The 71,388-nt window shown below is 51.8% G+C and overlaps 2 long non-coding RNA genes across 2 annotated transcripts; one reads left to right on the top strand and one right to left on the bottom strand.

Annotated features, from left to right (window-relative positions):
• Positions 1–17,862: 17,862 nt before the first annotated feature.
• LOC140850693 (uncharacterized) lies at positions 17,863–26,868 on the bottom strand. The gene is made up of 3 exons (XR_012133663.1): positions 26,711–26,868; positions 22,444–26,321; positions 17,863–18,167 (listed from the first exon to the last, which is right to left on the bottom strand). It is a non-coding gene; the product is annotated as an uncharacterized lncRNA (long non-coding RNA).
• On the top strand, positions 21,833–34,885 carry LOC118967152 (uncharacterized). Its single transcript, XR_005054034.2, has 3 exons — positions 21,833–22,094; positions 33,878–34,077; positions 34,453–34,885. It is a non-coding gene; the product is annotated as an uncharacterized lncRNA (long non-coding RNA).
• The last annotated feature ends 36,503 nt before the right edge of the window (positions 34,886–71,388 follow it).

Here is a 71,388-nt window from a genome sequence, read left to right as displayed (position 1 = left end):
TTTTTGATAAGGACCCCCAACTAAGAAATAAATACACTTTGCTCCGCAATCTAGTGCACACAGGATCTGAGACATCTAGTTCACAAGGTAATATTTACCTTTATGACTGATGTTTTCTATTTCAGTTTGAAAACGCTGGTCACGACTCACTAAATTAATTTTACTAAACCACTAATGTGTGTGACAGTTTGAGAAACCCTGTCCTGCAGCTCCCAGCAAATGATTCATACATAAGAAGTTCTCCGTACACATCGGATGAATGAGTAAGTAACTGGCTGTTGATAAAAAGGTCCAAATAACAGTGTGGAAGGGCCTTGTTCTTTGGCTCGAGGCCTTTGGGTCTTTGCAATTTGTTAGACTTAATGGCAAATTATATGATTTACTTGCGCTAACGGCAAGGTCCCTCAAGGGGGCCAGCGGCAAAGAGGAGTCGACCCAGAGGCACTGTTGTTGCTATACCTGATCCATAGGTCCCCAGAGAAATCCTGTAATTTTAGGAACATTTCAGTGGTTGACAATTTCAAGAGAGCCAGCCAGGACCAGAGATTAGCTCCGAGTATTACCTACAGAAAACGGCTGCCAAGAAGGGCTGTAAAAGAATAAAATGGGAATCATGAGTGAAAGCAGAAAAAATAAGAAATAATAAAAAGTAAAAGCGGCAAGGAAGGTCTTGAGAGCATGTGGCATGGTTTGACTCTGGGACACTGGACTGCCCGGCTGTGATCTGCAAAGCTGTTCTTCTCTCTGTGGGTCCCTGAGGAAGACGTGTGCATCTGATAATGGGAGGGCTGCCGCTTGTCAGGAGCCGGGCGGGCACAGCTCCTCCCAAAAACGAGGGCTCCAGAGTCGTGCAGCAAGTGGGTGCCCTTCCTCCTGCTCGCCCAGGCTGACCACCCCATTGGCATCCACACTGCCTCAGCGTCCTGCTCCCTGTCCTGCTCAAAACCTAACCCCTGCCATGGCCTGGTCTGCCCTTCTGTGACCAGGTTACCTATAGTAACGTGATTGCATGTATTTCCAGCTAACATTCCCCAAATGAAGCAGCCTTGACTGTGACCTCTTTGCCGCTACTGTTCACTGCCAAGAGGTCCGTGAACTCAGTGGGAGAAACGTCACGGCTTTATCCTCATTTCTCTCTGACAGACATTTAGCACACTCTCTCTGCTGGTGAGCTCAGCCAGCGCATGTCGGCCACGGCAGCGGCCCTGCGGCTTCGTCATCAGTGAAATCACAGACATCTTCTTATCACAGTGAAGTTGCTGCAGGTGTCTCAAAATATCATTTACACGCATCACTACTTCGAAATTGTGGTAGTTTGATTTACCGCTAGATCTTATTTAAAATATGAATAAAGAATGTATATTACTATACCACAAGCTTGGCTTTTAATATGTTGGAACCTTCTATCAATAGAACAGGTTTCCTTTGCAAGGCTGTGTATTTTAATTTATTCATTTAAAAACAGCCTGAGAAAGGCTTCTCAGACCCCCAAACAGGTCCATGGCAGATAAAAACCTTTGATGAATTGCCTCTGAATGCCAAGCAGTTTGCTTTATTTTTTATTCCCATTTTCAACCACTCTATTTTTTATCTTTTTTAATATTTATTTGCTTACAGTCAAGTTGCAAAATAATTTAAGTTTATTAGAACAAGTGAAGCAATGCAAAGATAAACAAAGGCAGATATCATCACCTCCTCCGTGCCCCCAGCGCACCCCCAGAAAACCCACCACACCTTTGCCTTCGCTCTACAAATACACAAGAGGCAGGGCTGGGCGCTCGCTTATGCCCGAACCACTCGTTCCGCACACTTTATTACAGAATCTCTACTTGTCACTCAGCAGCTGACACTGCAATAGACAGACTTTCCTACAAATCTGTGGCTGTATATTTTTTTGTTCCTTTATATACATGTGTATAAAATTTTATGTGAACGAAATCGTATCATACACATTGTGGGCATTTAGGTGGCCTTTCTCCTCCTGTCACCTTGCTGCCCCCCTCCCCAGGATTAGTTATCCATTGCTACATAACAAGATAGCTCAGAACTTAGCTTATGACAAGAGACCTTTAGCATCTCTGCGTTTCAGGAGGTCAGGAATCTGGGTGCAGGGAGCTGGGGTGTCCTGGGTGAAGGGTCTCTCAGAAGGTCTCTCAGAAGGCCCTGTCTCTCTCATGGCTCTGAGTTGGTGCCCCCATCGCTGGCCACCTGGTGGTGGCTGGTGGCAGGAGACCCAGGTTCCTCACCACGGGCCTTCCTACATGGCTGCGTGAGTGTTCTCACAACACAGCGGCAGCCTTCTCCCAGAGCAAAAATTGAGAGTGAACATTGTGGAATCAACAGTGTCTTTTTTGAGCTATCCTCAAAAGTCACACATCTCCATCAATGTCATGTGCTACTGGCTAGCCAGCCCAGAGCTACTCACTGTGAACAGGGGCTGCCCAAAGGCATGAGCACCAGGACGCTAGGCTCACGGGAGGGTCCCTTGGAGGCCGGCGACCACAGCCCTCAACCACCTGCTCCAGCAAGGACCACCTCCCTCCCATAACCCACACTGACAACTCAATGCCCACCTTCTATATTCTGTTTCATGTTTATACGAACATATGCAAATAGATACATACAAACACCTGTGAAGACTACTTAGGAGACCAGTATTATTAAAATTTTAAGTGTTTTGAAACACTTAACATGCCTTAAAGTTTTATAAAAATTCAATCACACTTAAACTAAATAATGTCAAATGTTTCCATACAATGAAACCAAAACGCTGGTCCAAGATCATGTGACCAGGAAGTGGGGCTGCGGGTACTAGAGCCAAGACCGTCAGACTCCAAAGCCCACAGCCTTCCCGGGATACTGCAGCATGGCCACCACAATGGGGTGCCAGCCTGCCTCCTGCTGACAGCCCCGAGCCTCCGTACAGAGGGTTGTCACACACTCTGCTCGATCCCGGAAGTGGTTAAGGTGTCTCTTCCAAGTCTTGTGCTCTCTGCTCAAAGCCCTTTACAAAAACTTGGTATTACCGACTCAACCTTACAAGGTAAACTAAGCCTTAGTCCGTCCGATTTTTTTTTTTTTCTTAATTTTACAATGAAGAACTTTCTTTATGCTTTTATTCTTGCAAGTACAAAGAGAGACAGAGTCTACCACAGGGCTGGCTTTCCAGCGAGGAAATGGAACGCCGTAAGTCGGGGCACTTGAGCTGGGCTGGCTCTGCAAATCTTTATTGCCATTGTCTCCCTGCTTCTCAAACTGCGCCATCTGCCCATCACCACTATCAGCGGGTCCGAGGTGTGCCTAGGTCTTTCCGTGACCCGCCGTGGCACAAGCGTCCACCACACAGTGACGGATACACCTGTCCTCGTGCCAGGCCTTTTGGGGAGACAAAGATGAGACAGGAAACGTGTCTCCCTCAAGGAGACTGCGGTCTGTCCTGAAAGCTGGCTCACACACCCCCACAAACCGTAGGTCACCACACACATGAATCAAGTGCTGAGGAGCAAGCACAGGGAAGGACAGAAACGGGGGCTGGGAAACAATTGCTAGTGGGTGGCACCTCCCTTCTGGGTAAAGTGGGCGGGGCTCCCCAGAGATGCTAGCAGGTGCCCTGTGAACGGGATTCTGTGGCCCCACAGGGTGAGAAAGTGCCGGTTCAACAAAGGCAAACAGCATGCTCTCAACTGAAGCACATTGTGAATCTCCAGAGGACAGGAAATAACACGCAAGGTTCCAGAAACTGAGCTGACCATGAAATCCTTCTCCCCTATTCCCAAGAAAGATTGTCTGTTCCCCGGAACATGGTTTGCGAGTTGCTGAAACAGGGTAATCTAAGTTTTATTCTGACCTCAGCAATTTTAAACATGCAACCAACTACGGCTGCATCTTCTGTTTCCTTCCCCCAGTTCAGTAATGAGATACAAGATTTTTGTCTTGCCGGAATTCTTTATTTATTTCCATTAAAAAAGAAAAAAATAGTACAGCTACCAACAAAGGCTACACTCTTTTTTGTATTAATGTACTTCAGACTCAGCTTTTACCTTGCTGGAGGGAGAACTTAATTACTTACAGGTTTTTCTAGAACAGTCCTCAATTCAACCCTACCACAGTTTACACTGCAGCCCACATGACAGAATCCCACTGGTATTTGGCGGCTCAGTGTCCTTCTTTAGAGTGGTAATGTTGTGCTTCCAATGATATACACAGAAAAGTTTAGGAAATACCAGCTGCCTAAGAATGCACAGACCCAGGGATTGGCCCCCCTACCCTAAAAATTACAGAATGCATTCCAACCCCCAAAAATGTCAGGAGTTAAGATTTCCCATTAGCCACTCCAACAAATTTCGTGCGTGCTCACTTGGGAGCCAGTGGCCCAGAGGTTAGCACCCAAAAATGAATTTCTTTGGAAAATGGTAGCCTCTGGAAGAGACCTTGGAAATGTGAAAGAAATGGGAAAAGAAGGAAGATTCTCTCTTTCATAGGCAAACTTCAGGAAACAGAACATTGCTTTCCAAAATTGCTTTTAAAATGATTAGCCAACAAATTCCAGGTTGCTCACAGCCTATAAATGATTTCCAGAATCAAGCAAAGACACACTTCTCTGGGTGCCTTCTCAGTGCACACGATGGGCACCTAAGGCCTGTGCCCACCTAAGAGGCCTTCTCTGCACAGAGGGTGAGCACTCCACGCCACAGGGGCCCCAGGGTGGTGCTGCACGGCGCCATCTGCTAAGCCGTGGTGATACCCGGGCCCGCCCTCCCCAGGCCCTCCCTCCCCCTCACAGGGAAAGGGGAAGGTCTGAGTCCTGCTAAGAGACCATCCACTCCCCAGCCAGAGCCCCATCAAGGCCAGACCATTGCCTCAAAATGGATGGCCGCCCTTCCCTTGCCAGGATGGGCCTCAGAACCAGTGTTCCTAAAGAATACCAGAAGAGGCCAGGCCGCCCCCTCAGCAGGAGCACTTTTCTGGACGACGAATCAGCAACAGCGCTCTGAATGACCCCTCTGCACAATCCCCGGTGCCTTGAGATCTAAATTACTCTAATTTTTCTCCCCCAAAATTAGGCATAACATTATAATTGCAAGTAATGCAAGAGCAGTTTCTCCCTTCATTGGATACCAAGCTCAAGATGTTACAGGAAAAAGAAATAGCTTTTACCACTGATATGAGAAATTTAAAAGAGAGACAAGTGTGAGCAAACAAAAGCTGTCACATCAAATACTGTGGGGGGAAGAATCCAGAAAAAATGCCAGAAACGCTCAAGTCTAAATAAAGTCATTTATTTGTTATTTTAACCCCTTCGTTGTCAGAGTTACTGGGAGAAGCTAGTTCATTCTCTGCAGGTGGGATCTAAGGAAACGGCTCGCTGATGCTCATAATAATTGTTCTATTCTCACGTTTCTCTTGGTTCCAAACACAAGCAGTGTTGCGGCTGCTTCTGTGGTCCCAGCTCTTCTGCAGGTCTCAGTCTTCAAAGAACTCGACCTTGTCCAGTTCCCACCAACTTAAGCAAGGAAACGCCCAGTAGCCCCCAAGGGCGGCCGCCACACACCGTTCTTGAGTCCCTGGTATTCAGGATGCATTCAGAACAATGCAGAGGAAACTATTTCTTGAATTTAGTGTCCTAGGGCAGCTGACATGTAACTCAGAGGTATTACTCCTTCCATAAGCAGAACTCTAGAAGGCCAGCTGTAAAGGTGGGGGCAACACACACTGTGTGGCCCCCTTGCTCCTCCCTCAGTCAAGATCATAACCTGTTTGCTATGTCAAGGTCATGTACGTGTGTAAAAACCGGGTCAGATAACATCAATGAAGGAGCATCGCTGATTAAGGTCTACAGAAAGAGAGGGATGTATTTCCAGTTAAAACACACTGATTGGGCACTGACATCACGCACCCCAGTGGGCCCTGAGACGATCATTCACAGCCTCTGCCCTCGAGAATCTGCCGTCCGCCTCCCAGTCACTCCTCTGCCTGGTGCAGTAAGGCTTCTGCCTCCAGGACCTGCTTTGGTGATGGTTACCAGGACCTGCCAGCCGAGAGAACTCCACACTCAAACTTGCGCCCATACAGTAACTCGGCATTCTCCGCCTCCCACCTTTATCCCAAGTCCCCATACTAAAGGTCCCCTCACCTTTCTCCAGCAGCAGCCCCACCACCATGAGCTGCCATGCACCTGTGGCGACAGGAGGGGAGCCTGGGAGGCATCCTGGGCCCTTGCCCCCTCCCCATGGCCAGTCCCAACACCGCAGCACGGCGCACAAAGGCCCCCAGGGTCACATGCACCCCCACCTCTACAGCTTTGCACCTGTGAGTCCCCACACCTCAAACATACTCCATGTCTCTTCCCGGGCTGTGTCCTCCAGCCCCCTGGCTCAAGCTCACCCCACACTCCAGGGTTCACCCCCACACCCCACCTGCTCCAGGGCCCCCTGAGCTGCCTGCTTTTCTTTTCCTGGGCCTCTCAGCTCCATGCACCTCACTCATCCAGGTCTATGCACCTGGTCATCCTACTAGTGATAAGCACCTTAGGGGCAGAACCCGTAGGCTTTGCTCTGGGTCCCCCAGGGCCTCTTACAGAGCGTGAGGTAGGTGACTGAGTGGCACCTGACTTACCCATCAAAGGCAATCCCCTTGGATTTTGAACAGGTAATGTCAATTTTCAAAATGAGCCTGGTTAAGTGAGGTGCTGTGATTTTCAAAGGTTTTCACAAACAGGATGAACCCGCAAGGGCTCCGTCCAGAATTACAGACTCCTGGAGCTTATCTGACTATTTCCCCACACTCCCCTCTTCACCCTGAACCTCTATTTTAAGACATTTTTGTTTTTCCTCACCTCATGCAAATTTGCCAAGAGTGGGAGAGAAGTCCCCTGGATGGTCCCAGCTGCCCTGGGGCAGCCACCTGCTGCTCCACCTCATTGCAGCTGACCCCAGACTCCTTCACATCCTTCCAGAAAGAGCTGCTCTGGAGCCCTCCCCCTGGGCGGGCTCCTAGGGACACAGGGACCCAGCAGAGCGCTCTCGGCCCAGACGTTCTGATGTGCGCTTCTGAGCGGGAGAGCAAATGATGCATGCGCACTCCCCACAAGTCTACAGTTTGTGGTCTGTGTTACAACTTTACATTTGGAAGAGGTATTTTAATTTTTTATGAGTTGTGAATAATCATGTAATTCTGCCACCTTCTTAAAACTAAGATGTTTCTAACTGACTCCCGTAGTCTGGGGCTGACATACTTATAGGGATTTTGCTTTTTACCTTTGGGTTTTGAGCCAAGTGGGTGCCAAGCAAATCCATTTGCCAGTTAAGACCATTCATGAGGGGGGCCACCCTGCATAAAAAAAGGAAAGGAAAATCCTTCCATCCTGCTCAAACATTACTTTTGAAACACAGATGCCACCTGCACTCACCGGCCCACTTTCCAATTTGTTTTCCAACTGCCACAAGACTTCAGTGCTCCCAAGTTCCTCTAACACTCTATTTTGCTCTTTGTAAATAAGTCACATCCTCTGAAATTCCCCCTCGGGTCTTCCTTATTCTTCTTCCAGATGTTTGAGAACCTAGGGAAGGCTTGACAAGATCCCACCAGCAGTGCCACTGTGCAGGTCTTGGCGGCCGACCAAGGTGTTTTCAATGATTGCCTCAAAGGCTCTTCTCCATCAAATGCCTCCCACTCTAGATTCATCCCTGTCAATCATCAAGTCACATGGCCATCGATATTTCTGAGCACCCACAACATCCCAGGCCCTGTCTGGAGCACTGAGTGAGCAGGCAGATGAAATCAGGGGTCTGTGAGAGTGACCTCTTGAAGTTGCTACTCTACTATCACCCACTGCTGACACCATGACATTCACACTAAAAGTGATTGTGTCATGAAATACAGACAAGAGATTGTCAGTCATTAGTATGCACTTGTCATTTTTTCCAGGGCATAAGTTTTTTTTTCTCATATGTATCTCTTAGCTGGAGGAATATCAAGAGAATCTGAATATCACCATCTGGAAGTTATGCCACGGACTCCGGTGGGCAGGAACAGAGCTGAGCTTCTCTTCTTCCTCTAAAAGTGTGTTTCCTGCTTCGAGATGAAGCACAAACATGTCAGATGCCCTAATGAGGCTGGTCCAGAGCCTAAAGGTCACTTGGTCTTTACCTTCCACTCTCCAGAGGCCCAGGTTCTAAGGATTTTCTCATGCAGAGGGAGGTGGTTTCCTCCAGGGATATTTGACGGTCAGTGACTTCGCTGGACCAGGAAATCAAATGTTGAGACACACAGAGGTCCACAGGGCATGCCCTGCTACTCACGGAGTCTGTTGTCTGTCTGGGTCCCAGATTGTGTAAGGCGGCCCCAGGAAGCCTTCCGGTTTCAGTGGCAGGCAATCACCAATCAATATTTCATTCAGTGTCACTCTCCTGTACTAGTATTCCCCAAGTTGATGGCTAACTTATTACTTTTGAAACTACTGATTACTTTTGAAACTAGGCAAGATCATTATTTGAAAGCACTCAATTTCCATCCCTCCGTTATATCACTTTCACATTTAAAAGCCTCTGGTGTCCATCCAGAACCTCTTTTACTGTCTCTCGATGTGGTTCTACTGCCGGCCAGACCAGCCTGTAAAGACTCCCAGCACCTGGCAGGTGAGGGATGCTCAATACGCACAGGACAGCATTTTCAAATTAAAACCGTAGTTTTAACTGCTGTCTACTAACTGTTGGTTTACATCGTATGTGGAGTCCATATTTATAATACGGCATTTGTTCTCCCTTAAATGCTCGCAGGACAAATTCAATTTGGAAACGCTCTGCTTACCATGCAATGATTCTGTCCAAACTGGGCAAATGCTTCTGAACCTCGCGGCTTTTGAGGCTGCCTGTCACAGAAGCTAACTGCAAGCAGAAGCTTAAAACACTTGGCACTGTAAAATCTGCCCAATCGTCCTAATTTACGCCCGTTCATGGTTTGTAATATAACAAGCTGTCACTAAAAATGAAGAGTCCCCAGCTGCCTCTTCAGTCCTGAGACACAGGGCTGCGCAGGCCTGGGGCGCACGGGCTCCTGAGATCCCCCGGGCTGTGAATCTCCACTCGGCCTTGGCCTCGTGGAGGGACAGTTTCCTCATCGTAAGATGGAGATGATAAGAGTACCCAGCTCGCCGACTGACACGGGGAATAAATGGGTCAACACAGACAGAGCCCTCAGAACAGTACCGGGCTCACTCGGCAAATAATGACGGTTAGCCCTCACTAGGTCCCTCCAGCTTCATGACAAGCAAGCAAAGACACAGACAACCACAAAGGGTTTAGTGTGAGGTTCTCATTAGGGACAAAAGGCACAAGCAGTTTAATGCATTTTATGATAATGTTTCACACAGTCCTTACCTAGACTTCTGTCAAACGTAGTGTCTTTTCATAAACAAGACTCACATTTAGACTCTTTACACATACAGAGGAGCTTTAAAAGTGACTCAGTTGAAATCCAAGAGCTGATAAAATAACAATATTTTATACAAATTCGTTTATGTTGGTGGACCCAGTCCTCAATATTTTTTACCACATTACCTTAAAATGTCATCATACGGGTTTGTAGTGGACAGATTTAAACCTAACTTTATAGCTTGGAAGTAAGTTGTAGTGTATTGTAGTAGGATCTGGTACGTGCCCTCTGAAATGTTAGGTATGTAAAGTATTTTAACATTGGGCCTATCCTAGTGTCAGTAAACAAATTCTCTCAACTCCACAATATGACCCAGCTCAGTCCCAGAATGAACTGGGTAGAGAAGCATCTGGATTTTTGAAAAGTTTCTCATGCTCCTATTTAATATGAGAAGTTGGAAGAACAATGTCTGTGGGGAAACAATTCGCAGTCTCAGTTGGCTTTCTCTTCCTCTAACACAAAGATGACGGTAAGGTAGGAAAAGCGATTGTGAAAAATCGCATGCTTGGCAGAACAGATTTGTAGACAACAGGACTGGACAGAAATGTTGGCTCCCATTACCACTGACTTACATCAGACATTCTACTGCTGTTTCTGCCTCCAGCACTTCTAAAAGCAAACTGCGTCAGAAAGCAATTGCCCCTTTTTCAGCCGGGATGTGGTATTATTACACCAAGCGGCATCTATCACCTGCCTTGCCTATAATGGTGATAGTGGGTGCCTGCAGCTAATCTGGGTGACATTAACTAATCTTCAAATGACAGAAGCAATGTGAGGCCCTGGAAGGTCCCCAGGCTAGCTCAAGGCCTGGTGCTGGGCCAGATCTGTCAGGGGCCACCCGTGGCGCCTGTCCCTTCCCTTCTACCTGCTCCTGCCTCCCAGGGACCAACCAGCCTGGCATCAGAACAATTTTACTTTTGGCACTGCCTGCCAGCCGCACCTGGGGACAGGCCAGCTCCAGGCCTGGCTGCCCCTTTCCACCTGGAGGTAGAGGAAACCTCCCTCCCACATCCCCAGTCACACCAGAGGGGAACAGTCTCTGAGGTCCCCACTTCCTGATACCTTCATCTACAGCACCCTGTGCCTCTGCAGCCTACAGAGAGGCACACACCCACACACAAGGCTTCCAATTTTATGGCAGTGTTCATGATCATTTCCAAGCTCAGGTGGGCTATACAGAACCTGCTGGGGCCCAGAGCAGATACAGGGCTGATACATATAGACATAGTCCTACTGCTGTTACCTGACAGTTTGCAAATTGTACAAAATAGCCAGACATATTTAATGTGTATGCAGACACACGCCACTCATAACCTTATTTCCATGAGCAAAAAATTTTAAATCTCCTTAGGACTCAGATACTGAGAATGTACATAATGATATTAACAGGTGATGGGCTAATACTCTTAATATGCCAAAGAAAATACATATCACTCATAAGACAAATATTCAGCCACCTCAATTGGTCTAATTTTGTTTTGGTCAAATCCTATTCTCTCTTTAATAATTACTGATGACATCACCATGCACATAGTACTCAATGTCAGGCACTATGCTCAGTACCTGGGTCATCAGGTCGATCCCTGCTGAAGACTCTGATGCCTACACCTCTTGCAGAAGAGGAAACAAAGGTGTAGAGAGACCCAGGCCCCTGCACATCACAGAGCCAAGCTGAAGGCCCGGAGCTGGAGCTGAGGCCCCGGACTGACTGGAGGCCAGACTCCACAGAGCCAAGCTGAAGGCCCGGAGCTGGAGCTGAGGCCCCGGACTGGAGGCCAGACTCCACAGAGCCAAGCTGAAGGCCCGGAGCTGGAGCTGAGGCCCCGGACTGGAGGCCAGACTCCCGGCTCCTAAGCTAGATTTGTGTTCTCACTGAGCATCTTTTTCCTTAGAAATTCCAACAGTTTAGCAATCCACTATTTAACTCACCTTCTCCGCATGCTGAAGGGCGGAAACAGGTCAGTACGTTCACATAAGGAAAGCGCTCTTCCCCATCCATCCTGACCTATAGGCAACTACATAAAATATACATAAATTATATATTAGTAACTGATAAACACAATACAGCTAGCTTAAAAATAATTTCAAAAACAGAGTGACTGCTTCCCATTCCTTGTAGACTCAATAATTGGTTGAGGTTTATTATTTACTGGTCAACACAAGCAGGGGGCTTTGGGAGGAATAATAAAAAGTACAGGTGTTTCTGCCTTGTCCCGAGAAATCAAAATTGGGTTGTACAGATAAGCTGCATATTCCAGAAAGTTCTGCCTTTTATGAGGATAAATCAGCTCAGCACTACAAGCTCACTTATCAAAAATGGAGGAAGGAAGGATGAAAGTATTCCTTGCAGGGGGAGAAAAGCACTTGTGCCTCTCAGACCCTAAGGGTGGCCCCTTTCTTCATGGCTACAGCAGCATGTGACAGACACCCATTCCCCGTGTGCTCCCCTGGGAATAAACAGGAACTTGATGGAGCCAAACAGCAGGTGCAGCTTTGCATGAATCTAGTAATATTGCTTATGCTTTTACTATTTTTAATATGCTATGACTGTTTTGCCTTTTCAGAAAAATTTTTACAGATTAAATCACACTGCTTTAACTTAAAACCCAAGGGTAGATATTTTTCCTTTTCTTTGTGGGGGCAAGTTCTGGAATCATTTTAAAATCAAATTCTGATTCCTCAAACATCACGACTGCTAACTTGGGGTATTTGTCTTTCAACGTGACGAGCGTCGTGCCGAACACCGATCTGCAGTGTGGCTCACCATGCAGACTTAAATCGTCCTTCCCACAACTTTATCTGAAAAGTCTGACAATGGTGACAATCACAGGACTAGTTTTATTGGGTAAAACTATTCTATCTGCAATTTACTCTGACAGGCTCCACAATTTTTAAGTGCAATTAAATCCTAAGAATTTGCCCAGAAAAAAAAAATTCTACCACATTTTTTAAAATTTTTAAGAGAAGGAAAAAAAAAACAGTTGAATTGAACAACTAATTACTAACTGCTTAAAAAAAAGAAAGAAAGAAAGAAAAGGGAAGAAAAGCTATTTGGCTGAGCCCAGAAATCGATTTCATTGTATAGACAGGCAGGTTTCTCAGCTTGAGAAAGAGAGGCCTGCTGGGGAGTCAAGCATGGTGACCAGCCGCTCCAGCCACTGCAGGCATCCACATCTTCACAGGAAAGGCTTTATCACTCTGGGGGAAAAAATAGGAAACTTGGAGAAAACCATCCTCAGAAACTGCTACCACCTGATTCTCCGCACAAGCATGGACCAGCTGGCTCCCAGACAGGTGGGAGAGCTTGTTCCTCGCTACCGTCCACACGTTCACACCCTCAGCATCCCAGAAATGGAATCTGAAGATACAGCACAAGCAAGCCAGACCACATCTGCCCACCTTGGGGCCAGCGAAGGGAAGGCTGTCCTTTGTCATGGTCTAGGGAACACGTTCCTCCACACAGCGGGTCTGACTGCTTGCCTTTTGCGAAATCCAAGGTGCATTTCTAATCTACAGCTAGGGTCACTGCTGTCCTGGAAAATGTCCTGTGCCCCTACTTCTTGGCATTCCACGCCAGAAAGCTTTATTCAACAAGAAGCTAATCTGACATTGAAACAGCTATCCAGCTGACATTTGGGAAGTTAGACTTTTCTTTAAGAGATGTCAAGTCATATTTAATATTGTGAATGTTGTATATAAAATATGAGCTTAATGCAGTAGGATATTTCTAATGGGACACTTTCAGCCTCGGTATTTCTTGGCTCTAGGAGCACGCAACTCAACAACTACACACAAGCCCAGAAGAAGCCAGCCCCAGCCACCTGGCCCCTGCCCTCACCACTGACGTCCCACCCCCTCCCCCAGCCCCACTAGGACTTACTGTCCCCACAGACACTCAACTGTGTCTTCCCTCCTCCTGGGGTGCCCCATGCATAGCACTGGCCATCGCCTTTCTGTGGCCGCACCAAGACTTCTATCACCGGCAACCCTCGAATGACCTTGTCGGTCTTTCCCTACCAGGATCTGAACTTGTTGAGAGCAGGGACCACCCCACACACTCCCCAGCACCTCACAGGAGGCTGACACATGGCAGGGCTCCCAGAGATATTTGCTGAACAACAAAAGGGTGAAAGATGCTCCGTCCCTCTGAGCTGCCAAGACAGCAGGCATGAGAAAGCCACCTGGGTCACAGACGGCTTGTCCCACGTCTCCCTCTGCAGACTCCGAGCCCATAAGGGCAGAAACGGTGCCCATCCACCCCACCATCTACCCCAGCACCTGGGCCAGTGCTCTGGACCTGTTAGATCCTCAATAAATGTTTACTGAATACATGAGTAAGGACAATACTGACACAGAGACCCTGAGTGTGAGCTAAAGGGCCTGTGAACCAAAACCTTCAAACTCCCCTGCATAGGTGAGGATGCCGGGAAACCTATCCAAGGTGATAATCTTTGTGAGTACCTATTACAGGCTATGAATTCGCCTGTTGCAGTCCAGCAAGGCTTTAGGAAGATCGAACCACAGGGAAGGAGAGCACCCCGTGGACTTGAAGCGGGCCTAGGACTTGGGCCCTAGCACGCTGAGCCTTCCTTTGTAACTGTCTGTTCCTTCTTCCTGCACAGCACCCTCACCTGGATCAATGCCAGCTCACCCTTAGGACTCAACTCAGGTATCACCTCTCCAAGGGAGTGTTACTGGACCCCTCCATGCCTGGCCTGCATGTGGGCCCCAAATAAATGCACCCCTGATGCAGCTGAGCCACCTCCCCTGGAACCAGCACGCTGTGGCTCCACTGCGTCGGCCCAGGAAGGGACAGATGATTTCTTCGCCATCTTTAGAGCAGTGATTTCGCCACCTGCCTCGGGTAGTGTGGTTTGCTGTTTACTGTCCCTCCCTCTCCCTAACCTGGCACTCTCTTTTCTGCCTACACTGTCACCCACTTCAGCTACTTTTACTCACACAACATTAAGTAGATGCTTCATTCGCTAAAAGCGCTGTGCAACATCTTGAGATCTTCAGGTGAAAAGAGGCAAGCGCGAGCAATGTTCCGAGGAACTTCAGACGAAAAGCCTGCCCTGGGCAGGCGCAGCCTCTGTCTCCTGCAGCCGCCAAGGTTCACCCGCTGGGGTTTTCAAGCCCTCTGTGGTCAGGCGTGCCTAAGTACACATAGCCAGCCAGATGCTAGGCTTGTGGGAGGGAGAGGAGGCGAAATGCCTCCACTTCAACCACCTTTTTAAGGCCATCCTGCTATTTTTGGCAGCTCCAAATTACAGCCCAGAACGTGAAGTCCTTCCAGTTTTCTCTTAAGAGCTGCCTGCTGCTTCCCCTTCTAGCCCTCCCAGCCCCTCCCAGCCCTTTTAAATCAGGGGGTGGGAGGAACTCTTCCGCTTTATTAGTGTCAGCTGCCGTCGCCATGAAGCAGGCATCTTGGAATGCACACTTACTGAACCCCAGGTTATTTTCCAGACCCCCCTAAAAATATGCATTATTAAAACAGGCCCACTTTGAGCACTAGATGGAATCCTGAAGAGTTGAGTGCAAAAATGAATTCTGTCTGGCACAGTGATCATTTTTCCCCACAACTTCTACCTTAATTTCAGAAGTACATTGATACAGGTCACATCCTCATGTCCAACACAACAACAACCTAATGAAGAATTCTGACACTTCCTGAAAGTGCACCCAGCCCATGTGCATTTAATTTGCTTGGATGAGACCTATAAAAAACTGCTTCACAAAGTATTTGTGACCTTTCCTATACAATAGAAAAGTATAATTAAAATATATATCACACGCCCATTTAAATCAGAATTCTATTTCTCCAAAAAGAAACCTGTGTCTATCTCTTGAAACAGCTGATGTGTAGTAGAAGTTAATATAGGTCACACAGAGCCACTGAGTCAAAACTGGATAAATGGCAGAGGTCATGTAAACCCAACCCTCTAGCCCTGCAGGGACCCTGTCCAACTGCTAGAGGCTAACTTTCACCATTTTAAAGGATACTCAGTACCTCAGGTTCTATCAGCCACATGTAATTTATTTCTGTTGGAAAGGTCAGAGACAAATGACAGCACCTGCAGCTTTTATAAGCATGGGAGAGTTTCCTAGCAGGGGGAGGGGTGGCCATCAGAGGTCAACTGCTGTCTTGGCATTGTGTCCAGCCCATGGGGTACCTCCCGCAGTCTCTCCCTTAGCTAGAAAGGGACAGGCAGACCTCAACTTCAGAAATGTTTGTATGGAGCTTTTTTAATACACTAAACCATGATTCTCAGTCCATAACTTTTTGTGAATTATCTGAAAATACATCGGCATTCTTTAAACAAGTGACACTGAAACAGCAGTGCTACAATGAACACTGCCCAGCAGGAAAGGAGCTTGACAGAACCAGTGCCTTTCTTCTTTTTTTTTTGAGAAGGCATCTCTCATATTCATTGATCAAATGGTTGTTAACAACAATAAAATTCTGTATAGGGGACTCAAAGCATATTCATTAATCAACCCCAAGCCTAGTTCTCAATAGTCTCCAATCTTCTGAAGCATAACAAACAAGTTCTTACATGCTGAACAAATTCTTACATAGTGAATAAGTTCTTACATGGTGAACAGTGCAAGGGCAGTCATCACAGAAACTTTCGGTCTTGATCACGCATTATGAACTATAAACAATCAGGTCAAATATGAACAATTCCTTTGATTTTTATACTTGATTTATATGTGAATCCCACATTTCTCCCTTATTATTATTGTTATTATTATTATTATTATTTGTAATAAAATGCTGAAGTGGTAGGTAGATGCAAGATAAAGGTAGAAAACATAGTTTAGTGCAGTAAGAGGGCAAATGTAGATGATCAGGTCTGTGCCTGTAGACTAAGTATTAATCCAAGCTAGACAAGGGCAACAAGACATCCACGGATGCAGAAGATTTCTCTCAAAACAGGGGGGGTGAGGTTCTGAGCCTCACCTCTGTTGATCCCCAAATTCTCACCTGATGGCCCCCCTGCAACTGTGCCTGTCTTAGGTTGTTCCTCCCTTGAGGAATCTTACCCGTCTCTGGCTAACCAGTCATCTTCCGGGGCCATACAGGGAGATGTAAAGTTGGTAAGTGAGAGAGAAGCAATATTCTTTGAAAAGGTTAGCTTTTTACTTCTGTGCAGATTTATGCCCTGTGGCTTCTATGCCCAGCATTTGTCTTGAGGTATCTTTACCACCTGGAGGAATTATGATACTCGGTAATTTTCTATATGAGGCACGAATTCTACTTAAGGGTTGTAGTTAGGAAGGAAGAAGAAAAGCTATAGAAGTAGCAGATGGAAGAAAACATGGGAAGATTGATTATTTCTTTGACATATCTTCTTGTAGAGTAACATAAGCATGTATAGGTTTTAAACTACTAATTAAATTGCACACACACATTAACATAATAGGAATACAGCTACATAACCAAAGCAGACCTACAATTACCAGCCATATCCAGTGAAACCAAGAAAACCAGTTAGGCACCCTAGGCATTTGTGAAAACTTATCAATGATATGATGGATATTGTCTGACTGAATTTGAATAGTTTGAGAAAAATCAGACAAATTAAAACAATACATTTCTGGGAACTGTTCACATCCCATATGTTCTTTTAACAGTAGATAGTCTGTAGTCACAAGATTTTGGAGCGCTGCAACTTGCACTTCTCCCAATTCTTGGTTGAGTTCCGACAGTACAGATCCAGTCAAATTTGTTGTTTTACTGGATGCACAGGCCAGCTTAGATATCTCCTTCTTCATTCCAATGGCAAGTCCAGGAACCGGTGGGATGAATGCAGCTGCAACTGCAACAGCGCCAGGATCTTTGTTGAAGTTTTTTGATGATCATCTTCTGGAATGACTCTTCCAGAGAATGTTGATGTTGGAAGTTCTTCTTCATATCGTATCTTAATTCGTTTTCTGGGTAGCCAAATTAGGCTTTGATCCTCTGTATAAACACAAACAAACCCTTTGCCCACACTTTGATATGCCCTTTATATCATTGTGAAGAGCTTATTGGAGATCACCACACAGGAACTGCTTTTTTTTTTTTAAGAGAAAGGAATATTATCAGAAAAATGTACTTCCATAGCTGATCATCTGACACCCTTTAAATGATCAAAATTAAGTATATTTAAAGCATGCATTAATCATTGATTTAGTTAGTTTTATCCTATCAGGGAGTAATCCCCCTTTTCTTTCCTTTTTTTTTGGTTATCATTAATCTACAATTACATGAAGAATATTATGTTTACTAGGCTCTCCCCTATACCAGGTTCCCCCCACAAACCCCTTTACAGTCACTGTCCATCAGCATAGCAAAATGTTGTAGAATCACTACTAGTCTTCTCTGTGTTGTACAGCCCTCCCCTTTCTCCCCCCCCATTATGCATGCTAATCATAATACCCCCTTTCTTCTTCCCCCCCACCTTATCCCCTTTCTTCTTTTTTTAAGGAACAGAGGAGAGGTCCTGCAACCCAGGTCCACTCCCCCTTGCACACACGCCCAAGACTCCAGAGAACTCTGAAGACCTGAAGTCACTTCATGAACTTAGCGTGCTACCCCAGTACGAGGCTACTTAGAGTTCCCATTGCATCCAGTTAGGGCGGATGTTCACATGTTCATTGTGAAAACATGCATGCCTTTGACAGGGAGAGCTCCCAGGCTGCAGAATTCCACAGTACACAGTCTCCACGCTGTCTTTCCTTTCTAAAATCTGAAAGGAAAAGAAAAAAAAAGCCCTCTAAATTCTGAAAAACATCCAATCCCAAAGGTTTTGTGGACCGGAATTGTCAGTCTGATGTGAGAATACAGAAGATTAAAACAGAAAATACGGCCTTGACCCAAAGCTGTCTGTAACCAACACCCAGAAGAGCCCGGCCCACTGACCACTAGGCCCAGACCCCAGTATTAATTCCATGAGGGGCCATAAATCTGAAGGAGGTATTCTTGTTTTCTTTTCTTTCTCTTGTTTTCCCCCCATAAGGACACCAAATACACTGATCTAAACTGAACCTGGACCTATGTATTTTCTTCAACTGAACTGGAACAGAATCAGAACATCAAAATACTCTCTGAATAAAATGTGAAAAGAATCAGTGTTTCATCTAGGCTGAGCCCCTCCTTGAAGAGATGCTTTTTCGAGAAGGTGAAATGATCTCATAGCTGGGAAAGGCTTAACCCACCCATCCACTTGCTAGAACTTTTCCTCAGGGAGAAAGAGAGGAAGTTTTTCAATTTTTTTTAAACAGCTCGAAAATAATGCCACGTGTTCATAGTAACCTGGCAGGACTCCAGACCCAGCTCTGCATTTTGTATACCTGCTTTTTCTCTTGATTCCCTAGCTGGTGTTTGCACATATGAGCTTAGAATCTGATGTTCCAGAAGGAAGTTCTGTTTCTCGGGTGAAGGTGAAGCCTGCAGGATGGCCCTGCACTGAACCACAGGACGTCTCTAACTGCTAACACTTCTGATTCTCTTAACTTGATTAAGGGGTGAGAAATGATACCTGGCTCATAGATGAGTTATTAACACATTTTCACTGAAATCTGAATGCTAAATGTTCCTCCTCCAAATTCCTGAGTTATTTTCATCATTTCATTTCTTCCTGTACCACAGCAATTGCTAATCTCTTTGTTCCCTGAAGAGTTTTAAAAGTAGTTTTGTTCACGTCATTTGTATCATGTGCTATTGATCAGAGTGACGTTTGTCATCCTCTTCAGAGCAACCATGCCACCGGTTTCTCATCAGGATCTGGTGCAAGCCCTGCTCCCCTGAAGGACACGGACGTCTTGGGCCCCTCCCGGCACACAAGGACCAACACCGGACTTGTTCAAAACTCCCAGACCCCGTGCTGGGACAGGGCCACCTCCGGAAGGAGGACCCTGGGGGGCACAGCACGCAGGGCCCTGCCGGAGGATCATGCTCCCGAGTCCTCACCAGGACCTAACAGCACTTTTACAATTTCTTGCTTGTTTCTCAAGAATGTGCTCCTTTTCTCGGGCAAATCACGAATATCCAAAGCAGACTGAAGTGTTTGGATTTCAGGGTTTTGCCTTTGTTTGTTTTTCCTCCACTTTCTCCTGCAGTCCAACTGAGTCATATTCATTTTTTAAACAATTTCAGATTCCATTTAATTTAAACAGTTTTATGTTGCTTGAGAAAGCCCAGTGACAGGTCCTACGAGCTCAACAAGAAGTCTGTCGGCTCCTCTTGTGCCTTTGGTAAACGGGTGCATCTGAAATGTTTTTCTCCGTCCTGCTTGCTGAAATGTGGTTCTCATTTACAAATCAGCATGGGACTGACTGATGGGCGGCCTACTTTCTGGGTACAAAGTACCAACATTGCCCGGATGTGTGTGAAGCGATACCTGCTCTCAAGGGGACTCTATTGTTTTCTCATCAGCCAGAAACATCCCCAAAGTCATGCTACAATATGAGAAGCACAGCAGTGAAATGTAGATGTCACCACCAGGCCCTCTGTGACTGCCCAGTGGTGGAGACCCTTCCCTGGGACACCCAAGTGGGCAGCTCACAGTGGTCAGGGCAATGACAAAACGGGCTGGGTCTGAGAGGTCACACAGTCTGGGCAGGTGGAGAGGAGGGTGGGAGGTGTTTCATGGAGGCAGAGGGTGCAAGGGAAATCTAGCAAGAAAAACAAAAGCACGTTAACGAGACAGCAGAAGATTTTGAAGGTGGGATGGGAGAGCGCCTAGGCCTGGGTTTGGAGTTCCTGAAGCCTGCTTCATGTCCTTCTCCACCCAGCGACAAGAGGCCCAGATGCTTTCAAGCAAAGGAGATGCAGAAAGACAGCAGATCCGCTGAGGGAGGCGCATGCGTGCCAGGATAAGAGGTCAGGGGCCAAGGAGCAGACACCAGTGGCAGCAGGGACAGAGGGGGCAATGAAGTGACAGAAGAGGGGGCAAATTGAGAACATTTTCAAAATAACTGATGACTAACACAAACCATTCAAAAATTCAATATTCAAGTTTTGCACATTCATTTTTAATTATCCCCTTATAGATCTACCAGATAGCCCTTCTCCCCCGTGCCCGATGCTCATCTCACCACCATCTAAACTATCATTCCTGAGTTATGGGCCTGTCACCTATTAGCCTTTCCTAAAATTAATCCAGAAACTGCCAGATACAAACTTCTATTAAATAAAATGAACATCTGTGATGACACACCAAGAACAAAATCTTAATTGTTCTAAACCTGGCACTTTGCTTTGACAACCAAGTACGAATTTAAAAAAAAAAACACTATTCCTTTAAAACACCTGCTTTCTTTACATATTGACTTCTGAGGGAAGAGACTAGTTTTTATGGGCAAGAACAGAAGTTACTCTCAAAAATAACACAGAAAAGCTCTGCTGTATAGAAGGGTTGCCTGCTCCATTAAATAACACACAAGAATATTAACCAAAAGCCACAGATCAAACTGAGGCCAATCCCACTTTCCCACATAAAAGCCGGCAGGGTGATAACCTCATTCCTTTGGAATTAGGCTGCTGGTGGAGGCCACAGTTCTCATTCTACCAGTGTGGCCGCACACCGTCGTCTTGGATGGCTGTATTTCCATTAGAATCGCTTTTTCCTCCACCCCCTTCCCCCAAGTCCAGTTATTCAGTGAGTTATAATTTGGCACCAAAATTCAATTAAGCTGAAACTTGGGTCATACGTGGTCTTTTTCTCATCAAACCATAATTTCCTTGACCGTAACATTTTGCCAGCGTTAGCCGATTGATTGTAAAGCAGACAGAGGGTAGAAGTTTCTTTAAATCGACTTCGCATCTCTAGAAACTGGCCGGAATGTTTTTTTTTTAATTCGAACACACAGTCAGGATGTGGTGTTACTGGGTGAAAGTGCTTGAAGTTTTCATAGCGTTTGTCAAACAGAGACCTCGGAACGCTCTGCAGACGTTAATTAATGTTCGCCCCGCCGGTAAGCCATTTCACCAATGGAAATTCCGATGAGAAAGAAAGGGGCGAGGGGTTCAAGGCCGCGCTGTTGTGAGTCCTGCGGAACTCGGACTGAAACCCCGCGGTTCCAATGAGCCAGGAAAGTCTGCCGAAGTACCGAGCACCCCTATTGAGGACTGTGGGAGTTTGGGCGGCTTAATGGGATTGTGTGCGGTGCTTCAGCTCTCCTTTAAAAGATTCCATGGCACCGACGAAGCTCCAATAAAAGGGCCTCTCTAATTGCTTTCTGACTTTCTATGAAACTTTCTAAGCTATACTGACATCCTCGAATACAACTATGGAATTAAATAGTGGAGAAAGCCGAGACAAAGTGGATGTGCAGAGAGAAAGCGGTTCTCAGCAAGGCGTCCGCGAGGTGGGGGGCAACCTGGGGGAGGGGACATGGGGCGGGTGTTAGGTCTCTGCCGGGGGTTGAAAAAAAAATATGAGTGCTCTCTTTTGTGTGCGGACAAACAGCCGAGCGCGGGGAGGTCGGGGCCGGGGTCAGGCGCTCCGGGCTGCAGCTGCCGCCGTGGGGAGGGGGGCCCCGGGCGGCCCCCCGGAGTCGCGGCCACGGCGGCATCAGCCTTCCGGCGGCGCGGGCGGCCACTGTCCTCGCGCGACCCCGGCCTGTCGGGAGCGAGACCCGCTCCGCCCCTGGGGCGCCCAGCCCCGAGCAAGGTAAGCCCCGCGGGGGAGCTCGCGCGCCAGGGACCCCTCGGCCCTCGCCCGACAGGGCGCACGGGGGCCTCCGCGCCGGGCCGGCAGCCCCCGGAGGCCCGAGGCGCCCGAGCTCCCCGCGCGCCTGGGCCCGACGCCGGAGCCGGGACCCCGGGAGCCCCGCCGCGGCGCGCGCCTGCGCTGGGCCTGGCCTGGCCGGCGGGCCGCACCCCGGCCCGGGGAACAGAGCCCCACTCAGGGCCGCCTCGCCTCCCTCGGGAGCGAGCCCGGCAGGGCGCAGGTGACCTGCCCGGGCCGCCCGTGGCAGGGGTCATCCTCCCGCGAACCCCGCGGTGGGCAGCGGTCTTACCAGAGTGCGGGCCGGGCGCCCGGCGTCGCGCGGGGCGGGCAGCGCGTCCCGGCCTCATCGGCCCACCGCCCCCTCGAGCGCCCCGTGCGCAGGCGCAGACCCGCGGGCCCGGCGCGGCCAGGCCTAGCCCGGCGTGGGGACGCGGGCGCTGGCCGGGGTGCCCTCCCGGTCACCCGAGGGCGATGGCACAGTGGGGGGTGGAGGGGCAAAGGGATGGAGGCGTCGGCGAGGCCCAGGCGCCGACAATCAAAGGCTGGGGGTGGCGGCCCGCCGCGTTGCCCATGGCCAGGCCCAGGGCATGAAAGAATCTTTATCCTCGAGTGACACGGCCGGGCGGTTTCCTCCTGCCTCCCCCTCCAGCGGCCTTAATTGGGGCCGGCTGCTAATGTGATTAAAGGGTAGTTAAATGTTTCTCAGGGCAGACGGTGGGAAGAGGCCGAGACCCCTGCCCCCTCCCGGGGTCACGCCAGGCCCGTGGTCAGGGGGTCGGTAGTGGTGCCAGCCCCAGGACAGCCTGGCCAGGCGCCCGCGGATTGTTCACCCCGAGGCGGGGAGGCCGCGGGCGGGCGACAGGGCCCCTGGGGCTTTATGTAAGCCGGTGGGCTTCGGGCCCGACCGGATTTGGGGATTCTTTTCGCACAGTTTCCATTTTTCTGGCCTTTGGAACAGCGCCGCGGGCCCTCGGGGCCCTCCCCCTTCGTTGCCGGCGCCTGCGGGGCCCAGCCCTGCAGGCAGGCCTGGGGGTGCAGGGAGTTGGGGGTCTGGTGGGCTCAGAGCAAGTCGGCTTGGGGTCTGCCCACTGGGGAGAGTGACTCAGAATGCTGTTCGGGGATGGGGTGAGGTGGCCGTGCAGAGCCCCCGATCCACAGCGCCCCCGGGCCTCGGCGGCCGCCGGGTTCCCACGTCGGCGGCGGCGTGGGTGGTCTCGCCCTCCTCGGCGGGCTGGGCATCGCGGCCACCAGCGGCGCGGGGCCTGGGAGAGGGTGTTTGGGCTGCACTGCCCCCGCAATCGCCTCCGAAGTCGCCCTCGGGCTCATGCCCTGCGCCCAGAGGCCATGGGGACCCCTCCACAAGCCTGCCGGATCTGGTAGAGGCGCGCGGCCCCGGACAGCTCCGCTGCGCCCCGCGCGGGAAAGGCCTTTCCAGCGCCGAGCCCGGCCCACCGCCCCGCTGCCTGCCCGGAGCCCTGTCTCCCGGCGGGCCCGGCCGTGCGCTCGCGGAGGGCATTGCTCTGGGGTCCGCGAGGGGCCAAGAGCGCGCGACCCAGCGGAGTCCCCGAGCCTTTGAAGTTGCAAATCTGGAAGCAGTTAGGACGGGGGAGGCAGATGAAAGCTAAAAGAAAGGCAGGCGGAGGAGTGAGTCCAGGACCTTCGGTCAGGTGGCCCTGGCTGTGCGCTCGGGCAGCAGCGGTTCCCGGGGCGCCCGGGGCCCCGCGGAGCAGGTGGGACACGCGCCGGGACCAGCGCCACAGGCCGCGCACCCTCCTCCGGCCCCCAATGGGGTCTGTCCGCGGCCTCTGTGCGCTGCAGAAAAGAATATGCAAGCAAACCGGAAGGCCGAGGCGAGAGCATTCAGGGCTGCGGCCGAGCCGTCCCCCAGAACCAGATGCCGTCCGGGCGGTAGCCTCCCCGGGCCCTGAGCGACGCTTGACATTCCAGCACGACACTGACTTAAACACCAGGGTTAACCTAGCAAGCATTCTTCCGTGGAAATTTTACAGATCGGTTGTTTACTTTTTTTCAAAATGTTTTCTGGAATTGTCTGCAGAACTTTTTCACATCTAACAAACGTCAGACTGACAGATCGGAAGATATGAAATGAAAAGAATGACATTTTAATTTAAGTGGAGTGAAAGCAAACGGTATCTTCTAATATTATTGTCAAAATGTATTGTGGATCTAAAATGTTGTCATGTTCAGCATCTATAATTTTTTGATATTTAAAATACACGTTTTGTACATTTTTCAACCAAAAAAAGTAAAAAAATTTAAAACGGCAAAAGCTGAAACCAAGAAGAGCCTGGAGAGAACATGAGGGTGAGGAACGAAAGCCTTCCCTTCCCCCGGGGTTTTTTTTCTCTTCCCACCGAGTAACCCAAAGGAAAATACAGTGAAAATAAAATAATTTCATATTAAACTAACATATAGTTGTAATGAATTCCTTTCCAGACGGATCTAAGGGACCTGGCTGTTTCAGTGTGCTCAGAAAATGCTCGATTCAAGGTGATTTTCTTTTCCTTCAGCTGCTCGGAGAATTGTAGGGAAACATAAACAGTTCCAGCCTGAAGATTCTTTTTTAATCTGTTTATTGAACACAGATAAAATTAGAATCGTCTTCCACTTGAGATACAAGTTGCCCAGGAAAAGTCACCAGTTTTTTTTTTAGCCAAGGAATATCTGGTTTTGTTTTGTGTAAAACACTAACATTTAACTAATATGTAACAAACTGAGTGACCTTGGATTGGTTTAAACTACAACTGCTCTAATGTCAGTAACCCCCAATGGTTGTAAAAAGAAAAATAATAAATCCATGTTTGAACTAATCTTCCATTTGTTCTGAGATGACTTTTCCAGTGATCTTGAGTCAATAAGTGAGTAGTATAAAATAAAACAAATCATTTGTGTGTTCCTGGTAAATAATTTTCTCAGGCTCAAAAAAATCAAAATTACATTCATTGACTGTTGCTTTTTAGGAATAACCTTTAAACTGGCAGGGAAAGGGGAAAATATGCCTTGGTTGACACTTGGAAACCCGAAGGGAAAGTTGAGTGAGGTGCTGTTAGTTTCACTATATTAGGGGAAGTGCTGCCCCACCAGAGTGTTCACTGGGATGCCAGGCTCCAGATGTTTGTTTATATCTGTGAGGCCACAGCGCCAGACCCCTTACGTTTATGGCATGTGTGATGGTGTAAGGAAAGCAAGCTAGATGGTGTGGTGTACAGTGGGAGGCAGGGGTACCCTGGGCATGCAAGCCCGACCCACACCCAGCCTGGCAGCCTGGGCAGCTCCCAGCCTGCTACCCCCATGGCCATGTTTTGGTCCCATCTGGAGGACCTTCCTCCACTTTATGATGTTTTCTCTCCTTTAAAAAACTCCCCAGTGGCCCACTCAGTAGTATTGTTGGGGCCTATCTGTCGTTCTCACACACATACCAAAAAAAGTATGGACCAAAATTTGTCATCCAAAGAGCCCCTGGGCTCCCTTGTCATAAGAGTCTTCAGCCAAAGGAGCCAGTCAACCATGGGGCATCTTTGTTTTTTGTTTTTGTTTTGTTTTGTGTTTCTGGGAAAACAAAGGCCCTTTCGCAGCACCTGGGCCAGCCAGTACTGTGGAGGAGGATGTGGCCTCCTGTTGGAATGCCGCTCTGCTTTGCGCTTGTTTATTACAACTAAGGGTTTCAGAGTACTTAGAATTTCCCAAGCAGGAGGCCCATTCCCAGGCCAGGGACGAGCATTCCGCGGCAAAGATGCGGCCTATGCAGAGCTCGCGACGGAGATTCTTCCCAGCCGTCCTCACCAAGACGGGCCCCCAGGACCCTCCAAGGAACAAAACAGCCTGCTCACATGTTCTGGACTCCAGAATATTCAATGACATTTGGAAAACAAGAAGCTGGCCTTCAGTCTTGGTGACCTTAAAACTAGGTGGCAATCATGAACAAAAGAAGTGTCACTGTTTGAATGCCCAAAGGAGGGCGGGGGAAGCAGAAAGCCCAGCGAAGGTAAGAAAGTGACACCTGACAATACGTGCGCCAGGGTTTGTGCCCCACAGCCAGGCCTCCCAGCACGAGTCCAAGGTTTCTGTAGCTGCAGCAGGACCACTGGGAGGAAGCCAGACAGGCATGTGGGGCCAGCCCCAGACTCTGGCCAGTTGGCCACCTGACTGAGAAACAAACCTCATCACCCAAAAGCCTTCCAGGTACCCACTGCTGGCAGAAGGGAGTTCACACTCCTTCCCCAGCAGGCACCCAGCCCTGGCATTCTTGGGCCAGCCCTCTCATTGCCCCAACATCCTTCTGATCCCCAAGACACTCTCCTCTGTCACCAGCACTTGCCCAGCAGGAGAAGAGGCTCTCACTTCCCCGTTCCCTGTAGGTGGCCAAATGGGGTTCCGTGAATGTGAGAGCTGCCCAGCCTGGTGGAGCAGCACCAGGGCCTTGCTTTGGGGACCTGGGGAGCACCCTGGCCCCAGGTGAGGAACCCTAAAGGACTGCACCACACGTCGACACCCCAGGTTCTCAGACCCCACACCCAGTGGTGCCACCACCTTACCAAGCCAGCCGCATTGGCATGTGGGTAGAGGCACATCGTGGAAATCCTCCAGCACATCCTGGCTCCTGTCCTGCGCCCAGCACTGGTGTTCTTGTTCAGAGAACAAAGCCCCGGAGGCCCCTGCAGAACAGAGAAAGTCTGAAAGCAGTGGCTTTCAAAGCTTGCTGACTGTGGCCAGGAGAAGAAATACATTGTCCATCTGAGCCCAGTGACTGCCTAATGGCTACATGTAAAATAAGTAAGGGACTATTTATACATGTATAACTGAAACAATGTTTTCACAAAAGAATACTTATCTTTCTGTGCATCATCTGATGTTTTTTATCCTATTTATTTTCTTGCCACTGAAGGCTGCCTCATGCAAAAATGATTCCATGACCCTAGTGGGTCCCCGCTCGGAGTTTATAAATCAGCTTTCAGAGCTGAGAGTGTGTAGGGTAGTGGAGCTCAGGGCTCAGTCTGGGGCACCCACAATCCCCACCTGCTACTTTTGCTTCCCCCTGTTCCAGCCCTGGAGTCAGGCCATCCCACTGGGATGCCTAATGCCCTAGCACTGGGAAATCACCTCCGTTTGCTGAGCTCTTCCACTTAGAATGAGGATAACAGCACCCACGTCCTGGGCTCATGGTGAGGGTGAAATGAGCTCCTGCATGAGATGAAGGCCAGGCACAAGGTGCCCTGTCCCACCCCTGGTTCTGCCCAGGTGGCCTGCCCCCAGATCAGCCTCCGATAAAATCCTCCTCTCCTTGCCAGCCCTGCTCCATGGGGAGCTCCCTGCAGGCCGCCTTCTCCTCAATTCCCACTGTAGGTTTTGGGGTCACAGAGCTGTGTAGTCCAGCTCAGCATCCTCAGAGCCCCAGTTAAGTCCTGCTGCCCAGAGGGAACTCCACGGAGCTGCCTCACATGCCAGTATCCATGGACAACCGGCCATTCACTCCGGCACCAAGCCTCACAACAGCTCCTGGTGGGCCGTGGGTGCTGCAGGTCAAGCACAGATTTGGGGCCCAAGGGCATGGCCACGTGATTGTGAGTTGCAGTTTAAGTGGCAGAGCCGGGGTCAGGCTGGTTCTCCTAGCCCTTGGTAGACCACCACTCCCTGCTGGTGACCCTTGCCCAGCATCCTCCCTGGGCCACGCAGAGAGCACCCTTTCCATGTGCCCTTCCCCCAGCTGCCCTCACAAAGAGGACCCCTCTTCTGGGGGAGGAGGGTGCTCCTTGGGGAAGGGCAATGAGCTCCTGTCTCCTCGGGCAGGAAGGAGAGTTACTCCCTGGCTTCCTGCCTTCACCTCCTCAGCTCTGGGGCTGCTGGGCTCGTTTTCCTTTGACTGCCTTTGAATGGCCTTCCCAGGGACAGAGGCCGTCTCCCCAACCACCTTCACTGGCTCCTTCACTGCTTCAGTGATTAAGTCACAGACATGTGACCAGGAATGACTACCCTGTACTCTACACACATGCACACGTGTGTGCACAAGTATACATGCACTTATGCACACATGTGTGCCCAACATACACTTGCCATGTGCATTTCAGTTGGCATATTACTTTCACGTGCTTTAACCATCTTAGCCTTCCTGTAACCAGTGAAAAGTTAGGAAGTGGATTGGTGACTTACTCTTGGGTTGAGTAATAGCTCTTTTTGGAAACTTGGAATCTGGTGGAAGTTGTCTGTGAAGGGGCTCTTTCCCTTAAGTTCATTTCAGGCTCTGCAAATCTTCAGTGGCCCCGAGTGGGAGGGCACGGGGCAGGGAAGCTCCATGCCTGCTGCACGTGGACGGAGGCCGTGGGCCGTCCTGCCCCAGACACTCAGGTCCCTGCCGTGATGCCAGTGGGAGACCCATGGATGGTGTGGGGTTGGGGAGCAGCAGACTGGACAATGTCTGGGAACAGCAGGAGGCTGGGGCTCAGGTGGCCAGGTAAGGTGGTGCCGAAGAGGAAGGTGCTGGCACCTGTACATGCAAAGGTCTGATCCAGGCCCTAGTCCAGCAGCAGAGGAGCAGGAAGGCGGCCTCTCTGGCTGCAGCCGGGGGCAAGGGGCAGAAGAAATGGAAAGGCATGGTGAGGTCTTCCTGGCCCTCCAGCCCTGAACGTCCCACCTTCCCCACCCCAGAGCCCAGGGTGCTGCAGGCCTTCCCAAGGGCCTGGCCCCTCCCTTCCTCACCTGCCCCTCAGGACTGCAGCAGGTCACAGTCCCGGGTCTGGTGGGTCCACTGAACCACAGGCTATTCTGCTGAGCTAACCTCAGCTCCACAGCTTTTGTGATCTGTCCTGAATCGATTTTTCCCTCTAACTTACTGGTTTTGGTGATCTGAGAGCTATGTATCACCCAAAAGTTGCTCTGGTATGATCCAGCTGTTCTGGGCTGCCATCTTCTGCCCTTTCAGGCTCCTCAGGTGAGACTGAGAGCAGCAGGCAACCCCCCACTCACCTGCTGCCTCTCTCTGGCCCTCACTGCCCACCTGCCTGCCCGGCAGAGCCCTGGGGCACTGGCAGGATGCGGAGTCACGCTCCACACTTCCTCAGGCCAGAGACTGAACTGCCAAGTGGGGAGGCCCCCATTCCCCATGCACACATGTATGCACATGCATGTCTGTTCCAAGGAGAAAACTGTCTACGAAAGGGACTGAACTTTCAGTGCTGGCTAAGGCAGCGCCTCCACTCCAAGCCACCTCTAGGGTTGTGCAGGAAGCCCTCTGAGGTGCTTCCTGGCCTTGGGGCCTGGGCACTGGTGTTTTTTGAGAGTCTGTCCACCTGGAAAGCAGGTGCCACAGACTCGGGCTCCTAGTCCCCCACGATAGTCGGCTCAGGTCTGCAGCTCACCTCCAGCATCCATGTCTGCGGCCGTCTGTCCACTGCTTCCTCTGGACATCGCTTCCCCTGGGCAGTTCCCACTGTGTGTGCAAACATTCTAGAAAATGCTTTGAGCTCCACTCACTACCAGGCCCTGGGCAACCAGAAACAATGAAGCTAACCTTACAGGGCAGACAGGCAGGGCACCCAGAGGAGGGCAGGTCCCCCGGGGGAGGGGACTCACCCTCACGGCCTCCTGCGGCCTGTTTTGCTTTCATGGATGCCCTGCCCACCCCTTGCTTCCCTCCTGCCTACTGGACTTTGCATGCATTTTATTTTCTTTCCCTTCCTGCTGACCTGTCCCCGCGGTCACTGCCCTCCACCCATTCCTCCCCTACTTGTCTCACTCTGAGGTTTTCCGCCCACGGAAACCTGTTCTAGTGCCACAGTGGTGGCTTCCATTTCCTTCAGGGTTTTGCTTTAGGTTGTGTTAATATTCAGGCTCTGTTGGCGGCACAAAAACCCCACAGCAGAAGAATGCCTTATGTGGGCAGGTGCCCAGGTGGTGTTGGGATGGGGCTGCCGCACCGGGCTGTCTGCGCTGCCCAGAGCTTGCAGAACTGCAACTCCACGCAAGATGCTCCAAGGGTACCCCCAAATTTCACTTCAAAGCACGCCTAATTTGGAGTCTGTTTATACCACTGACCTATGAAAGCAGGAAACTCCTTGGAGAACATCTAGCCTGAACCCCTTCTTTTAAGAGGAGACTAGGGTGACTCAAGGGGAATGAACTGGCCAAAGATCACACAGTAAGACGGAAAGTGTGCTGAGACCCAGTGGAAGGCATTGAGGCCAGGGACTCTCGGCTTCCCCGCTGGCTGGTGACGCGTGGGCAAGCATTTACTCCAAGCCCAGATCTTCAGGGCAAAATGGGGCCAGTAACCTGACGGTACCCAGCCTACAGGGTTGTCATGAAACATGAGAAGTGTAATTTTCACCAAGCTTAGTGCGCTGATCCGAGCTAAGCATTCGCGGTACGTTAGTATCTTCATGCCATCAGGGAACTGTGTGTAGACACGCCCACCGCCACCCCCTCTCCGCACCTCTCTGAGCAATGCACCCTTTCCACAGTCTGTGGCTGAGTCTGCACCAAATAAGGAAGCTTTCCAGCCACACCCCGTGGACGCAGCTGCATGCTCCAGCCAGGCCCTCGGGTTCTTTCAAGAATTTGAGCAAAGCCACAGCAACTGAATCAGGCCAAGCTGGGCCTGGAGGCCTCAGCTCTCACAGATCTGGAGGGGAACATCTCAGTGTATTACACTGTAGGTTTTCAGTGGTGTTCCCTGCTCCCCCGAGCGGCCTATTGTCCCTTAGCCAGTCCACATTAAAGAGGGGCCTGCTGCTCCTGGGGCTAGAAGAGGCCAGGGCTGGAGAGGAGAGGGGTCAGTGGAGACAGCCTGGGCTGCAGAGGACGGGGTTTAGGATCCCTCATCTTGGAGAAGCTTAGTGGGGGGCCTCAGTGCCAGAAGGAGGGCTGACGCAGAGTGCCAAGGTGTCGTAGAGTGAGGACCCCACTCCCGGAGCCCATCCCTTCAGCCCAGAGACCCTGCCCCGTCTCACCACCCAGTACCACGGTGCAGGACCCCTATGTTAATTTCCTAGGCCTTCCATGACAAATGACCACATACTGGGGAGCTTAACCAACAGACACTCCATCACAGTTCTAGAGGCCAAGAGTCTGGAATCAACGTGTTGGCAGGGCACGCTCCCTTGGAAAGCTCTGGGGGAGGGTCCTTCCTGGCCTCTTCCAGCTTCTGGTGGCCCCAGGCATTCCTTGGCTTGTGGTCTCTGCCTCTGTGGTCACGACCTCCTCTCTCACTGTCTCTGTGTGTCTTTTCCACTTCTTCTAAGGATACCTGTTGTTGTGTTTAAGACCCACCCTAATCCAGTCAACTAATTACATTTGCAGAGACCCTATTTCCATATAAGGACACCTTTCAAGGTTCTGGGTGAACCTGAATTTGGGGGGACACGACAAGTCAGGACACCTCCCATGCTGTCTAAAGAAAGTAGGCCCTTGCATGCCTGGAGTGGCCACAGTGTGTGAAGACAAAGTTTGCTCCTTGACAGAGGGGGCTCAACAGAAGCCCCTGGCAATTTCCTGACCAGCCAAGCCAGGCGTGTGACATCACCCCTGTTGTATTGAGGTGGGGCAGCGATGATTTGGGGCAAGCCAGTGTCAGAGGGGGATCAGGGCCTAAGGAAGAAGCCAGTGGGCAGGAGCATAGAGAGAAGCAGAGAAGGAGCCGCAGCCAGCTTGTGCTCCCGGCCCTGGGACATGCAGCCTTCCTGCAGACTGGCGGCTCCTCCAGAGCCCTTGGTCCTGGTACTAATTTGTGTGGCGTGGTGGACACCTGCGACTCTGTCGGCCCCATATCCCAGGGTTTTCCTTCCACTCTGTCCTTAGGATCTGGGTGGAGCTTTATCAAAGCAGGGGCCGTGTGTCCAGCATGCCCCATCCCTCTGGATACTGTGATCATCTGCTCAGGAGTGGACGCAAGGCAGAGTTGGGCCAAATCAGAGTAAAATCAGGCACTGAGTGGGAGCTGAGGTGGTCGAAGAGCACAGTGACCGAAAGCGCTGATGGCCACCTTGCCACCTTGTTGGGGCACCCATGGGACAACGAAAATAACCTGGAGAAAAGCTGAGCTCAGATGGACAGGCCAGGGGTGCTGTCATTCTAGCCAAGCCCTGAACTCCTTGATCACAGAACCAGTAATTTCACCCTTAAGCCAGTTTAAGTGGAGTTTCTATGCTGCCTGGACATACCTGTACCCCCTGCCACCCTGTCTAGGGCCACAGCCTGGCTAGCCACAGGACATGAGAGGTGTTTCACAGGTGTGTCAAAGCTCAGAACTGAGTCTATCCACGAGGGTCACGGACACACACCTGGGCAGAGAGGCCAGAGGCCACATCCCGGACAAGGCCGAGAGGAGGTGTGCTCCAGGGCTTGAGCCCAGGTGGCCAAGGCCAAGCCTGTGTCCTAAACCCCAGGCCACCAGGCCTGTCGCTCTGAGAACAGGCCGGGCTATCGATGCACATGCTTCCGAGGGCATCCGGCCCCTTGTCTCTGGCACTGAAGCTTCCCTGCCCCAGCACCCGAGGCCTCCCTTATAAGGTGGCAGCTAGGAGGCTGGGTTCAGGGACATGTAGAGACAGGAGACCCCCCCTTGTGAGTGGGCAGACATGAAGAATGAAGGAAGCCCCCAGTGGGGATGGAGCAGCATTGCTGCCCTGAATCCCCCTCTGGGGATGAGGGGCCGGGCCTGTGACGGAGGCTCACGGGGCTCTAGCCAGGATTTGGGGGGCTGCCAGCCAGGCTCTGCTGCCTTCACAGCCCCTCAATGGCCTAGTTTCCTCCTCTGTAAAATGAGGGCCCTTGTCATTATGGGTGCCCTCCACACTGACGTGTCAAGGGTCTAAAATCAAGATCACGGGCCAGTAGGAAGCCTGAGACAGGAGGCCACCATTTCCAGGGGTGACCATCAGGAGACTGGCCAGAGCTAGGGCAACCTGGTCTCCATGGAGACAGGACCAGGATCTGGAGGCCACTGGTCTGTCCTCCCTGTGACCTGAAGCAGGAGCAAGGCCAGCGCTGGCATCTGCCACCATCTTAAAGGCCTCAGGTCATCTGGGCCACTTTCATTGTTTTAAGGATGGGGAAACTGAGGCCCAGGAGGAGAGGGCAAGGTCACAGAGCTGGTCAAGGGTATAACTGGCCCTCTGCCACACCGAGGCTCCAGCAGCACCCAGGGAAGTTGGCCCTTGAACCTCAGGTCACCTCTGCACCGGCTGCCAGGATGCCTGCAGTCACCAATGGCCACGTCACTCTCTCAGCAGCTGCACTGGGCACAGAGCAGCAACCTGCTAGCCCGAGTTATGCCCTGGGCACAGGGGCAGGAGGAGACAGGTGGCCATTCTCTGGAAGCTAGGTTTGCAGGAGGGGTTTCTGCCCCAGGGGGTCTTTGAATTCTGTGCTGGACTAAGTGTAGACGTGGACATTGTTATCTTGGTTATCAAGCAACTAGGGTGCAGAAACAATTGTCCAACTTCCCGTTAAGGGCAGCATGGTGGGCCCATAGTGGGGCCTGGAGGCCTGGCATGGGTGCTGCGCGGACCCCCATAAAACGAGGGGTTGGACTAGAAACTGTTCAGGGCTCGGCACCATCCAGCATCTGGAACCTCAAGCAGTGAAGCTGACTTCCAGGGGCCCTATAAAGACTGGGGGCTTTTCCCTGGATTCTCTTCCTAGAAACGCAAGACTCTCTCTTATGAAGGGTGAGTCTTTAAAATGACATGCCTGTTTTCTCCCTAATACAGGAAGTCACAGTAAAAGAATCAAAGCTCATGACGCCCATCCAGAGTACTCCTGGTGACACTTCCTGACATAAAGTCATAAATGCAGCTGGAAAGAAAATGTGGAGGACACAGAAAAGTGGAAATGAAAACTGAAAGGCCCCAGCGGGCCCGCCGGCCCCTCTCCAGGGGAGCCCGAGTCCCTGCCAGCAGCAGTGGCCCAGGTCGGGGGCTCAGCTCACATCCCCGTGCCTCCACACTCCTGGGCGGGTCCTTTACCTGCCCCTGGTCTCCGTGTCTTCACCTGCCGGGTGGGTAGGATGGTGATGCCCACCTCCTGGGACTTTTAAGAACTCAGGGAGTTAAGGGCAAATGGGGCCCTGGGATAGAGCTCGGTGCCCCGTCCTGGGTGGCTTTGCCCACTGCCGGTATGAATGGGTGCCAGGTGCTCTTCCGGAGTATAACCACCAGCTGTCTCGTCGTCTTGTGTAACTCAAAATGGATCAGACCTTGTTTGGCATCTTGCTTTCTTCACCTGCTTATTTTAGAGATCTGTCCACCCCACCACATACACATGGACATATGTTCTTCTTTCTTAGGAGCCTTCAGATTCTGTGCCCTGTCCCTTCGCTGTTACCCACATGTGGACACCAGGAAGTTAGATTCCTAGAAGCATCAATTCCAACCCAACCCATGTATGCATTTTCAGTCTGGCTGGATTTACACTTCCTTCCACAAGGATGAGGTTCGTCTCCACAGCCCCTGCCAGCCCCGGGCATCACCACGTCTGGGTAGTTTCCATGCGAGGCACGTGCTCAGGGACAGCCTTGTGAGGCCCCACAGGCCACAGTGATGAGGCAGAGAGGCAGAGATGAGAAGTGGGCTCAGGGACTCTCTGGGACCTGGGAGGATGGGCCAGAGCCACAGCCCATGGCCACACCCTCAGGGCCTGGCAGGCCCACCCTGCATTCACCTCCCATGACATCTTACAGAGTGAAGGGCCTGCCTTTGGGCCAAAAAAGGTGACTGGGATGTTACGGGCCAGCTTGCTCCAGGCCGTTTGTGAGACAGCCCTCTGCAGGGGCTGCAGCTGAGACACCTGCCCCGGGGCACTTAACCATCCACCTGCCTCTGCTGTGGTCTCCTTGGCAGATTCAGCTCTGCCCTCAGAGAGCCGGCGACTTGTGGAAACAGTCAGATGCCATTCTGAGCCAAGCCCAGCGGGGCTGCTGCCGGGAGAGACCCAGGCCACCCGGGCAAGAGACCTCCAAACAGTGAAGCCCATGTGCCCCAAACCACCACTGCTTGGATAAAGTTCTGAGAGAGAGGGTGCAAACTTGTTTCCATGGGTGGTGGTGTCGCCAGGTCAGGAGGCAGCCTCCAAGGTGACAAGGGAACTCACAGGGAGAGAGTGAGTTCAGCACGTCAGTTAAAATCTCCATTTGCTGGGCCCATCACCTGCCTCCACGGGGGTCGGGCACCGTCTGCTGAGCTTGGCCACACAGTGCTCTTCCCCCAGCCGCCGCCTCGCCCCCCAGGCCCCCCGGAGCCCCTTGCTCCTCCCACAGCCTACTGAGCTTCCATCTCATTGTGCAGCCACTTCTTGTCACCTTGACCACCCTCCCCATCCCAACACCCAGTCCCTGGAGGCCAAAGATCATGTCTTTCCCCAGCTGTGTCTCCACAGCTCAAAACAGCACATGCTGCATGTAGGGATGTGGTACATCAGGGGTGGAAGAAGAGAGGCCCTGGGGCAGGGCATCCAGAGACCTGGGACTGGGTCCTGGGCTGGCCGCTGGCACCGGGATCTTGTTCCTCAGTTTCTTCATCTGGGCGAAGGGTAGTTGGGATAACAGGTGCCAGAGGCCTTTCCAATTCCATTGTGTGAGGGCTCTTCAGGCCAGGGCTTGATGGGAGAGGCCAGGGCAAGCTGAGGCGACCCCACCTCTGCCCCGTGCGTGATGAGGGGCAGCCTCCTCCACGGCCTCTCTCTGTGTGCTCAGTGCCCCCAGGCCAGCTCCAGGCCCGTCGGCATCCCAGGAAGGCAGCAGAGGTGGACGGAGGGCACGAGAGGACACGCTTTCACTGACCACCCAGCCCAGCAAAGCTAGAATCTGTCAAAAAGTAAAAATTCCATTTGTAAACAAGATCAAATTATTTGATTGTGAAACCAGGGTCCATGGAATTTAAAACAATTTAATGTGAAACAATATAATTTGAAATGCTGACCAGCCAAGACCTGGGGGTGGAGGGGCTCAGCTTCCTGTGGCCAGACACATGGAACCCAGCCTCAAGGAATAATAAGTCACTGTTCGACAAGGGTGAATGGGCATCAGCTGCGTGGCAACCCCAGGCCAGACCTGGGGCAGCAGGCCCGGCTCCCGTCCTCCTGGGGCTGGCAGTTCTGATGGGCAAGCAGGACTCTCACAATCAGAAAAGCAGTGCCAGAGAGCGGGAAGGGCTCCGTGGAGTGGCATATGATCCAAGTGACAAGGGAGGCTCAGAGAGAGCCCCGAGGGGCACCCGGTGGGCAGGACAGCAGAGAAGCATATTCAGGGTGGAAAGGGCGGTCAGGTCCCTCCCAGCTGCGGGTGTGCTGCCCTGCGTGATTCTGGGCCAGCAAATCACTCGTTAGCCTCAGTGTTGTTATCCACAGAATGGGAAACATCTCAGTCCCGCTCCCCACCTGCAGTGAGGATGAGAAATCGTTTCCGGGCATCCCACCCCACCAAGCTGACGTCACCAGTGGACAAACAAGCAAGCATGAGTGATGCAGTGGCCTGGTGAGCAGCTGCTGCGGGCATGTGGCAGGCAGGTGCCCGGAGGCGCTGCAGTGCGTTCTGTGTCCAGCACCTGCGGGTGCTTTCCAGAGGGACGGCGGAGGCAGGGCCCGGCAGGTCCTGGTGCAGCAGCGCTCTGCTTCCACGTACCCTGCCTCAACGTAAACACAGCTGGTAATGTTTCAGTACTGTAGGAGCAGGAATAACAGACCCAGAGAAGCCAGACCAAGAGCTCGCGAATGCTGACTTTCATGTCGCACCCAGGCATCGCATGTGCATCTTGGCGCCTGCGGGCCTGTTGCTCGGTGGGGAGGTGGGGGGCTAGTGTGTTTAGGAAACCGAACTACGGGCACAGCAGCGGGAGGATGTCAGGCCTCACCTCCCTTCATCCTCCCAAACGCAGCTCCCACCACAGCAAACCTGGAGGCTACCTGGGATGTGGGGGGGCACCAGGGCCTCTAGGTTTTAAGTGACCTAGGAGACAGTGGGGCAGGGTGGGGACTTCTCATCAGTGAGGTGCCACCTTAGGCACATCCCCTAACCTCTGCATGCAAACAGGCCCTGGAATACACCCAAGGTCAACTGGCCAGTGAGAAGCTGACCTAGAACTCAAGCCAGGCCCCAGTCTCCCCATGTCCCTGCTGCCCGCTGCGGAACCTGACCCACTGCCAGACCCGAACCTGCAAACCAACCACCTGTGGGTTCTGGGTAGCACAGAGCCCTTGGAGACCGTGATGCTGAGAAGCAGTGTTTTTGTTCGCCCCTGAGTCTTGCCAGGTCACATTGTCAAGGCCAGCACTTTGGAGATATTCCCTGGGTTTTGCAATTCATGCAGTGACTAACACATGTTACATTTTGAAAACCTCTCTTGGTGAAAATGTAAGCTGAATTGTAAATACATAAAAGTCTCGATGTTAATGGGGTGCGTGATTTCTCCATGACTGTTTTGTAATCCCAAGATTCTGAAAGGATGTGGAATTCTATAAAAACGTGTAACAAACACCGCCCAAGCTGCCCTTTGAAACCATTACTATGTGCAGCAGCCCTCACATCTGCCCGTCGTTACGTAAGTCACAAAACCCCTCAGTGTTCCCTGCCGCTCCAGGAGGCCGGGACACTTCCGTGGGGTGATCCGAGCAGGGACAGCAGAAGCCCAGGCAGACAGGAGGTTTCCTCCATGGGCTTGAGTACCCATGCCTGCACTGCTTTCCTCACCTCATGGCAGTGCCACTAGACCCTGAGTTCCAGTGGCAGAGCTGAGGAGCAGAGAGGGTCCGTCTCACTCAGGGACAATGAGCAGTAAGGGCTGGGGCAGGACTCCCTCCCAGGCCTCGGGGCTCTCTACATGGCTGTGCCCTTCACACCCACAGCCCTGCTGCTGGGCTCACATGTCCCACGTCACCCGCTCGCCCTGGGCTCAGCTGACTGCACAAGGGCGGCCCCCATCCGGACAGCTGATGCAGAGGCTGGACCATCGGGGTCTCTGTCTGAGCATCTGAACTAAGAAATGAAAGTGGATGGCAGTTGTCAGCAGGGCTCCTGAAGTCCCAGTGACACCAGAACTACGGGGACACCTGGACTTGGCGTGGGAGGTGAGACAGAGGAGGAAGGACAGAGAAAAGCTGAGAGTGGTCATGGAGAGATCATCACTGTGAGAGAGGCTGAGTAAGGAGCGGACCCAGGGCTGTCCCGGTCACTGGCAGCTCCTGCTTGGGGCCAAGTGCGAGGGTCCAGGCAGCAACCCTGGCCGGCCCTGCCAGTGCCCGTCACACCCCTTTTATTGCCTTCCTGGATAACTCTTATCAGTCCACAGTTACCCTGTTTCTTGTTGCATTGACCCCTTCAATGTCAATCTCCGCCCTGGACTGCAGACCGTGCACCTAGTGGCCTGTCTGGCTGCCCTGCCGTATCAGCAGAGCCCAGCGTCCTTGTCTGGTATTTTGCTTTCTTCAGCCCTCGGTAGAGGGTTTTGTGCAGGCCTCATGAAAGGCCTGGACAAAGTTGGCACTTATTAATTGCTTGTTGAATTCATGTGCTTCTGAAAGAATGCAGGATGCACCCTGACCTCCCCCACCCTCCACTGCTGTGGGTGATTTCAGTGGGTTTTATCACCACAAGAGGCCCAACCAACACGTGGCTGCTTTTGCAGCTCCCATGACCACAGCCAGATAATGGGGCAACAGAGGGCGACTCCCTCACCAGCAGAGTGCTCCCCTGGGCCTTGCAGGAGCCAGGAAGTGGCCATGCAACTGTAGACACGTTTATGGTACAATAAACTCCAGGGCGAATATTGATTTTTCTTCAAAGTTCAAGGCCTATATCTGTCTGAGTTCCCTTTGGGCCCCTGCCCACCACCACCACCCCGAGCTGCCTGACAAGCCCAGAGCCTCGAGCCACCAAGGCCCAAGCCCCCTTGACGTCACAGACCCCACTGCTGAGCCCTCCTTGCCAACATTCTGGTAACTTGGACGCTGCAACCCCATGGCTGGGGCAGCACACTGAAAGATGTGTCCGTCCAAAGACAAAACATTGAGAGCATGCTGTCCGAAGAGACGTTCACGGCTGTGGACAAAGGGATAGTAACTCAGTTCTGGAAGTGTCACACATGCTTCTTTTGTGTGACACCTGTGTGAGCAGGACACAGACCCAGTGGGCAATACACACACATTTGTGGGGTAGAAAGGGCATGGTGCAGACCCAGAAATAAGCATGGTACAGTGCGATGGGCACAGAACAGGGCCTCTGAGGGAAGAAGCAGCTGTAAGGGGATCATCAAAGAAAGGAAATTTCCATTGTCTCTTGCCATTTTCTACATCTACAAAGTACCTGTTATACAAAACCCACTGGGTCCTTAAAGGCATTACTTGGCTTTTGGTAATAACGAGTTTGTCTAGGTCATGTTAGGAAGTACTTTATAGTTATTTTTTTTATTATAGCAATGACTTACAAGGCTTGAAAAGACATTTTCCTTAATTCAATTACCAAGTGAGCTAAATGCATTTGTTGGAGATAATTAAGAATCTTTATAAATATAAAACAATTATCCCATCAAAACACAGGGCCAGATGTTATTATTCAAGCCAGCTTTTCAATCAAAACCCCCTTTTGCAAAGCAATCCCAAAGCGCTCCAGGCCCGCCTTTGCTGTACTTCCCCGGGCAAAGCCGCGTGTCTGGGCTCAGCACGTCACCGTGTGAGCTCCTCGCCACCGCACTAGTGTTTGCTCATGTCCACCCCACCCCGGACCCCGAGGTGTCTGAGGCCGGAGCTCTCACCACCCACCTCCTCCGTCCCAGCCTGGGCCCAGAGCCGGTGTCAAAAAAACGACATGATGACACAGGCCAGAGGGGACTGTGGAAACGCAGTAACTGAGCGCAGTGTGGTCCCCCTGGCTGGGATCCTGGCACAAGCAGACGACATTACTGGGAAAACTGGTGAAATCCAAATACGGTCTAGAGTCGAGTTAGTCATAACGGACCAATGTCAGTTTCTTAGTGTTGGCCAGGGCACCGTGGCAGGGCGTGATGTGAACAAAGGGACACGGGGTGAGGGGCGCCTGGGAGCTCTCTGTGCTATTTTTGTGACTTCTCTATAAATCCGAAATTATTCTTAAGTTAAGCTTATTAAAAAACAAAACTAATGTGACTGCATGCACCAGCAAGGGAGCAGAATCTCGCTACTGCTCAGGTGTCACCATCTTTAGGACCCTCACACCCTCCCTCCAGGGCAGGGGCAGCAGCGTGTTCCATGTCAGCTGAGCCAAAGCCCCCAGCAGCCCCGCAGCCGCCCGCATTCCGCACATGCCTTTCCCTGAACCGCTGCCACCCCCCACCCAAAGCCTGGGCTTGGGAGAGACAAACCCAGCACCCTTAGCGCTACCCTGTGACTCTCGTGGGCCCCTCTCACCATAATATCTGTATTTCTAAACAATTTTTATAACCCTTCTAATATGCCAACATGTTTTTCTGCTTTAAGCAAAACTGAATAGATGTTCACAAGTCCTTGAAAGAATCGCACTGAGACACGCACCCTGTGCTGTGCCCGCCACACCTAATGGAGAAGTAGGGTCCCCAGGCCACGCTTACCACCTAAGTGACCTGGAGCAAGTTCCTTAACCGCGGCATCTTCGATCCCGGGATAATGAGGCCTGCGCTGCAGGTTTTCGAGAGGAGTGCCTAAGCTAATGCGTGCGAAAGCACTGATGCGTGCCTGGCCCGGCGGGGAGGTCAATGAAGAAGAGATGCTTTCGTGAAACACCCTGGCCTCCAAGCAGACGGTATTTCCCGCTTCTGAAATGTTCCCCAGAGAGCCTCAGCTTTGTTCTGCAACAAGACCTCTTGATTTTATTCTGCAAGCTTCAATCTATTCCACTCCCTCCCTACCTGAAACCGAGGAGGAAAGCAGCGCTGAGGCCCTCACGCGTTGCCCCAGGTGCTCTGTGGAGCCTCGCTTGGCGCCCGAGGCGCCCCCGGCTGGGTTCTGCTGATGTTTGCCCCCAGGCCTGTCTGAATCTCATCCTTCCTCCCGGCAAGGGGCTCAAGTTCCCTCATTGTCATAAATGCAAGGGAGGGTGTTTATCAAGGAGAAGGATTTGACTGAAGTCCAGGTGGAACTCGAAACTGCCCTGTTTGCTTTAATAGGCCTCCCCCTGCCAGGGAGTCCACCTGGCAGGTCCTTGCCAGGGCTGACCTTCCACCTCTGGTCATCCCAGAGTCTTATTTCACTAATGAGACCAGACAGGCTCGTAATTTTAGGTAACTGCCACTGCTAAGACTGGAAGACAGACTCATCCCCTGGCATCCGCACAGGTCCTTCCCGGTTTGTTTGGCTTGGGAAGTGACGCAAGGGCAGGTGGAGGAATGGCAGGTCAAACACAAGCCACTGCAAGAAACTGGCTCAGGCTTTACCAACAGCGCTATTCATTCAGCGGCTCCTCGGCGGGAGACTTCTTTACTCATTTATTCGACAAATATTTACAGAGCGGCTAATATGTGTCTCACCCCTTCCACGCCCTCAGGCCTCTGCATGGCCTGGGTGCTCTGCCATGCCCTCCAACCCCACATCCTTGCAGACCAGCTCAAACGTTGCCTTCTCTGGGAAGCCTGTGCCAGACGTGGCCCCTCGCTCTCCCTGGGAATCCAGTGGAAGGAGCACTGGCTGTGGGGCCTGATGGTCCCACTGGGAAGCAAGGCTCCAGGACATCCCTGTGCACATCCTTGGGCAAGTTTCTGAAGCTTTCTACCCTATTTCCTCACCGATGAAATGGGGGTAATAGTAATGGAATATTATTCAGCCATAAGAAGAAAACAAATCCTACCATTTACAACAACATGGATGAAGCTAGAGGGTGTTATGCTCAGTGAAATAAGCCAGGCAGAGAAAGACAAGTGTTCCATGTCAGCTGAGCCAAAGCTCCCTGCAGCCCCCCGCAGCCCCGCAGCCGCCAGCATTCCACACATGAGATTTCACTCATCTGTGGAGCATAAGAACAAAGAAAAAACTGAAGGAACAAAACAGCAGCAGACTCACAGAACCCAAGAATGGACTAACAGTTACCAAAGGGAAAGGGACTGGGGAGGATGGGTGGGAAGGGAGGGAAAGGGGCATTTCGATTAGCACACATAATGTAGGGGGGCGTGGGGAGGGCTGTACAGCACAGCAGACAAGCAGTGACTCTACAGCATCTCACTATGCTGATGGACAGTGACTGTGAAGGGGTGTGGGAGGGGGGACTTGGTGAAGGGGGGAGCCTAGTAACCACAATGCTGCTCACGTAAGTGTATATTAATGATACCAAAAAAGTAAAATTTAATAAAATTTAATTTAAAAAAAGAAAGAACCAAGCTTTGCTTGTTTTCACTTCTGAAGTGAAGTTCAGTAAATAAATGGAGCTCACTTTCAAAGATCAAAAAAAAAAATGTGGCTAATAGTGATAATAATGCTCTCCTGGAACAAAATGCCTGGAAAATGGCATCGAATGCAATTCATATCATTTGTGATGTGTAACTGAGCTTGCACGGAGTGGAGGAGTGACCCAGCAGAGCCGGAAGTGGCAGTGATGAGAGGATCCTGACTCTAAGGCCACCTCAAGGCACCGGGCAGTCTCACTGCCCTCAGGAGAGAGGGCCTGGACACATGCAAGGTGGAGTGTTGGGACTGGCATCCTTGCCTCAAAGCCAGGGCCTCAGAGGAGCCCCTTCCAGGGAACAGGTGAATAGGGAAAAGCCACCTGCTCGAACAGTGGAACCTTCTAGTCCCACCCAGATCCAGTGATCCCCCTCCTCTAGGCACAGATGAGCATGTTTCCTGTGCTCTTCCAATTAGCCTGTCCTTGGGACTGGTTCTGCCCAGTGGGTGCTGAGAAGAAGAGATATGAATCACTTCTGGACTAAAGTAGTTAACAGCTGCACCAGACTCTCCAGTGCTATCTCCCACCCCACTCCCTTGGCACCTGTGGAGGCCACGCGTCAGGACGGCAGAGCTGTGTTGAGATAAAGGAAATCTGGATCATTGAGTTGCTCCAGGGGAGAGAGTTGACTGACAAATTGCTCAGATTCCCAATTTTGAAAAAGCAAGAGATAAGCCTTTGTTAGGTTTAGCTAGGAAGAGGGATTGTTTGTTACTGAAGCAGAACTTAGGCTCCCCTGATTAATGCAGCTGGTAAAGGAGATAACAAGCAAGGTAAGTTCATCAAATATATGCAATTACATTGACATCAAGAATCAGAACTATGGGCAATTAGCCAAGTACTATAAAGAAAGACCAAATAAACTTGAAAAAGACCAAAACAACTGGCTATGAAAATCTTACTAGTCACATTGAAGGCTAGATTAGATCTAGCTGAACACAGAATTAGTGAAATGAAAGGTACAATTAAAGAAATTACCCAGAGACACACAGAGAAAAAAAGAGATCAGAAAAAAGGAAGAGGTTAAGAGACAGGAAGGACAAGAAGAATCACTAACAGATCTGCATCCAATTGATGTTCCAGAAACAAAGCCCAGGGCCAAAGGGCCACTTGAAGATACAATGGCTAAGAATTTTCCAAAATTGATAATAGATGGGAATCTTGAGGTTCAAGAAGCATGGTGAGTCTACAGCAGGATAAATAAAAGCAAATTCATGCCTTGACCTATCATAGTAAAACAGCAGGATGCCAAAAACAAAGCAGAAGCATAAAGGTAGCCATTTATTCACTCACTCATTCATAAAAGAAAGTTTTTTTGAACATCTGATAGGTGCTAGGCACTATTGTAGACATTTAGGATGCATCCGTGAATACATAAAATTCCTGCTCATTCTCACAGGGAAGATAGAGAATAAACAATAAACATAAGAAGTAAATTTTACAATGTGCTAGAAAGTGATGAGTGTTATAAAAAAAGGAAGAAAACAGAATGCAGGGTATTTGGAATATGAGTATGGTGGTGAGAAGTTGGGGAAGAGTGTAAGGGTCAGTGAGATGTCGGGAGAGGTCTCACTGAGAAGTAAAATTTGAACAAAGACTTGAAATAAAGGAGTTAGTGAGACAGGTATGTGGGGAAGAGCATTTTAGGCAGATGTAGCAGCTAGTGGATTGATCCTTTGTATATATATATATTCTGTGAAGTACCTGTTCAAAGCTTTTGTCCAATATTGCATTGTCTTTATCCTTATTATTGAATTGTAGGAATGTTTTTTATATATTCTGATACAGTCCCTATCAGATGGGTGTATGCAAATATGTTCTCCCAAGCTGTGGTTTGTTTATTTCCTTAACAGATCATTTGAAATGCCTCCATCTTTACCAAATTTTTATTTCATGTTTTGTGGTTGTTAGTTTTAGTTTTGGCTTTTATATTTAGCTCTGTCTGTGACTGATTTTGTGTTAACTTCTGTGTATGATGTGAGGTAGGCGTTGAGGTTTATATTTTTATGTATGGATATCCAGTTGTTCTACCATGTGTATTAAAGACTTTACTTTTTAAAATGATTTACCTTGGCCCCTTTTTAAAAAATCAAGTGGTCATATGTAGGTGGATCTCTTTTTAGATTCTTTACTCTGTTCCATTGATCTGGACGTCTATCCTACACCAATACCAAACTGTTGCTTTATAAGAGGTCTTAAAATTCTGTAGTATAAACCCTCTCACTTTGTTCGTTTGGAAAATTGCTTTGGCTATTCCAGGTCCTTGGATTTCCATTTAAATTTAGAACTGCCTTGCCAGTTTCTATGAAAAGACAGGTATAGTTATAACTGGAATTATGTTGAATCTATAAATCATTGAAGGCACAATTGACATCCAATAATTGAGTCTTTGAATCCATGAATATGGTATATCTTAATTTCTCTATGCCATCTTTAATTTCTCTCAGCAATAATTTACAGTTTTTAGTGTACAGGTCTTGTATATATGTTGTGAAATACATCTCTAGCTATTTCATATAATGTATGCTATTACATATGGTATTATTTTTTATTTAGAGGTAATTTTAGAATATCAGAAGAATTTCTAAAAGTGTACAGAGAATTGCCACAAACACTTCACTCAGCTTCTCTTAATATTAATACCAAAATTTTGATTAAAGTATGAAAACTAAGAAATTAACATTGATACAGTACTATTAACTTAACAATAGACTTTGTTTGGATTTTTACCAGTTTTTCCACTAGTGTTCCTTTTCATTTCCAGGATATAATCTAGGATCCCACACTGTATTTAGTTGGCTTGTCTCTCTGGTGTCCCACAGTCTGTGACAGTGTTCAGTATTTCCATCTTTCATGACTTGACACATTAAAAGAGTAATGGTAAGATGTTTTGTAGTATGTCCCTCAATTTGGCTCTGTCTAATGTTTTCTATGCATTATTAAGAAGAATGCCACTGGGGTAATGTGCATCACATCAGGGAGTTTATGGTATTTCTATGTCTCCTTATTACAGTGACATGAACTTAAGTCATTTGGTAAAGAAGGTGTCTGTCAAATTCCTTCACTGTACAGTTACTATTTTCTTTCTATAATAGGTAACATTGAAGTAGAGAGATACTTTGATACTATGCATATGTTTTGTTTCTTTTTAAACTTCTGCCCATTAATTTCAACACCCATTGGTTGAAATTAGTTCTGTGGAATTCTGATGGTGACTTTTCTGTTTCTCTCATTCCTTTGAGATTTACTAATTGGAATTCTGTAAGGTGGTGTGGTTCCCTTTCTCCCATTTATTTATTGATTACATTATGCATGTTTATCAGTGTGGACTAACAGATATTTACTTTATTCTTTGAGTTATAATCCAGTACTATTGTTTATTCTGTTGCCCAAATTGTTCCAGCTTTGGCCATTGGGTTCCCTTTCAGATTGATTCCTACACCTTTTCGATGTTCCCCCATCCATTTGCTTTTTTGATTATAGAATTCACTTACAATAAAGTATACTTAATTTCAATTATCAACTCTTTTTGCCAATATACAGACATACAACTGACATTTATATATTTAAAATGAGATTCTTATAGGCAACATATAGTTGGCCCATGCTTTTTCATCCAGTGTTATATCTCTGCCTTTGATTGGAGTATTTACACCTCTACCTTTAATATAGTATCAGTATCATTGTGTTTAAGTCTACCATATTTCTATTCATTTTCTATTTGTCTAATCTGTTCTTTGCTCCTTTTACCCTTTTCTCCTTCCTTGTTTAGGATTAATTATGTTTTTCATTGCATTTTATCCACTAATACCTAACAAACTATATCTCTTTGTTCTTTCAGAAGTTGCTGCAGGATTTCAAATATGTATATTTAACTCACCACAGTCTCCCTTCAGATGTTATGCCACTTCTAATATGATGTAAGTATCTTAAAACAGCATAGTTCCATTTGCCTCTCCTCCCTGGATGTCACAGACTACGCCTTCCAGTACATCATTGTATTGGGCATGTACAGCCCCAGAGCACCTCACTGATAATTTTGTTTTAAATAGTCAATTGTCTTCTAAGGAAATTAAAAGTTGAGAAAAAAAACTGTTTTAATCAGTGTTTTTAAATGCATATAGCAGAATAATGTAAGACATTTCATTTAAAGTATCAATTTGTACTCCATATATGTTTGTATATTTTTATGTTTAACATAGAAACGTGTAGAAAGATACATATCAGGTATTAGTGCCTTGGAGAAAGGATTAGGTGTGTCATTATTAAGGTTCTATTTGTATCTAGATAAATGAGTATATATGAGATCTAATTAAATAGATTCAAATAGATTTAATCAAGTTTTTATTTTTTAGTGACATTTTTGAATCACCAGAATGCCACAAATATCATTGCAATAACCACTCTTAAAATGGGCTGTTGCTTGCTTTAAAATGCTTTAAATTTGCCTACATATTTGCCATTTCAATGCTCTCCACTACTTTTTGTAGACCCAGGTTTTGTAGATAACATCATTTTCTTTCCGCTTGAAGAATTCCCTTTATCATTTGTTGTTTTGCCACTCTGCTGGTTTCTTAAAAATGATTTCACTTTCATTTTTGAAAGATATTTTTGAAAGGTATAGAATTCTAGATTAAAAGTTCCTTTCTTGGTGGGTGGGGAGGAAGGGAGAAGGGGATAGAGGGGCATTATGATTAGCACACATAATGTAGGTGGGTCAGGGGGAAAGCAGTGCAGCACAGAGAAGACAAGTAGTGACTCTATAGCACCTTACTACACTGATGGACAGTGACTGCAGTGGGGTGTGTGGAGGGGTGAGGACTTGATAATTTGGGCGAATGTTGTAACCACAATGTTGCTCATGTGAAACCTTCATAAGATTGTGTATCAGTGACACCTTAATTTTAAAAAAAGCTCTTTATAAATACAAATTAAACCCTCCAGCAAAAAAAGAAACTCCTAATAAATATTGTTGATAATCAAGGAAAAAAAGTTCCTTTCTTTCACTGTTTTAAAGATGTTACCCCCATGAACTTCTGGCTTGCATTGTTTCCAAAAAGAATACTACTGTCATTTCAGTATTGTTCCTCCATATGTGTCATTCATCTCTGGCTGCTTTTAGGATTTTCTCTTTAACCCTGGCTTCAGAAAATTGATTATTATGTATCTTGGTATGGTTTTCTTTGTATTTTTCCTACCTGGAATTCATTGAACTTCTTGGATTTGTAGATTTATAGTTTCACCAAATTTGGATGTGGTATTTCAGCTGGGCCTCCTGGAAAGAGCACTTGTGTCTTCAAGAATAAGGGCCACCTGGTGCACCGCTCATGACCTGGATAACCGCACTGCTTAGAAGGCTGTCCAGGACCCTGAGCGAACTGGTTAAAGCTGGGTTGGTGGTGCCATGGTGTGGGGTGGAGTCCCGTGAGAGTCCGGGAGGCTCTTTCAGTTCCTTGGAGAGTTGGGATGGCTCTGCCACTGCCGCTGGGCATGGCTTGGTGATGCATACACCACACGCTGCCCCGGATGCAAAAAGGAGAACAAGTTCTTTGGAGAAGAGACACTGTTCCAGCTTGGGGAATGGGCCTCCTGAGCAGACCCATCTGGCCTGGATGTTGTGGACACAGCAGGGCCACAGAGACCTGGAAAAGCCAGCTGGGGCCCGGGGGCGGTTGTGGGGGTGGGGAGGTGAGTCTGCACCGTCTCTGGGGTATCCCTCCCTGTAGGGATCTAGATCAACCTGGTACACATCCGAGTGCCACCTTGAGCAGCTGACATTGCTGGCTTGACTTCTCCTGGTCACCTCAGTCTCCCCATCCTCAGCACCACATTTGCAACTGGTCCTTTATCTCCCCTAGGTGCTGCCCGAATGTGGTTCTCAATCCCTTCTCCTTCATTTCCATAAGAAACCTCTCTGAAAGGCCCAAATCTGAGCAGCCTCTACTGAAGATTGAAGGCGGGAGGCTTCTACCTCACAGCCACGAGACCTCGAGGGTCAGGCCTTCCTCAGCCTCCACCTCACCCTTTCCACCTGGCCCCACAGCCCACACCTGCTTCCCCCTGTCTGCTGCTCATCCTCCCCTCGACAGAGTTTATCCAGGAGTTTTCCTCCCCAGGAGAACAGGGCTAGAATGAGGATGAGGCAAATGAAGGCCCTCACCTCAGTGCAAAATTTAAGAAGGCACCAAAAAACTCAGCAATGAAGATAAGCCACATTTAATGCAATATTTTTTTCAAGTCAAAAGCCATGCAACTACAACTCAACAACAAAAAGTCAACAATCCAATTCAAAGATGGGCAAAGGACTGGAATAGACATTTCTGCACAGAAGTTACAAAAGTGGCCAGTGAGTACCTGGAATGGTACCTGCATCATTAGTCCTTAGAGAAATGAAAATCAAAGCCACAATGAGATACCACTCCACGTCCATTGGGATGGCAAGAATTTTTTTTTAATTTTCATGGAAAGCAGCAAGTGTTAGTGAGGCTGTGGAGAAACTGGAACGCTTTGCACAGCTGGTGGGAATGCAAAATGACGCAGCTGCTCTGGAAAACAGTTTGACAGTTCCCCAAACAGCTAAACATAGAATCACCATATAATCCAGGAATTCCACTTCTACATATACACCCAAAAGAACCGAAGTCAGTCAGGGACTCAGAAAAAACCTGTATGCCAGTGTTCATGGCAGCATTATTCACAGTAGCCAAGAGGTGTAAACAAATGCAAATATTCAGCATCTGAATAGATGAACACGATGTGGTTTATCCAGGCAAGGGAATACTCTCCAGTCATGTAAAGCAAGGTAGTTCTGACACAGGCTATAGCATGGATGAACACAGAGCACATCACGCTACATGAGATAAGCTGATCACAAGAGAACACATTGCATGACTCCACTTACTTGAGGGACTAAAAGTCAAATTCACAGAGACGGAAAGCGTAGTGGGTGCCAGGGCTGGATAGGCGATGGGGACTTGGTGCTCAATGGGGACAGAGTGTCAGTTTGAGAAGAGGAAGAAGTTCTGGGGATGGATGATGGGGGTGGCTGCACCACGTGAATCCACCAAATTGTACACCTAAAAATGGCTAAGATGGAAATTTTATGTTATGTATATTTTACTGCAACTTAAAAGTACATGTTAAAAAAGTTCCATGATGAAAAAAGAATCAGAATTTTAAATAAAGACAAAATCCAGGCTAGGACAAGCCATATTGGAATCTGAGACAAAGAGAAAAACCACCGAGACTGACCCCGTCTCTATTTAAAATTTTGATATTTTGTTCATCATAAGCTTTTTGCATTACTTTGATTTTTTTTAAATATGGTAGTAAAACGTGATTTGTCTGGATTATTGAGATGGGACCCAAGGGGCATATGTCGTTTTGCTCACCTCCTCACCTGGTTTGGCCCCGACGAATTCCGCCTCAGCTACTGGAAATGTGAGGCCCCCTCAGCCCTCCAGCGCAGAGCCACCCCCGGTAACTCCGTCGTGCCCGAGCCGGGGCCATGCCCACCTTCCCTCCCTGCGGCTCTGTCAGAGCCGGCCCATTTTTCTGTCTTTGGTTTCCCCACTGCCGTACCCCACAGGATAAAACCAAAGTCCTCGTGGACTATTACTCAGCCTTAAAAAGGAAGGAAATTCTGACATATTCTACCATGTGTGGAAGAAACTTGAGAACATTATACCAAGTAAAATAAGCTAGTCACAAATCCTGTGTGGTTCCACTTCTACAAGATGCCGTCTGATTCATAGAGACAGGAAGCAGAAGGTGGTTACCAGGGACCAGAAGAGGGGGCGGGGACCTCATGTTCAATGGGGACGGAGTTTCCGTTGGGATGCTGAGCATGTTCTGGAGATGGTGGTGGGGATGGCTGCACAGTGACTGTGCTTAATGCCACTAACTGTACACTTAAAAATTAATAAAATGGTAAATGTTATGTTATTTATATCTTACTACCAAATAAAAGTAAAAAACGAACAAAAGAAAAGCAGCTGCTCTGGGTTGCTGGCTCCCTGGGGGGACCACGGCAGGCTCCCCTCCCGACTCTGCCTGGGGCCCGTGGATCACAGCCACGGTCTCGTCAGTCCGGAGGCCACTCTGCGAAACAGCAAAGATAAATATGTCCCACCTCGCCTTGGGTGGGATAGGAACAGAGAAGATCCAGCTTGATTTTTAAAGTAATTATGTTTTGTTCCCCAAACACATTTCTCACCCTTTTCTTGTCAAGCATCCTGAAGTCAGAAGCTGCCTCAGGGAGTCCTGCGCCTTCCCGGGACTCAGCCACTAGTCACAGCTCTTCCGGGACTGCAAAGTCCTCACCTCGAGTGCCTTGGCTGATGCGACAAAGCGCTCCCGCGCTGATCATCCTAACAAGGCAAGTGGTGGCCTCGGTGAGGAGAGGGCAGAATGCTCACATCTGAAGGGCGGGCACGAGCCCAGGGCATCAAGGTGACTCGCCCAAGGTCACACCGCCCGCAGGAACTTCGGCTTGGGCTCCGCCCCCCCTGACCACGCCCCCCACCAGCCTCGGCCTCGTGCACCTTCATGCCAGCCGCGGACCTGGCTCAAGTCCATCTCCCCATCAGGCAGGCCCCCAGCCCCCCCAATTCATGCAGACAGGCAGCTACTCCCCCTCCCACCTCCCACCCGCTCCTCTTGCGGTCTGATTCCTCCTGCAAATGAGGTTGGAGGCGCCCGTGGCAGGGGCAGAAACCCCTGATAAGAGGATCGGTTGGCCCCAGACGCTTCTGCCGGGCTGGCGTGGCACAGCGGCCGGGGCATGTCCCAGAGGGCCCCGCACCGCTGCTTGGTATGCGCGGGGGCCTTTGCCCGAGCCCAGCCGCCTTCCCAGGCCATTCAAGTCAACTCCACCAGGGACTTTTGTTGCCATTACCACCCTCCGCCATTCGCAGGGGCGGTTTTTGTCTCCCCAAATGGGAAAGTATCTTTTACTTTTCTCTTTGACACTGACTCTTTGGACTAAAGCAGGGACCAATTAAACTAATTAATCCCTCGGCATTTTGCCGACAGAGAGACCAGCTCTTGCGCTGGAGGTCACTCCGGGGAGGGGGGCAGGCTGACTCCCCATCTTTGTGCAGCTCTGCCCCTGCTCAGCAACCCTCAGACCCCAGGCTGCAGCCTGGGCTCACCTGACCTCAGGGGACTCTCCCCGCCACCCTCCACCTGCCGCACAGGCAGGGGGCTCCGGGCCTCTGGGCAATCCCATCCTCACCTCAGACACCAGCCAGGCTGCAGGCCCAGGGGGGACTGCGTCCCACCCTCACGGACAGCTGGCACTGCTGTTACAAGAGGGTGTAGGCGGCCTCGCACCCAGAGAGAGCGGCCAGCTGAAAGGAGAATGCTCCAGGTGGGGTTCAAAGACCTCTGGGGGATGCCGGGCTGCGGGGCAGCTCTGCTCCCCATTAATGGGCCCCTCAGCAGACTCATTTTCTTCATGGACAACAGCAGGATTTCTTGGCTCCGGCAGAGAGGAGCAGCTGGCCACGCTGTTTATTCAGATACCGTTCTGGCAATATTCAGAATGTTTTTCCCTCTCCCCTGCAGGATCTGAAAGTGTCCGTGGGGCAACTGGATGCACGTGTCTACACACGGCTTTCCACGGTGGCATCTTCACAGAGCGCAGAAATTCTCTTCTGAAGAGGCCTTCGCCGTACTCTGGGCCTCCCACCCCCGGGCCTCCCACCCCTGCTCATGGCCATGTTTCCAGGAACACTGAAGACGAAAAGCATGCGATTTTTAAATGTGTCTCTTTCACAGTCACACATTTCTTCTCATTGTGCATCTTGGCTGATCCACACTTTAAAATCCCCAGTGACTGCTCCCAGGCTGGCTTTTCCAAGGGTTTTGCACCTTTGACTCCCCCCTACTAAAAAAAGATCCCCAGGCGGCACAGGATGCTTGGAGCCCGTCTCTGAAAGCATTTTTCAAAGTTTCATGTCTCTGCTCTGATTTCCTCTTGCTGCTTAGAGCCCTGTGCTTGCAGACCCAAGGGTCGCCCCGCAGCCTTGCACACACAGGTACGGCTTGGCAAGCACCAGTTTCCAGAACTTTGCTCAGGCTATGTCAGGCTGTGTCCTCCCCCCCATTGCCTTCTGACACCCAGTTATGTCCTGGCCCAGAGGCACCACCACAGGCCTGAGCACCAACCCTGTCGGATCTTTCTTCCAAATTAAGTATAACCCCCAGCAGGGTTCTGGGACCCCCCCGACAGGCCCCCAGCCTTCAGAGCCGGCCTCACCTAAGCCCCTCCCTGAGTCCCAAGTGCCGCTCACCATCCAGCCAAGAGCCTGGGCGCTCCTTCTGGGCCTTTCCGCATGTGCTTCCCTCCAACCCGTCGGCCTGCACTCTGTCCCCGCCTTGGCCAGCAGCGATCCCACTCCACCCGGACACGCCGGCCCCCATGGTGAGACTCCATTGCCGCTATAACAAATGGCCATGCACCTCATGGCTTGAAAAACACAAATGTATGACTTTGCAGCCCTGGGGGCCAGGAGTCTGACCCGGGCCTCCCGGGGCTGATGTCAAGGTGTCAGCAGGGCTGTGCTCCTTCCAGAGGCTCTGGGGGAGTCCACCTCCCTCTTCCCAGCTTCCAGAGGTTCCCACTCTCCATGGCTCATGGCCCACCTCCATCCTGAAAGTACATCACTGCGACCCCTGCCTCCACCGCCACACTCCCTCTCCCAGACCCCAGTCCCCGGTTCCTCCTTCCCCTCGTCAGTGCCCCTGAGGTGATGCTGGGCCTGCCCTGATCAGCCAGGGTCACCTCCCGCCTCAACGCCCTCTGCAGAGTCCCTCGGGGGGCCCTGCTCAGCCCAGCCCAGATCCCGGGGCCTGACACAGTCCAGCTCAGTCTGTTCACCACCGGGATCCTGTTTGCCTTCCCAAAGTGCCTTGCCCCGCGGCCACAGGAACGCGGTCAGCCCGTGTTACCGGTGAGAAGGCTGAGACACACAGAGCAGGAAGCATCAGCGCCAGGCGCAGCAAAAAGGAGGGGCTCGGGGGTCCTGCCAGGACCGCAGTGCGCGCTCGTGAGTGCTGGCCCGTGAGCTGCCACTCACCGCCGCTGGGACAGTGGCCTCCAGCCAAACAGCCATTTAGGGCTTTCAGGTTGGAAGGAGGGTCTCACCTCTCCCTGGACCTGCTCCTTTCCCATGTGCTGCCTGAGGAAAGAGGACTGGATGAAGGGGCACACAGAGCTGGCAATGCAACAGCTCACACACACACACACACACACACACACTCACGCAAGCTACTGGGCCATGCAGAGCCTCGGATCCTGCCTTACCACGGGATAGGAACTGACTGGCATGTACATGTTCCAGGCCCTGGGCCTAAGAGGAAGGGGTGGAGTGTGCTTCTGCTCCTTTTCTGTGCTTGGTGCTGGCTGGAATGCAGATGGGATGGAGGGAGCTACAGCAGCCATATTAGGCCATGAGCACACTTTCTTGCTGAGGACAGCAAAATGACAGTCTCCTCAGCATCTGAGCTTCTGTTATCATGTCATCCCACACCACTTGTGTTTGGACTGTAAAGTGAGAAAGAAAGAAACTTCCACAATGTTTAGGCCAGTCTCAGGGGGTATCTTTGTTCTAGCAGCCAAGCCCATATACTAACCATTATAGATTTGGGTATACACAAGGGGGAGCCCCCATGGTCTGGCCTCCATAGTCCAGGACGCAGATTTCATAAGCGAAAAAGCTGCTGACCCTTGTACTGTGAAGAGCCTGTCATAAAAACATTCTCTGTGATGCCTGAAAAGCCAACCACACCCTGGAACTTCAGAACTGGTCTGAAAAAATGTAGGTGTGTGTCAGCTGCTGCCACGGGAAGTGATACAGGAGTCACAGAGACAGCTTTGCACATACACTCTCAGTGGAAGATAAGAGGTTGGCCTTTCCATGCCCCACCCAAGAAAAGTTCATTGTCAGCAGGTCCAGGGGAGCCAGCCCAGCACCATGAAACTCTGTCCCCTGCCCAGGCCCGTTGGTTCGCATAACATCATGTCAGTAGCTCTTAAATGAGCAAAAGGTAGACAAGCCGAGAAGAGAGGCCTGAAGATAAAAGACCAGCTTAATAAGAATACAAGGCCAGGTCTGGACAAGATTTAGAAGGGGTTGTGTGTGGTATGGTACTAATCAGATGCAAATAGACCAGAAACTCCCTACATTTTAGAGGGAAATGTATTTCCAAATTAACTGCAAGCCTGGCTCTCAAAAGTGTGTTATTCTTTTGACATGCCCCTTAAAGAAATTCCTGGACACCCCAGAAATGTGGACATAGTCAGAACATGTTACGAAAACTGAGTGGCCGCCAGAAGGGGCACATGCAGCACTGCCCACTTCAGGTGTGGGCTGAGGGATGAGGTGGCAAACAGGTGGTCCCAGAGGACCCAGCAGGACGTGGGGACAATGGGCAAGGTGTTCCTCCCAGGGAGCAGAGACAGGGTTGCCACCCGGGCCGGCAGCTCACCCTGCCCAGCCCGAGTTGGTCACCCCCGTAGACCAGGACCCGCTGCGTTGCTGTTCCTTCTCCCTCCCCGAGGGATATTTCTGCACGGCCCTCGTCTGCAGAGGGGGTGCAGACATGCGCCTTTTCCTTTTATAGTTTTTAGGTTCCCGGTTCATGCAGGGTCTGGCCTTGATGCGCAGCACCCAGAGGCCCTGGGCATGGCAGGGCACAGTGCCTGGAGGGGGCATGGGGGCTGTGTTCCACCCAAGAGTCTCAGTGCTTTCAGAGCGCAGAGCGGGGAGTCTGCCTGGAAATGCACTGGCCCAAGAGGCGGATGGTGGTGCAGACTGTTTGCTGTCCCCCAGTGTCCATCTGCCCCTTCTTTCCTTAATAACAGAGCTCTTGAGGTCTGAGCCAGGCACATAGCCACCCACGGAAGATGACATTCCCCACCTCCCTTGCCACTAGATGTGGCCATGCAGCCAACTTCCAGCTGATGGGATGGGAGCCATGGGGCCACAGGCAGCTTCCTGGGAGAGGGCCCCGCGCCCCGCTCTCTTCTCCTCCTTCCCTGGCTGCATCATGCCTTTGATGGCAGGTGTGACCCCCCTGAGCTACAGGGTGCACGGGGCCTGAAGGCAGCAGGACTGTGGTAGAAGCAGCTGCACCCTGGACACCAGGGAAGGGCCACCTCAGCCCTGTGTGGCTCGTGCTGAATGAAAGAAAAGAAACGCCCTCATTTTGCTCATGGTGATGTGGGGGTCTTTGTCACAGCTGCCCACCCTGTAACCCAACTGATACTGCAACAGTGCCTCTCCATGCAGGTCCCAGAGCACAGGTTGGGGAGGCAGGGAGAGGACCTTGCCATATTTTGTTTTTGTCTTTTTAACCAGGAATATACGGCAGAGCGCTTCTCAGTTACTCCCTATGCCCATCGTCTCCATAGCAATCTAGAGAAGTACTGCGTAAACACGAAGCCACGTTCACATGTGTGTGCAATTACTGTTGCTACAGCTCAATTCCCCCAGCGATCATTGGGGGTTAAGTAGATGATTTGCTTTTTCAGGAAATACTGGACTCTGTGCGTGTGTCCTCGGGCCATTTATTCATCAGTGCCTCCACCTTGTCGCCTGTGGCAATGGAGATCACAGTCGCTGTCACCTCCCAAGGAGGTTGTTGGGATTCAGTAAAGGGATGCAGGTAAAGCTCTTGATGGCACCTGTCGCTGGCCAATCGGCGTGCTCAGAGTCCTGGGCCTCCCCCCACCAAATCAGGAGGCAGCAGCAGGGCCAAGGGCAGTGCCCGGGATAGGGGCCCAGGCAGAGCCCAGGCCGCAGCGGGGACGCGTGAGGGAGGGACACCACGCAAGATGCCTGGAGGGCCCCACAGGTAACGACCCCCCGAGCATGGCCCGGGTGCCGCTGCGGTGGGGCTCCTGGCCCTGTGGCTGAGTGAGACCAGCTGGAGGGAGGGTGTATGTGCCTCAGTGGGGAGAGGAGAGGTCTCTGGCCCAGCTGTGGGGAGCTGTGACCCTGGGAGGAGAAGGATGAGCCAGATGGGGACGGGGGCGGAAACAAGGCCAGGGCGATGTCAGACCCCCAGGTGCAGTCAGGCTCCCGCCCTCGCCGCACCACGGCAGCATCCCCTCCAGGGCCAGGCCCTCAGGAGAGCAGGGACCACTGCGAGTCTTCTCTCTCTCCTCTGGGGCCAGCAGCCCTTCAGTGGCCTCCTCACCACGAGCATGGCAAGGTGACCTTGTCACTTCTGTGGTGAGCCTCCCATGCTGGGCTCTGTACCACGTGGTGGAGGCTTAGCAAACATTTGGTGCATGGTGGACTAGGACATGGTAGGTGCATAGTCTATGTCCAGCCACTGAACATAGTAGGTGCTCAACAAATGTTTGCTGGGGGAGGGTCTGGCACACAGTAGGTGTTTCACATTGGCCAAATCAGCGCTTGGGTCTCATGCCTGGAATGGGTCTGGGGGCTCCTAGCCTGACCCACTGTATGCTCACCCCCAGGAGACCTTGGTCGCCCGGCTCCTCCTTGGCCACCTCTGCCAGGATCTGGGTGTCCTCAGGGGACCCCACGGGGCGGGCGCCACAGAACCAGGAGGCAGTGTTCCTTTCCCTCTTCACATCGGGCTAAGACTCAAAACAAAACTGTCAGATTTCAGAACATTTCACAGCGGCAAAAATAACTGCACTTGGGGAAAAACACGCAGACACTTCTCAAAGTCATCTAGTCGCTTCAACAATGTGCCAAAAGCTTCTGGAGTTGACAGGCTCAGTTTGCCGCACCAACTGTGCCCACCCTGCCAGCCGCATCTCCTGAGGCACCCCCGGCCCTCATGTGCCAAAGACTCACGGAAGAGGCAGCGAGGCAGACACCGCAAAGCCACCTTTGTTTGGCCCTACTATGTGCTGACTCAAAAGCCATACCCAGAGTTTACAAGCCAGAGATGGCAAAACGGAGGTGCTGGGGCTGGGGCCAGGGCCAGGCAGGAGAAAGGCAGTGTTGGGCAGGTACCTGATTACGCCCCAGCCCTCAGCACGTACCATCCCACTGGGTCCTCACAGCCACCTCGCAAAGGCGCTGTCCCAAACAAGCTCTTACTTCTTTGTAAAACAGCAAGTTTTACAGATGGACTCTGAACTTGAGAGGGGTTACTAGGGTTGGGGCAAACCTTGCTTTCCTGGGAGGGAATTTGGATTGTCTTCCCAATCTTTCCTCTCCTTCTGTAGTAATAGAAGAGGTTGGCATGCCCATCCAAAACCAGTATTTCATAGCCTCCTCGGTGGCCAGGTGTGGCCACCCCATCCTTCCCTCCCCACTGTGATGGCAGGAGCTCAGACAGCCACTTTAGACCCATGAGGACAGCAGAGCCACAAGGCAGAAGGAGCCTGGGCTGCCGACACTGCAGAGCAGCCATGGGGGCCTGGCCTGTGTGCACACAGTCATTAAGGAAATTAATAGCCACCCTAAGCTAAGCCACTGGCAACGAAAGTGTGTTCTTGCAGCTGCTTCTCTGGTTCTGTACCAGGAGTCAGGGAGCCTGGGTCTTACCCCGGGGGAAGGGAGCCTGGCAGAGAGGAGGGCTCTAAGCGGGGCAGCCGTTTGAGCCCTTGTGTCTTTCAGCCATCCTGCTGGCTGCTCTGTCCACGCGGACTGAAGATGCAGTTTGGCCTCTGAGGTGGGAGCAATGGTAGTGCTCAGAGCAGGTGGAGGCAGAAAGACGGAGAGACGCAGACAGACCCGGAGCACTCGAGAGGCGGCAGGACACAGCGAACACGGACAGGGGCTGGGGCCGGGCTGGTGGCGTTTAGGCGGTGATAGAGCCAGCTGAGGAAGAGGCGGCCCAGTGGGCCCCAGGGGCCTGAGCCGCCCGCCAGGCCCAAGGCGGGATGCCCTGGAGGCAGATGGACATGCAGTTCTGGATTTCAGAAGACGGCCCTGCAGGTGAGCATGGGATCATCAGCTTCTCTTTAGTGGTAAATGCTGAGGCAGGAAACGAGGTCAGAGAAGAGGGGAATAAGGAGGAGGCCCCAAAAGCAGGTCTAAGGACACAACGCCCCGAGGCTAGTGAAGGGGGTCCTCAGAGGACCATGGGGAGCATGGGTGGGGGGGCAGGAGACATGTGAGTGTGGGCGGACCACTCCTAAGGGGTCACTCAGACAGCAGCTGCGGGGGTGGAGGGGGGTTCGTCAGATGGCGGAGGACTCGGGAGGGGCCGATGTGGGGGGACATTCTTGCAGACATGTTTCCTGAGAAGGAATGGGTGTGCAGGGCACCAGCGGAGGCCGGGCCCAGGGAGAGGGCTTCGAGGTGGGAGGTGCCAGGCTCACCCAGTGCTCGCGGAGCCGGGGCTGTGGAGGACAGATGGGCTGACCAGGCGCCCTGTACAGCCTGTTTGTTCCAAGGCCTGGCTCTTTCATCTTCCTTAATCTAGACCATTTTTACCCAATATGTTCCTTAAATTTTTTTTTTTTTTTGAGAAGGCATCTCTCATATTTATTGATCAAATGGTTGTTAACAACAATAAAATTCTGTATAGGGGACTCACTGCACAATCATTAATCAACCCCAAGCCTAACTCTCAACAGTCGCCCAATCTTCTGAAGCATAACGAACAAGTTCTTACATGGAGAACAAGTTCTTACATAGTGAATAAGTTCTTACATGGTGAACAGCGCAAGGGCAGTCATAGCACAGAGACTTTTGGTTTTGATCACGCATCATGTATGTTCCTTAAATTTAATCTTCACTAGTCTGTCTTTAACCTTGCTTTTCTTCTAGGCAATAAACTCAGTGAAATCACAGATTTGATAGGTAATTTTTTCCTAATACCCATGAAGCCAAATGCACCATAATGTAAAAGGCCCACCGGCACACTTGTCTGGGTCTTGGGCTCCGCAAGGTCCACCACGCTTCTGAAACTGAGGCGGGACCAGCGCCAGCCACAAACTCAGTCTGTGGAGTGAGGTGACACACGTGGGCCCCACTTCACCTCTCACCAGGCCCCGCAAGGGTTGTAATACATTCCTGCAAGGCTCTGGAGTAGCTCCCGTGTTGTGAGCTTCAGAGGCTGTGAGTGTGCCAGTCCGTGCCGCGCACACCCTGGGGACACCCAGCTTCTTCAAGTTCTCCCCAGGAGAGGTGCTCAAGGCGTGCAGACAGCCACTGCCTGCAAGGGTGGTGGGGAAACAGCTCTGAGGAGGCCACCCTCGTCCCCAGGGGGAGGCTGGAAGCACACCATACCGCCCATTTTTCACCATTTCTAAATTTGGTTCTCTCTGAGATACCAGGATCTGCAGATAAAGCCTCACACTTCCTTTCCTGAAGCTGCTCCCTAAAGTAGCTCCTCTTACAGGTGGGAAACCAAGGCAGAGAGAGGCACATGACAAAATTTTAGAGCAAGATGGGACTCTAAAGAACAAACAGTCCTAAAGAACAAACAGTCCGACCTCCCCCCTCTTGACAGATGAGGAAACTGAGGCCCAGCAAGAGACTCGATGCCATCACCCAGCAGGGAAGAGGTGGGTGGCCGGGCTTGCAGCCCCATGCTCAGGAAACCCTTTCCTCCCCCCGGTAATACTGCCCCGCCATGCGAAAGGGCTGTGCAGCGTTGTTTCTCTCCTCCTCTGCACAGTCTCCAGTTCATTCCATGGACACCGCAGCGTGGCCGGGGGACTGCCGTCCTCGCAGAGAGGAAACCAGCTCAGTTCAGGGTCAGAGCTGGGCCTGAGCTGGGCAAACACAGGCCTTCCTACACCAGCCGAGCACTTGGCAAAGGGCACTGAATTCTGACTGACCACAGCGGAGGCCGGGCAGCCCCCGCCTACTCTACTCTCTGCACCAGGCCACATGCCAAGCCAATGGCACCCCAAGGGGCCAGTTCTCATGCACAGATAAGAAGTGCCTGTGGTTAGCATGAGGTCATTTGCCCTAGGACACCTGGCTCTCCAGGGCCAGGGACATCCCTCTGCCCTCCAGGGCCTCTCTGAGCCCACGGAGCCCCTGCCCAGCCCTGTTTAAATCACTTCAAATTCTAAGCTCGCAGGGTCCAAAGAGCAGACCCAAACATACTTCTATAAAAATGTGTTTGAAAAGAACATTCTCTACTCCTGCTGGCCCTCTGCCTGCTTCCACTTTGGGGTTCTGGGCAGACTTTTAGAAGCAAACTTCTCACCAATTACCACGAGCAAAACAACTCCCAGAAGATCCCAGCTGGCGCCAGGGGGAGCAAGGAGCAAACCCCTTTTGCAAAGGGTTTCCGCTTGGTCTCTGGAAATCCCAGGAGATGCCCGTTATGTTGGCACGGGCCGTGCCCGCAGCTGACCCAGGCAGGCCCTTCTCCCCTCTGCCTCCACCCACTGCCCCTCGCAGCCATCTCTTGCCTTCCCCCTCAGCTCCTGGACCAGAAGGAGCCCCTCAGCTGCCAGCAGCCAACAACGAGCTTCTCCAGCCCCAGAGCACATGAGTCCAGGAGCTCCAAGCAGAGAGGCCGGGTGGTCAGCCCAGGCTCCCCGGGACCCACCTCTGAGGTCCAGTCACCCCATTCCCATCACCACCGCTGCAGGTCGTTGGAGTTCTGAGTGACGCAGGCCAGGACCCCCTCCCACACTGTGCGAGGATGCTGTATGATCTGGAGCGAGGTCTTGGACATGGCCAGAGGCTGCCAAGGAGAGGCGGATTCCGGGAGGCCCACCTCTCCTCCACTCCCATCACCCTGTTGCCAATCATTAAAGGGAAAAGCAGGAGGAAGGGCCATCAGACGTGCTCTGCTCACGGCCAGGGCCAGGGAAGTGGGCCTCACCGCGTCCCCGGATGATCCCAGCACACTCAGAGCTGGGCCTTTCTGGAGCAGATTGAAAAATCCTCCGGAGCCGGTGGGGGCCGTGCCAGCTGCTTGGAGAAATGTCTTTCAGAGCTTAAGGGCATCAATTCTCCTCCCTTGCCTCTCGTTCAGGCTGCAGGCTGCACAGGCCTGTACTGCAGTGGGTTGGAGGCTGGGGCTCGAGAGGAATCCAGCACAGCCCCCCGCCTTGCTTGACAGTCTCTGCCCAGAGTAGGCCACAGTTCTGACCAGAGACAGCAGTTCTCCTGCAGGATAACAGATGTCTGCACAGGGTGGGGGCCTCCGGGGAGGAGACGGGTCAGGGAAGGCTTCCTGGAGGACGCAGCTCTAAGGACTGAGTAGGAATTAAATTAACCAGAAAACAAATGGGGGAAGGGTATGCCAGGGGGTGGGAGAAGAGGCATAAAGGCCCCAGGGTGGGAACAGAGTTGCAACAGAACACGTATGCGTGAGGGCAGGAGAATGGAGGCAGATCCAGGGAAGGTGGCTGGGTGGATGCAGGGGTCAGCCCAGATGGAGCATCTGTGCCACACGAAGGAGTGTGGGCTTCATTTAGAGAGAAGTGGGGAGCCATGGAGGACTTTACGCAGGTGATAACACAGCCTGGGTTTATGCATTAGAAAGTTTACCCTGTTGGCCGCCAGGCACAGGGCAGTATTAAGGGAGGAAAACCATTTGGAGTAGGTGGGGGACTGGGAACGTCCTTTCTGGATCTGCAGCGGTATGTCCCCAGCTCTCCCCGCCAGGCCTTTTCTCGAGCCTCACAGTTCAGACTCACCGTGATCCCCCTGCCTCTGGGCCTTTGCATATGCTGTTCCCTCTGACTGCTGTGCCGTTCTTTGCCTTCTGCCTGCAAGACGTGTGCTCAGGGGCAGTCAGAAAGCCCATCCTGGTGTGTCTTCTTATCCACCCCTCTTCTGGGAAGAATTTGTTGTCCCATTAGATGGTTCTAGCAGGGGGCTTTGGAAATGATTAACCTCATTAATAGAACAGGGGGGCAAAATAGCTGAACTACCCAAGAGGGTAAAGTGCAATCTGTACTATAAAAAGAAGTCAAGAATGGGTGATCAGGATGCTGAAGGCAGTTTCCCCAATAAAAGTTACAATTCTTTGCCTAGTTTCCACTCCAGAACCAGTATTCAGACCAGGAATCTATTGTCACAAGGTGGGTTATCTCCAGGAGGACGGACCCTGGGTCACCACAAATGTGCACAGTAATGATGCTTGGTTTCCCCCAGATGACTGTAAGGCTGTCCACTGAGGATCCTCACCTGGGAGAGGAGAATACTCAGGCAGGTTGAAGGCCACTGAACACAGGATTTGAGGTGACACTCTAGAGACTGAATGTGTCTGTTAGAATGATGCCAATGGGGGCCAGGTAAATGGATTCCTGACCCAGGTGTGGCAACCAGTGGCTATTTCCCTGAGTAATGAGTAATTCAAGTAGACATATTTGGTAGTTGGTACAAGCCCAACCTTGGCCTTGTCTGAAACTATCTTCCCCTACCTGTGCCAAGAGTGTAAACCAAAAGCAATGTCACACATGGGGGAATGGCCTAGAGGAATGCCACTTTTGGAGACCAAGAGGAGGCAGGAGTCATGGTCCCTGACACATCTCCCTTTAATTTGCCTGTCTGACCCAGGAAAATCTGAGGGATCTTGGATAATGGTAGTGGATTACTACAAACTCAGCAAAGTAGTCGCCCCAATTGCAGCCACTGTGCCAGGGTGCGTGCTTATTAGTACAGATTACAGTGGCCTCGGGGACATAGTATAGGGCCATTGCATTCTCTTCATCCCTGTAAGAAAGAGGATTCGAACAGTTTGCATTGACTTGGAAGGGACAGCAATGTTCATTTACACCAGGGCTGTGTAATGTCATCTTTATCACATTGTAGTCTGAAGTCCCTGTCATATTACTGGCTGGACATTCCATGGAACACCACATTGGTCCACCATCACAATAATACTGTGCAAATGTAACTGCATGAATACATTAGAGGCTTATCTCCAGAGGGAGAAAGAGAAACCCTATAGATATTCACAGACCTCCTACACCAGTAAAAATATTAGGGATGCAGTGATCTAGGACATGCCAGGACATCCCTTCAAGAGCAAAAGACAAATAGTTACATCTTGCACCCCTGTCTCCACCCCCACCGTGAAGAAGGAAACACAATGCCTGGCATATTCCATTCCTGGGAATGTTGCTCTGACCCTATACTAGGTGACCCAAAAGCTGCTAACTCTGAGTTGTGCCCAGAGTGGAAAAGGGCCCTGCAGCACGTGCAGGCTACAGTGCAGCCCTGCCCTGGGGACCACATGATCTGTCATTCCCTATGGTCTTAGAGGTTGCACTTGCAGGAAAAGATGCCAAGACTTTATGGCAAACCCCAATAAGAGAATATCAAAACAGATGCCTCAGTTTCTGGAGCAAGCCCATGACATCTGCAATAAAGAATTAGAAATGTTTCAATAAACAGCCACTGCAGTGCCACTGGACCCTGCTGGAGATAGAGTGCCAAACCATCAAGTGACCCTGCAGTCACAGTTACCCATGATGAAATGGTTTCCATCAGACCCACCAAGACATGAAGTGAATTAGGCTCAGCAGTCTTCCGTCATGAAGTGCAAGTGGTGATCTGAGATTAAGGCCAAGCAGGACCAGACCTCATAACTTCCACCAAGGCTTCACCCTCAACTCATACCTGTAGCCACATCTTTACCATCAGCTGATACAGGAGGAAAGTCTGAGCTTGGGTCATGGATGCGCAGCTCAGTATATGAGTGCAAACTGAAAATAGATGGTGGCTCCTCTAAGCCACTGGAGAAGGCCTTGAAAAGCAGCGGAGAGAGGAATCTTCCAGACGGGCAAGGCTTGAAGCAGTCATCCACTTTGTGTAAAATGAGATACAGCCCAGAGTTAGTGTATAGATGGATACATGGGCGGTGAAAAATGGCTTAGGCAGCTGGTCAGGGGCCTGGAAGTAGAAATATTAGATCAGGCCCAAGGAGGGTGGGATAGAGGCATGTGCACGGACTGTACACAGTGTGGGGGCTTTCGTATTGCACGTTAACACCCACTAGAAAGCACCCACTTGAGGAGTGGCCCTAAAACCCCAGTGACTTGCCCATGTGACACTAGCCAGCCTCTCCGTGGCCACGCCCATGGCCGTTGTGCCAGGAGCCCACGACGGCAGAGATGAAGGAGGCCTGGCCGCGGGAGTTCCCACTCTCCAAGGCTGGTCTAGCCTGAGCCACTGCTGGTCAGCCAGCCAGCCAGCAGCAGGGAGCGATGCTGAGTCCCCAGTGTGGTGCCGGTCCTAGAGGAAACCAACCAGTCTCTTAGAAGCAACTTAACTACACTGAGGTTCTTCCTTCCTAGAAGAGGCAATGATGCGTCTTGCAAGAACAGAGAAGCATTATGGGAGCAGGTTGCCTTTTATTTCCACAGGGCCTCTGTCAGCACGACCATCTGAGAGCTCACAGGGCATTCAGTCCCCTGATGTGAGATCCCGCTTAGTATCATATCAGACCAAGGACCCACTTTACAGAAAAGGGGGCGCTGGAGTGGGCCTGTGGCCATGGGATCTGCTGTTCGTGTCGCAGACACGCCGCCCAGAAGATGCCAGCCTGGCAGAGATGGAAGGGCCTGTCTAGAAGCCGAAATGCGTGCTCAAGGCAGTGCCTTGCCAGGACTGGGCTCTGTCCTCAGAGTGAGGTACACGCTCAGTCAGTGACCTTTATATCATTTCGTGTCTCCACTGGGTAGAATACGTGAGTCCAAGAACTGAGAAGGGGATGCAGGGTGGCCACATTTACTATCACTCCCAGTGACCCGTTTGGGGAATGTGTGCTTCCTGTCCCTGCAGTTCGGGGCCCTGTTAGAGCCCCCAGCAGGGGACACAGTAAGACTTTCATTAAACCATAAGCTACAGCTGATACTGGGCCAAGGGACCAGCAGATAAGAGGAGACATTACCTGGCAGGCTGACTGATCCTTGTCGTCAGGAGGTTGTAGGGCTGCCGCTTCACCATGGAGATACGGAGAGGTTTGTGTGGCATGCAGGTGACACCCCTGGGCACCTCTCGGGTACACTTTTGCCCAATTTTAATGGTAATATGAGAAAGTGCAACAGCCATGCCTAGAAGGTCTGGTGCCTGGGGCTCACACAGTTCAGGGATGAGGGTCTGGGTGAGCCCACAGGGAAGCCACCAGCCTGGCAGGAGTGCATGTGAGGTCAAAGGGAATCCAAAACAGAGAGCCGAGGACGGGGCTGAAGGCCATCTGCAGCCGTCCAAAGCTCAGCCGTGCGGCCTGCTGCGGTTTGCCCACTCACCTTCCTCTTCTGAGTCCCTGTCAGGGAGAGAGGCCTACTGGAATCCTGAGGACGTCACCCCCGCAGCCCGTGTGAGGGGCGGCCCTGAGCAGCGGCAGGGCCTGCTTGCGCCACAGCAGGCTGCCCAGGCGCCCCTGCAGGCCCTGGTGTCCCCGACAGACTCCCTCAGTTCTCAGCCCTCTTTGGGGACATCTAGGCTGCAGAGAGCCGCCCCAGGTCACACCCTCTTCTGGGAGGCAGTCCACTCCCAACAACCCGTCAGTGGGAGAGTAGAAAGGCCCGCCAGTCTCATGCAAGCTCAGGACCCCCTGAAGGGTTGTCCCAGCCCCGGAGCTTCCTGTGGGGTCGGCTGAGGCCTTGTTGAGACTTCAGTACAGCTCAGCATCATCGAACTCTGCCCGTGGCTGCCTCCCCCGCTTGCACAGGTGATGATCCCAAGCCTTGTCCCTAAAAATCTCCTTGCCCAGGGATCTACCTGTTGGAGCCACAGTGCCCAACCTGGGACCCCGGCTCTGAAAGGCTGCATGGAGCCCTGTGTCCCCCCTGCACACCCACGTGGACTGTGATGTGAGCAGGAAAAGGCCTGTGCTGCGTCCAGCCACTGAAGAGGGTCACTAGCTGCAGGGTGTGCTTACCTGGCCTCCTTTCTGGAAGGAGGAACAACTGAGTGAGAGAATGCACTAGAAGGCCTGTCTGACAGAGGAGGCCAGGAAGAGCAGCGTCCTCTCTGCCTCCCACCCGCAGAACCCTTTATGGGGAGCAAGGGTAATGGACGAGCTCCTGAGGGGACTCCAGCCTCTGCACGGCGTTCCCGGCCTCCATGGGCTTCTGCCGCCTCCCCTGGGTCCTCCTGCGTGACATCCTGTCCTCCAGGCACACACAGCTTATGCGGGGAGCCGATGCAGGCCTCAGCCCCAGAGCTGCCCATCCACGCAGAACAGGTTAGGGGCACTGAGGGTCTGGGGTCTGCCCCTCCCACCAGAGCGAGAGCCTGGGAGGGCAGTGGTTGTGGCAGACGCACCTCTGAGTCCTCACACCCAGGATAGGGTGGGCACTCAAGAATACCTATGGAAGAATCCAGAAAGTCTGTTTCCCCATCCAAGGGCCAACCTCTCAGGACACACACCCAGGACCTGTGACCCACCAGTGATTGGTGGGGGCCGGGGCACCCTACTCCAGGGCCCCAGGAAATGCCTGCAGATCTGGGGAAGGCACACATGTGCGCAGCTGGGGGAGTTGCGGTCAGACCCCCTGGGAGCCGAGGTCCCCTGCCACCTGGTCACTTCCCTGACCCAGAAGTGCCACCCCCAGTCTGTCATAAGAGCTGGTGCCAGCTGCCCAGACAGCTCTGCCCTGCACCCCAGGCCACCCCCCACCTGGCACCTGGGTCTTCTCCCCCTGAATCATCGAGGTGTAAAGTAACTTCCTGGGCAGTGGCAAGCGGACAGCTCCTCCACCAGTTTCAGAGGCTCATGCTGTATAGCCAGTCCTGCCCGCTGATGAGGGCTTCGGGAGGGCCTGCTCCCTGGGGAGCCCGCTTCCTGCCCCCAGGGCCCTGGTGGGGGAGCAGGGATTTCCCGAGGCACTCTCGTCAGGGGGCAGTGGGACTCGTGGGCAGGCAGGGAGGGTTGGCCGGGCCCCTGGGAGTGCTCGGGCCCACTCCACACCCACTGGGCAAGCCTGTACTGAGGGCTGCTGTCTGCCGGGGATGCACAGGCAGTGCAAGTTCAGGGTGGGGTGGCCCGTGGGGGACAGAGCAGGAGACCGAGTGGGCAGGACTCAAACCCAGGCTGCAGTCCTGTGCAGCCTAGGCCCTGTGGAGAATGGGGCCTTCTCACACCCACTGATGGCCCTGGCTCCCAGGGAGAGCCAGGGTAAGGAGGCGGATCTCAGGAGCTTGGGACGCTGCTGGGTGTGCAGCCATGTGCCACAGCAGCAAGGGTGAGCCCCACGCCTGGCGTCCATGTCTGCCTGTCCTTCCAAGCCAGCTGGGACACTGGCACCCTCCCTCCAGTAAGCAGAGCCTGGAGCCCAAGACTATGGAATGGAGAGATCGGTGCCCATCTCCATACACAGCTTCGGTTCTGCCAGAAAAGGGCCTTCACCCCGCATTTCCATCACATGCCTCTGGGACCCTGCCCAGCGGATGGGGTGGGGACGCCAGCTATGTCGCACACAGCCTGGGCTGCCCCACGCGAGGGCCTCTGCCTCTCTGAGCCTCAGTTTCCCATCCTCCGGGGGCCACCACAGCACTGATGGACCTTGTTAGCCAGGTACATGCATGTTGGATTCCTTGTCCCTTGGAATGGACTCCCGAGAGGGTGCCCGCCGAGCCCAGGCCCACACTGGGCTGCCCACACCTGGCTCCAGAGGGGAAGGGGCGAAAGGAGGAGGAGGCCAGGCATTTGCTGCAGGCCTGCCCTTTTTATGAGACGCTTCCAACCCTTTTTATGTCCAAATTTCACTTCTTTTGTGAAGTGATGGTAACAGTAGACAGTAGCTGTTATTGTGTTTTTGTTTTCAATGTTCTTACTTGGCAAAATATAAAGTTGGCACACTATGGCAGGAACTAAAGTTGATTTTTGCAATTTTAATGTTTGCGAAATCTGCGGGCCTGAGGCTTTGTATGAATCTCATTTAATTCTCGCAACATCCACACGGCCCAGGGTCATGGTGCCCGTTCCAAGGGTGGGAGATTGGGCGGGTAGAGAAGGACCCACCCAAGAACTCACCCCGTAGGCTCCGGGGCGGGGTGTGAGCTGACTGGCTGAGCAGCCCCGTCCTGACCACCCCCAGGCTCTCCCCACGGCCCTTCTCCCAGGACCAGCCACCACCCTCCAGGGACGGAGGCCTCTGATCCCGCCCAGCCAGCAGCAGGAGAAGTGGTCATCCTGGCATTGGCGCTGATTTGAGTCAGCTAGCCACACTCCACCTTCCCCATCCCGACTGAACATGTAGGCTGCCTCCTGGCCCAGCCGGTCTGTGAGCCTCTGCTCCAGAACCAGGGTCCAGCTCACATGGGGGCTCGGCCTGGGCCGGGGATCCAGGGGGTCCTGGGCCACCCTGCCTGGGCCACCGGCAGCTCGCTGTCCTGAAACGGCCCAGACCGAGGGCCTAACTCAGTTACTCAATGACAGTGAGGACAAGTTGTTTTCGGTGGCCACAGGCCAAAGGCTCTGACTGTGGTCTTGCCTCACCTCAAGAGACATGCGGGCGCGGGGGAGGCTGCGGGAGCGCCCCCTCCACCACCACCGGTCCCTGCTCACTCGCCCTGCCACGCTCCCCTCCCTCTACGAGTCCCCAGTAAACGCCAGCCTCTGCAGGTTGGCACATGAGGCTCCAGCCCCCACTGGAGCTCCTGCACCCCACACGCATCCTGAAGTCCAGCCAGACCCGTCCTTCCCTGTGCTTGTGCTGTGCCCTGGGCCTGCACCCCACCCCTCCTGTGAGATCTGTGCATTCCTGCCAGACCTGCCGCCGCTGCAGCAGTGCCACCACCTCCCTGCAGGCCTCCTGGTGCCCCGAGGAGATGTCCTCATGCCCTGGGCCCTTGCTCAGAGCCTCTGTGTTCTCCCCTGTAAAATAGGCACGATAATAGCACCTTGTCACCAGGTTGTGGTGACACTGGGAGGAATGAGACAGTCCCTGTCAATCCCAGCCACTCACCCCTAGTGGCTGCCCAATAACGGGGAACCCCCTCTCCTCATTACTGGGCTTCCCTGTCTCTGTGGGCAGCTCTTCCTCCCCTTCCACCCCCACCCCCCAACGAACAGGTCTTCCCTGGAGCTGTGGGCTCCCGCTGGCCTGCGCCTCTACCCTCTCCCTGAGCGGTCCCGCCACCACCCACAGCCGCCTCCAGGCCCCACTCTCCTGGGCTCCACGCCAGCGTGCCAGCTGCCTGTGGGCACATCCACCTGGGTGACCCTCCGGGGCTCAGCTCAGTGCTTCCCAACACTGCCCCTCCGCGCCCCCTGCCCCAGCTCCTGCTGGCCGGGTGCTGTGAAGTCATTTCTAACCCCACTCTTGGTATCAAATCCTTTAGTATTTAGGAATGCCTTTGGCTGCCCATGAGAGATGGCCCAGTGGACAGTGACTTGACCAAAGAGGGGTTTGTTTTTCCAGCATAACAAGGAGCCCTCGGGTCCCAGGCTACTGGCATTGGTTCCAAAGCACTAGACCAAACCCTGATGGTGTCTCTCGATCTTCACCTCATTGTTACAAAAGGGCTGCCCTGACTCCAAACATCAGGCCCTCAAACAGTGCTCAGAGGCAGGACAGAGGAATGTGCAAGAGGGTGCTCCTGCCCACATATCCTCCCTTATTGGGGAGGACAGCCTTCCTCACAAGGCTCCAGGACCACCCCAGCACCCCCTCCGTGGCACCTCCCTGGCCACCCTGGGCTGCAGCAGGTCTGGGAAGGCAGTTTCCCTCACGGTGAATGGCAGCACAGGCACCCAATCACCCGCACCGGAAACCAAGCCTCCCCGGGGGTTTCCTCATCTCTCTCTCTCCAGGCCCAGTCCCTCCAGGCCACCGAACAGGCAGAGCGGTATTTTTTAAACCCAAACTTCTCCAGGACTCCTGGCTTCTCAGGAAAAGTTAGAGCTCCTTCATCTGCCCCCCGACTGTCCCGGCTCTTTCCATCCTTACTCCAACCATTTTCCAATAATCTGCAGGTTCAGTAAGGAACCCCCACCCCCACCCCAGATCCCATCCTAGACAGGAAATGAGTGCAGGTGGTCTTGGTGGGAGGGGATCCCAGGACACCAGGAGGGCCGGGAGGAAGTCAGCAGAGCAGGAGAGCGGATCATCCCCTGGGAGCTCGGGTGTCCCTCCTCAAGGTCACAGGAGCCGGGGTAGTGACCCACCTGCTCCTCGCGGCCACTGCTGAGGTCTGTGCCAGGGTGGGATGGACTGGGCCTTAAGTGCCTGGCACTTGTGGCCTGAACTGCTGCCTAGGCAGAGATATGGGCCCTGCGGGGTAGACAGGGCCTGCATCTGCCCGTGTGTGGCCACAGCAGGCAGCAGAGCTGAGATGCCAGGGTTGCCCTCTCCCCTGCTGCTGGGGGCTGGTCAGGGGCAGGAGGCCCTGGTGAGCATGGCGGGAGGGAGGGCCAGGAAGAGAACACAGTAGGACAGCACCAACGAGGGAGGGGCCGGGCTGGGATCCAATCCTCACTGGCCACAGAACACTGCTGCCGTCTCGGCAAGCCACCGCCCGCTGTGGGCCTCGGTCTCCTTGCTAAGTGAATGGGTACCGTCTCCCTGCGTCACAGGCTGGCTTCGAGCAAGGCACGTGGTGTGCACACACTCATGCCACAGCAGTGAAGGGCAAAGCAGGCTAACAAGGGTTACCTAGGGAGAGGCCACCCCAGCCTGGCCCCCACGCCTCCCAAAGCCTGCCCTGGCCACCCCCCACCCTCTCTGTGGGGGCTCCTGTCCAGCCTGCCGGGTCCAGCCCAAATGTCCACTCTCTGAGTGTCAGGCAGAGAGGGCTGCTTCCTGCCCGGGCCTCTCCACTCCACAGCCCTGTCTCAGGGGCTGCAAGTGTGTGTCCTCACCAGCTGCCCGAGCAGACCTGCAGTTCCACCAAGCAGCCCCTCGCCCCCTCACCAGGGCCCTGTGGGCGGGGACAGAGCTGGCTGCCCCCTGTGCCATCCAGGCCTCAGCAGTTCAGGACC

The sequence above is a fragment of the Manis javanica genome, chromosome 8 (assembly GCF_040802235.1).
Source record: "Manis javanica isolate MJ-LG chromosome 8, MJ_LKY, whole genome shotgun sequence".
NCBI classification, from domain to species: Eukaryota; Metazoa; Chordata; class Mammalia; order Pholidota; family Manidae; genus Manis; species Manis javanica.
The sequence above is the reverse complement of the archived record's forward strand: the minus strand, read 5'-3'. Positions and strand labels throughout refer to the sequence as shown.